The 72089-nt window shown below is 38.0% G+C and overlaps 1 protein-coding gene and 1 pseudogene across 1 annotated transcript; one reads left to right on the forward strand and one right to left on the reverse strand.

Annotated features, from left to right (window-relative positions):
• Positions 1-19156: 19156 nt before the first annotated feature.
• LOC113315346 lies at positions 19157-30745 on the reverse strand (annotated as a pseudogene).
• Positions 30746-69080: 38335 nt separating this feature from the next.
• On the forward strand, positions 69081-70285 carry LOC113319624 (peroxidase 31-like). The gene has a single exon (XM_026567868.1). It carries the CDS (start codon positions 69168-69170, stop codon positions 70143-70145), a length of 978 nt encoding a protein of 325 aa, XP_026423653.1. The 5' UTR covers positions 69081-69167; the 3' UTR covers positions 70146-70285.
• The last annotated feature ends 1804 nt before the right edge of the window (positions 70286-72089 follow it).

Raw genomic sequence — 72089 nt, forward strand, 5'->3', positions numbered from 1 at the left:
TCAGTCACAGTTACAATTACACAGTTCAACAAAGAAAAATACCCTTTGAGAATCGATACCGTAGTAACTAGTAATACCATTATACCATACCATAGATCCTGCACAAAATATATATTGTGGTTAAACCAAAAACTGATAACTGTCCAAAAAAACATCTCCAATCTCTTTTCTATACAAAATTTGGAGACACTGTGATAATTGTCTGTCCAAAAAACAATTTGTCCAAAAAACATTCTCATTTTCCATGTCTATCTTTGAGTTGCTCCAACTAATCATTATTATGAATCTGTAATTCCAAGCAAAAATAAATCAAACAAAAAAAAAGAAACAAGTCAGAATTTGCATATTTACCCCGCTTTATATTGAAGAAGTATGCAACTACGCATACTAATCAGACGCATAAGAACTTACTTCGCCATCCTCCAATGCCTCATCCTCCAATACACCAAGTTCAAATCCTAATACATCTTCTCCAATAAGCCCATTTTCCTCATCCAAATCTTCTTTTCCTACATGGATAAAAAGTTAAAAACCATCGAAGTTAAATATGAAATTTAGATATTCAACTAAATGCAATACAGGCACTTACCAACTCCAAGGTCCCAATCACGAGTTGTTATCACCGCCTCATCATTTTCAGGTAATAAGGAACTCCGAAATCGATCAATTACCCTTCCGCCAATACTAAATGCAGATTCTGAAGCGACGGTTGAAATAGGAATTGACAAGATGTCCCCAGCCATTCTTGAAATAACTGGAAATCGTTGCTCCTGGCCTTTCCAATACATTAGGATGTCGAATGATGGATTCCGTTGACAAGGATGTTTCTCACTAAGATATAGATCTAATTCTGACAAGTCAGATTGCAGATCACCACCACCATTTTCCTGTGCTGCAGCGTATTCCTGCATAAAACAAGAAAGAAGTTAGAAATGAGAGCAAAGTACTAGTTATCTTCTATAAGAACATAAAGTACAATAACTTCACAAACACACACAGATAAAACACAAAATAATACAAGACCACATGTACGTAATAAATAAGCTTCAAAATTACCTCGTACCACTCACTTCCTTGATGGGCAGAATTCCCATCGGTTTGAGTACCCAAATTCTGAGTTCCAATTCCAGAAGCTCTTGAAAAGATGCAATACTCATTATAAAGTTTTTTCATTTCATCACGCACATCATTAACTTTTCTTTCTAGTACTCTTACATCAGGATACAACTTGGAGTAAGCAAAGTTCAGATAATGAAGTTTATATCTAGGATCTAACACAAGTGCAATAGCCAATATAGGACTCAAGTTCGTCCAATAACTGTTAAATTTTTCTTGCATCTCTTTTACCATCTCCCTAATGTAATCAATATCATTTGTACTTTCTTTTTTGAGTAACACCTGAACTCGACAAACTCCTTCAAAATAAAGATTGGAAGTAGGATACTTACTACCAGAAAATAAAGTCGTGAGATCATAAAATGTCTTGAGAAACTTTGTGACAACTTCAATTTTCTCCCATTCTTCATCAGTTGGACAATCTTCATAGTCTGGATCCACCTCCTTTAAATGAGCAAAAACAACTCTATAAACAAGACAGCTGTCCAACATGAGATAAGTTGAATTCCACCTGTATAAAACAACACCAAGTGAGTATACTATAAACATTAATACAATCTCTAACTGTATAAGTATAACAAAATAATAGTAGAAACCCACCTTGTGCTCACGTCTTGACGAATACCCCTTCTTGTTCCAGACATTCCTAAAGCATCAACAATGTCCAAGAATTTTTGTTTTCTTACTTGAGACTTTTTAAGGGACTTCACAGACTTTGTTATCTTAAGCACAGCTGGATCAATCTTCACAAGTCCATCTTTTACGATAAGAGCTAAGATGTCATGAATTAAGTGCTTAACCTGTATGAGGTGGTGGAAGTTCACAAAAATTCAGAAGATACTTCTTTAACTCCCAATTTTGATCAAGATAGTGCACAGTTAAGCTTATATACCCTGTAGTCGTAACAGAAGTCCACATGTCAGATGTTAGACACATCCTACCTGCAAGGATAAGTCAAATACATCAGCAAATATTATGATAATCAATCACTCATACATACAAAAGTAAGAAACAAAACATGTCACCGAAATTTGAAATTCTGGACTGCAACATACCTGGAGCAAGTTTCAACATGTTTCGAATACCTTCTTTTCGTGTTTTATGTCTTTTGATAACATCAGCTTTCCCAGTATTCCTTGATATTGGTTTAGCATCCTCATTTAGATAAGCACATATATCCCTAAATTCTTTCCATTCCACCAACGAAAATGGGACGTTTCTTGCAATGAGTAATGTTGAAAGAAGATCCCGGAACTTCATTTGATCAAATTTGCGTACGCGGGTAGACAGCTGGCCGTTCTTTGCAGATAACATCATCTGCCCTATGTCCTTAGACTGACGCTGAGGACACACATGCCTTCTCATAGATGAGGTTCCGCCTTTGCTGCTTTCATATTTATATCCAAATTTACAAGCCTTACACACTCCCTTCTCTGTTCCATCTTTCTCTTTAACGCGGTCAAAAAAGTCCCAAACATCAGATCTAAGTCGAGATTTCTTTGAATTGTTTCCTTTCTTTCCAATTGAAATAGTTGTAGGTGCACAACCAACAGTTGCAGACACATTCTCAGAATCTACCATTTCAACATCGTCATCCTCACTACTCATAACATCGTTATACTGTTCTTGTACACTTGACATCCTAGAATAATGGAGCCACAAAGAATAGGTCAGACTCAAAAATCAGTAGTTCAGTACATTACTTTACTTACTTGTAGGAAATAAAAGAAGCATACTACAATAAGTTAGATGCATTATATTTATGCCTAATGGTGAGCATAAGAACAAGCATTTATTTTCACAAACCCTCACCCTATCATATCTCAAAGAAACATACACAGTGCCATTCCATGTACAAGACGTAAACAGCGTATCAGAAGCACAATACTCAGAATTTGAGAAAACTAAGCTAAAGTCTAAATAACAAACTGATTAACAGGTACCAACAACAATATTGGGTGCAATCTTAATGGATAAATCAGGAAGAAGGCCTCTTATGATTGTAAGTGGACTGACAGTTCAATGAGTTCATGTTAGCCTACAAGTATAAAGAGACACCTTGGTGAAAAATGTAGTCTGGTTTGCTTACTTGCTTTTCAGGTGTCTGCGACAGAAACCTTCCTTGGATGCTCACTTGCTGGACTCTCTTTCTATCTTAAGGTACACTGCCAATAAATATTTCGGAATCCTTCTCTTATCCCACTGAATTTGTTCTCAAGTACACTGCCAAAAAAAAAGAATCTTATTTATTGTTAATGGTCCCTTCCCAAATATAATGCGATGAGAAATGAAATGCAAGGTAAAGGTGCTTTCAATGTTTTTATGAGACATATAAGAAGTCTGAAAATGAACATTGGGTTTGGCAAAGAAAAGATCATGTACTACTCCCAGTTAGACATCCATCCTATATTTTTTTTGTTTAAATCCACCTTGAATTGCTCAAACATTTAAAGCTACAGAAAAATTTAAAACTCTCTGCAAATATAATTCAATCTAGTTAAGGTTATCAGAACTGTAAATCGCATTCACCGCGTGATCGTGATGCTACTACAGTCTGGATGCCATGCTTAGCTGCTTACATATCCTATCACAAAAGGCCAATCCTCTTCTAGTGTTTTCCTTTGTCAGCTGAATTTATTGGCTCCACCGTCATCCATGGATGTTATCCTACATGAACCACTGACAGATAAATGTTCATTGCAGTTTGCAGACATTCATGCTAATTGACAAAACACTTTCTTAATTTTCACCAGTCAGTCAACCATTGACCTTGTCCACTATATGCAAAAAATTGTGGAGCCAACTAGGAGAAACAAGAAAAAAAACATCCCCTTTGCGAACCATTGACCTTGTCCATGTGATTTATTTGGGTACACAACTTACAACTACACATATATATAATCTTAAGTACACTGCCAATAAATTAGAGTATGTAATTTGTGAAACAGACCCATTAGATGTTATTGAACTGGGTTCCCCTACTAGCTCTTGCTGGAGTATTGGTAAGACTAGACTCTTAAATCAACCAACAAAAGTATCACCGAACAGAGTTCTAAACAATCAAACAACAAGAGTACTCCGATAGATGAATAAAGAAACCTATCTCAAAAGTGAACTAAGAAGTGAGATGATTTAGCCAAGTACAGATAATTTGTACAAAATACAAGTCATTAAGCATAACCTAACTAGTAGTCACTACCCCATATCCTTAGATTCTCAATCAGGTGAATTCTCCCTGAAACTTTGTCAGCTTCTCCTTAAGCTAATCAAACATAGACAAATAAAGCCAAAACCCAATTTCCCTGCGGGATCCTAGAAACCCCCTGGACCCAATTATCAAAATTCCCATATGGGTTTTACTTCTGTAGTGTATAATTGAACCTATTCAAATAAGTATCCTTCTAGAATTAGGGAAAAAATAATGATCAATCAAATCCAACACACACAATTCATAGAAAATCATTAAAAAAAAGTTCAACAACAGTACTTAATCAGTATTCAATATTTCAATAAGATCCATCTATGATTCTATAGAATCTATACTAACACAAACCCTCACACATTCAAAAATCGAAATCACTGAGAACTAGAATCATATACTGATATAAATATAGTCAAAAACTCAAAATCAGATTAATAAGACCACAAAGGTAGACTGACTGCAAATAGTTAGATTAATAAGACCACAAAATCAGAAAAGTTTTTATATTAACAATCCAAAAAGAAAATAGACTGCAAATTAAAGTAATAATACCTTTTGAGTTTTGATGATTGAGATTCTTTTGTTATCCACAAATCAAAAGAACAAATTCCGCTTGTAGGCTAACATGAACTGAATCCGATTGATTTATGTTTAATCTCAAGAGTCACGGACTCACGAATCACGATTGATTTAGGTTGCTAAGAAGAAGAAGATGAGAACATTGAGAAGTGACAGAGTTCTTCAGACTCTGAGAATTAGAGATTCACAGTTCTTCAGATCAGACTCTGAGAATTAGAGAAACGAACGAAAGGGAATCATCTAGGTTTTTCTTTTTCTTATACCACGCGTAGAGACTAGAGATTAGAGAAGTTAGAACACGTATAGACTCTATAAGACAGACACGTATATGATTCATGGGAGGGGCGAGTCAGGCGACGGCACGTGTCTTCACAAGTTACCCAGGGCGGGTTGACGGGCTGAACCCGCGGTTTTGGCGGGACGGGCCGGGTTAACCCGTTTGTGCACGGGCCTGCAATTTACCAACCCTAACCCGGCTTGTTTAGAAACCAGCCGAGCCGGGTTAGGGTTTTTACGGGACGGGCCGGGTAAACCCGCGGGTTTTGGGCTTGTTTGCCAGCTCTATTTCGCACCCATCGGATCATATCACATTTTCCATAATAACCATAATAATGCACTTAAACGATGATTCTTGGTGTCCACCAATTGGAAAGTCTGATTTGTGATCCCCGAACACAGTAGTGCTTCGTCCTGCACTTGGTAGCCTGCGAAATAGAACTTTAGCCCACTATATACATATCCATGTTAATATTCAGCTTGGCACACCATGCGATTGTATATATGTCGGCTGCACGACCGACTCCAACAATCTGTGCCAGATTCCTCCTTGTCTTGAGATAGTCCGGTACCAATTTAATCCACCTTTCATGTTTCGACTAATTTACGGTGAAATTCCGTATTTTAGTCCATTGAGCTTTATTTATTGAAAACTGTAAAACTAAACAAAAATCATCAAATTTGCACAAAATAAATAAAGGGCTTTTTAATAAAGTAACCACCTTTTTGAACCATATTTAAGAAACTGGCCGTTTTTTTGAATCTTTATATAAACTGGCCGATATTGACATTTTCCATCCCGTTTTTTTCAAAAAACGGATTTAGGTAGTTAACTGGCTACGTGGCAGTTAACCTGCTAGGTAAAAGACGACTTAACCCTCGTCTGAGTTCGTAACCAAACCAGTATCGAGTCAACTCAGTGACTCATTGCAACGGTCGGATTTGTAACGGTTGGATTTGTAACGGTCAGATTCAGCTTCATTCATATAAATTAGGCCCTGCAGAGAAGAACCATAGTATTTGTCATACTCAACAGATCAAAAAAATAAAAATAAATAAGACATGAGCCAAAATGAAGTAAACTCTCCAGGCAGCAGTAGCAGCAGCAAGGTAAGATTAAGATTAAAACAACCCCTAATTTCATGTTCTATATGTGCACAGGGAATTCATGATCCAAAGGTATGTCCTTGGATTTATTCCAGGTGCAAATATATACCATGTAATGGTATAAGGCAACTATTGTGTTCAAAAGCAAAAGAAACAAACGAAAAAATGTTTTTGAAGTGTTCAATTCCAACCTGTCAGTACTTTGAATGGTTTGACGATGCCATCGATCCTGTCAAATGCAAGATGGTGAAATTACCAGTAGAGAATGGTTGTTACGCTTGCGGAGAATCTGGTCATTGCTTCAAAAACTGCCCACTGCAAAATCAAACCTGCAACAAAGATCACTGCAAATCAAAAATGGAGATGAAATTTTGCAAGAATGAACACAACAAGAACATAGCATACCTCACTTGTACAGATTGTGACGGTTTTAAATGGGTCTCAGATGAAGTCTTCATTGCTGCAAAAAACAGAATTATGCATTCAAGTTTACAACTTAATGCTATATGTAAGGAACTCAACAATCTGAAAATGTAACCTGCAAATGTACTAATAAACAACCATCCACTTTTGATTCAGCATTAATTCAAGTCTAAAAAAGAAAAAAATATTGTCTTCTTAAACACAAAAAATCAGAAAACGGATCTCAAATCATTTCTTCTTAGCATTTCCATTTCCCCTTCCCTTTCCTTGTTTTATATTCTGAGATACAGATCCAATGCCAAAGAAGTTCTGATAAAGGTTATTTATTGTAGAGGGTGGAGTAGAAGATGGTGCTATAGATGGCAGACTCATAGGTGTTGTGGAAGCTGGAGTAGAAGATGGTGTTGCCAAAGGCTGACTGCCAGGCCCTGTAAAACATTCACCAACAAATGATGCCGTTCTCTTCTTCTTGTTTGACTTAGCTGCACCCCTAACTCTGGTGGTCTGACTTGGCTCTATGTTGCTGAAGGTGAAGCTTTGTGCATCACATTCAGTCCTTTGCCTCTTTGCAGTTGGATTAGATCCCACTTCACCACCAGCACATGTTCTTTTGTTGTGGTTAGTAACATTTCCACATTTCCCACACCTCCTTTTTGTCTTCTCAACACGAGGTTCATCATAACTTCTTACCCTCTTGCTCTTGGGTCTTCCTGGTTTCCTACTGTGAGGAGGGTTCAAGATCTTCTTGTTCATGTTTGGCTGCAAGAACAAATGCACTTATATTAATGTAGTTGAGAATATAAATATGGCATATAGTTACAAATTTAAGAAGAAAAAGTACCTGGACCCATTCACTTTTATCATCTAGTGGTGCAAAAGTTGGTGCATATGTGGCCTTATAGTTCTCCACTGAATAGTAATCACTGCAGTACCTGCTCAAGCAGAGTATGTAAAGGTTAGTGCTAGATACATTTAAGGCCTAGAAATTGCATAAATAAGTTCTGAGACAAGGTACAGATTTAAAAAAAGAGAAATCTTACTTTCTCCATTGTGGTCTTATGCTATGCAATGCACTCACTGCATGCATACAGGGGAACCCCCTCAACTGCCACTGCAAACAAGAGCAAGTCTTGGCAAGTATGTTCACTGTGAACACAGAATTCTTTGGACTAGTCACCATATATAACTCTCCAGCCACACAAGGGTCAACACCATAGTCAGTCACAAATTCCAACATTTTCTTAATCAATGTAACAGCAGTAGGAACCAAATTACCATCTACCCATGATGCAGATTCAGTCCTCCTATTGTACCATGTACCCATCACTAAGTTAGCATACATTATTCCTATCATTATAATTGGTTTATTTCTCATCTTGTTGATCATATTGTTAAAAGACTCTGAAAAATTGTTGTTCATATGTTCACAACAGTGAATAGGGTTAAAAAAGGCCCTGGACCATGTAGCAGGATCTTCTCTACTGAGATAAGCACCAGCTGCAGCACTCTGTTTCACAATATTATCCAAATCGGGACCTCTCAATCTCAATGCTTCTCCAACAAGTCTTGAGCTCTCACGTGTGATTTTACGGTCGAACATTTCACACGCCTCCGCCAATTCACCATTAACGCCGATCCACCCCTCAGCAATTCCACGACACCTTGCGAGGCATGCGACAAACTTGTCATACTGCAGACCGGTAGTGGGTGGGGAATCCATGCTGGTGGAAGAAAATTGTTCCATCAGCTTGTCTTTCTACAAAACAAAACAGAAAAATATACATATAAATTAGACCAAAACTGTTTTGGAAACACATACTAATGTTTAACAGAGAAAACTTGTTTCAGATATTTTGAAAACGTTTTTAAATCTAAAACCCCTAATTCATGCATCACATATTTCTTTCAACCATACAAAATCAGTCATCAATCAAATTGTAGGGTTCAATAAGTGCACCACATTTCACAAAGTAGCAAATAAAATCTGCTTCAAGAAAATAAAAAGAAAAACAAAGATTTGGATTTTGAAAACGTCTTTAAAATCTAAAACTACTCAACCATATAAAATCAGTCATCAACAATAAACAATATCACTAAAATCTTCTTCAGAAAAAAAAATATATAAATAAAATAAAGGAAAGAAAAAAGAAAAACATAGAAAACTACCTCTTGAGCCAAAATCACATGATCCTTATCCCAATCTAGCAACTCAGTTGGAAAATCCATTTTTCCTCTATCCTCTTGATTTTAAAGAGCTTACACTTATTGGTAGACAAGGAAAGCCTAGAAGGGAAAAACAAAAGAAAAGAGATAAAGAAGAGGTTACAAGACTAGACTTGATATATATAGTATATATTATCTCTCTGTATCAAATGGTTGTTTTCTTACCAGGTTTGGATGAATCCTGTCTCAGTCTCAAAACATAGAAGCATGTGTGAGCCAGCATACTGAGGCATCTTAATTGATTTTTCATTATGTTAAATTCTCAATAGGATGGTATCCCTTTTCTCATTAATCTCAAACTATTTATATGTTATAATAGTCGGCATTGCCTTGACTCTCAAGGAATCCTTTTTCTAGAGTAACTCTGTTTACATAGATATCAAATCCTAACTATAGAAAGATATATTCTCCTAAGAGCAACTGCAGTGGTGCGATCAAAACCAAAGATCAAAGATCAAAAAAAAGACCAAAATTTGGGTTTAGTCCGTGTTGTGACGCAACGGTACATGATTAAAATTTCATCAGGCGGACTTTAAAAGTCCGCCCCATTTTTTTTTGTAAAATTTCATCAGGCGGACTTTAAAAGTCCGCCCCATTCTTTGTAACTTTCATCAGGCGGACTTTAAAAGTCCGCCTCATTCTTTTTTTTTTTATTTAATTAAAATTTCATCGGGCGTAATTTAAATCTCCGCCCGTTAACAAGCGTACTTTAAATTTACGCCCAGCAACAAGCGTACTTTAAATTTACGCCCGACTATATTAGAATTTGGGATTTGGTCGCGACCATATTTGGTCTGGAATTTGATCTTTGGTTGGGATTTGATCTTTACTCCGTCCCACTGTGTTACGATCTCATCCCAAATTTTTGGTTATACTCGCCCACTGTGGATGCTCTAATACCCTCCCTCAAGATGGAGCATGTAGATCCAGAATGCCATCTTGGACAAGAGAGAGTTAAATTGAGCTTTCTCCAAAGCTTTTGTGAAAATATCTGCTAATTGCACTGTTGTAGGAGTGTATGACGGAGATATGATCTTACTTGTTATTGCATCTCTGACAAGATGACAATCCACTTCAATATGTTTTGTTCTTTCACGAAACACTGGATTTTGTGTAATGTATAATGCTGACTGACTATCACAGTATAGATTCATTCCTTGAGTATGATGAACACCCAAATCACCAAGTAATTGTTTTAACCATTTTAACTCACATGTCACAGCTGCCATCGACCTATATTCTGCTTCTGCAGATGAACGAGATACTATATGCTGCTTCTTAGTTTTTCAAGACACGAGTGAGAAACCAAGAAGGACAAACCAACCAGTTAATGAACGCCTTGTCAATGGACAACTTTCCCAATCCGAATCACACCATCCTTTCAAATGGAAAGAACTATCAGAACGTAAAAGTATACCTTGGCCAGGATTTTTCTTCAAATATCTAACTACACGGAGTGCTGCTTCCCAATGTTCTACTCTGGGTTGTTCCATAAATTGGGACAATATATGCACAGAATATGAAAGATTTGGTCTCATCACTGACAAGTATATAAAACGACCCACTAATCGTCTATATTTATCTACATCCTCTACTAATTTGCCTTTTGCTAAAGCTAGAAGATGATTTGTTTCTAGTGGAAATTCTGCAGGCTTTGCTCCCAATAATCCAGTCTCCATAATAATGTCAAGAGCATACTTCCTCTGGCATATGTAAAATCCTTGTCTACTCCGTGCCACTTCTAGTCCAAGAAAATATTTCAACTTTCCAAGATCTTTCATTCTGAAACAATGACCCAAGTATTTCTTAAAATTATGAAGTTCAAGCAAATCATTGCCTGCTACAATTAAATAATCAACATAAACCAATACGTTAAGTTGCATCTTCCCTTTTGTCATTTTAAAAAGTGAATAATCTGAATATGACTGTGTAAATCCATAATTCTTCAAAGCTGACGATAACTTTGCAAACCAACATCGAGGTGCCTGCTTCAAGCCATACAACGATTTCTTCATTCTACATACCATATTAGGATTTCCCTTAGCAAACCATGGAGGTATCTTCATGTACACTTCTTCTTCCAAATCACCATGAAGAAATGCATTATGTACATCCATTTGATGCACTTCCCAGTTCTTAACCGCTGCAACTGCCAGAAAAGTTCGTACTGTCGTCATCTTTGCCACAGGAGTAAACGTCTCATTATAATCTAAACCCTCAACTTGATGATCAACAAAGATCACCAACCTTGCTTTCAAGCGTACCAGATTTCTATTTTCATCTCTCTTTTCTGTATAGATCCATTTGCTTCCTAATGCTTTCTTCCCAAGTGGCAACTCCACCAACTCCCATGTTCCTTGTTCTTCCAAGGCTCGGATTTCTCTATCCATAGTTGTTCACCAACATGGATGTTTCATAGCTTCTTTAAATCTCTTTGGCTCAATTGCTGCATTAATTGCCGCAAGATATTTTCTATGCACAGCGGAAAAACGATCACAATTAACATAATATGTTAAAGGATAAGGTGTACCTGAGGTAGATGATTGTGCAGATTGAGGAGAAGATGGACTGTTTTCTCGAATTTTATGCGTCACAAAACCTCTGAGTCTAGTCGAAGGAATCTTCTTACGATGTCCCTTACCCATCTCATTGATATTGTTATCTACCACTGTCTCTGTTGGTGCACTACATTCATTGTCATCACTAGAATCTGATATGATCTCTTGTTATTTCTTCTCTATCTGTTCTATTGGTCGTGAAGAGTTGTCCTGTATATCTTCACCACTTTCTGGAAGTTCAGTTACACTTCTAGGTAACGGTAACTCCTCCACATCCTCATCATCACTCCAACATGCTTCATTACTTGGTGTTGCATAATTTGGAAGTTGTTCATCTTTTATCTCAATATATGGGAACTGTAGCTCATAAAATCCACATCCCTGGACACTAAGAATTGGTGTGTGTCTAAATCATACACTTGCCATGCTTTTTTACCAAATGGATATCCAAGAAACACACATCTTCTTCCCCTGCTAGCAAATTTGTCACCTTTGCTATTTTGATTATGCACATAACACAAGCACCCAAACACATGCAACTGATCATATGGAGGCAATTTTCCAAACATAATCTCATATGGTGTCTTATTCCCAAGTAAAGGTGTCGGTGTTCTATTAATCAAGTAAGCTGCAGTTAATGCACAATCTCCCCAAAATTTTATTGGCAAGTTAGCTTGAAATCTTAATGCTCTCGCCACATTCATAATATGTTGATGTTTTCTCTCAACTCTTCCATTCTGTTGAGGTGTGCCAACATAAGATGTCTCAAATATTATATCATTAGACTTAAAATACTCACGCAAAGAATTAAATTCCGTTCCATTATCACTTCTAACACATTTGATTTCCTTGTCAAATTGACGTTTAATAAGATCAATAAAATTAAGAAACATTGATTCAACTTCTGTTTTAGTTTTCATCAAATAAATCCAAACACCTCTTGAAAAATCATCTACTATTGTCAAGAAGTAGTGAGCTCCACAAGACGATAGTGTCTTGTAAGGCCCCCATAAATTCAAATGAACCAATTCAAATAAACTACCAGCTTTATTCTGACTTAAAGGAAAACTACTTCTACGATGTTTTGCTCGTGGACAGATATCACAAGCTTTGTTGTTGTTCCTAAAAGAACCACTCACAATTGGTATTTTCTGCAACACTTTTTCTGAGGGATGTCCCATTCATTGATGCCATAGCTCGTATGAATCCCTACTAACTGCTAACACTTTAACTGGAGGAATACCACAGAAGAAATATAGTACATCTTGTCTCTCACCCACTCCAATCACCTTCCTCGTCCACTGGTCCTGTATAACACATAATTTTTTAGTGAACTGCACAACACAAAGAGACTCATCAATCATCTGAGTGACTGAGATCAAGTTACAATTTAATTGAGGCACATAAAGAACATTATCAAGCCTTAAACCACCAGGAAGAATAATGGTTCCAATTTTATCAGAGTTCGCTGTCTTTCCATATGGTAGACCAACTGAACAATTTCTAATTGTCTTCACTCCTATCATGTCATCTATATTGCATGTGACATGATTTGTTGCCCCTGTATCCACAATCCATGAGTCACGATTCTTCTTACCTTGTAATTGTATTTTCGATTTGTTTGAATTCAAAAATTCAAGTACTTGTTGAAGTTGAGTTGTTGTTACTCCAACTAATCCAGCTCCATTTGCAGGTCCTGCACTTGTATTTGACTGCTGATTGGCTGACATACTCAAGTTGTTGGCATGGAAAGGATTGGTGCTATTATTGCCTCTTCCACCTCTTCCATATGCAAAACCACCACGACCAGGATTATTTCTTCCACCACCCCTGTTACCTCTGCCAGATCCTCTACCAGAGACAAACCCTCCTCGTGGTCTATCTCCCCACCAGTAAGGGTATCCAATTAATTCAAAACATCCATCTTCTGTATGTCCATCTTGCTGACAGTGGTTACACACCTTTAAACTAGTAACAAAATTACTAGTATTTCCTTTTGGGAAAGGTTGAACCTTAAAAGCCATCACATTATCTTGTCCTTCTTTAGATAGTGAGACATCAACTATTCTCAAGCGCTCAGCATTCACTACAGCTTGGTATGCAGCATCAATTGTTGGCAATGGATCTCTTGCCAATAATTGTTCATGAATCGACCCATACATATTGTCTAAACCAATTAAGAAATAATGAAGATAATCTGCTTCTCTTAAAGTAGTGACTTGTGTTGCAATATCACAAGTACACAGACCACAACTACATTGTGGTGTCTTCATATAAGTGATCAACTTAGCCCATATTTTATTAAACCTTCCAAAGTACACAGCTACAGGTTCAGATTTTCCTTGCTTGCACTCACTGAGAGAAGATTTGAGTTGACAAGTTCTAGTTCCACTAAAAACACAAAATCTATTCTTCAAGTATGTCCAGAGAGTACTTGCGTCATCATAATCTCCCAGTGTTGATCGAATAGAAGAATCTAAGGTATTGGTAATCCATGAAACAATCATAGAATGTACATCACTCCATTCCTCCACCTGATCAACATCTCCAGTAGGTTTCTTCACAGTTCCATCAACAAAGCCAAACTTACGCTTTGCTTTCAAAGATCTTCCAATGGCTCTAGTCCATTCATCATAGTTAGTTCCCTTCAATATGATCGGGGTAATAATAATACCCGGACCATCACTTGATCCTAGGTGATAAATTGGATCTTTCTTCGTCATGTTTGATGATTGTGGATCATCATCTTTTGTCATCTCTCATAAAAATAGTTTTAGGGTTTCTGTTTTTTTTTTGGCCGAAAAGAAGTTTTAAAAGTTTAGGTTGAAACCAGGCTCTGAGGCCATGTTAAATTCTCAATAAGATCGTATCCCTTTTCTCATTAATCTCAAACTATTTATATGTTACAATAGTCGGCATTGCCTTGACTCTCAAGGAATCCTTTTTCTAGAATAACTCTGTTTACACAGATATCAAATCCTAACTATAGAAAGATATATTCTCCTAAGAGCATCCACAGTGGGCGAGTATAACCAAAAATTTGGGATGAGATCGTAACACAGTGGGACGGAGTAAAGATCAAATCCCAACCAAAGATCAAATTCCAGACCAAATATGGTCGCGACCAAATCCCAAATTCTAATATAGTCGGGCGTAAATTTAAAGTACGCTTGTTGCTGGGCGTAAATTTAAAGTACGCTTGTTAACGGGCGGAGATTTAAATTACGCCCGATGAAAATTCAAATTAAATAAAAAAGAAAAAGAATGAGGCGGACTTTTAAATTACGCCCGATGAAAGTTACCAAAAATGGGGCGGACTTTTAAAGTCCGCCTGATGAAATTTTAATGGGGCGGACTTTTAAAGTCCGCCTGATGAAATTTTACGAAAAAAAAATGGGGCGGACTTTTAAAGTCCGCCTGACGAAATTTTAATCATGTACCGTTGCGTCACAACACGGACTAAACCCAAAATTTGGTCTTTTTTTTTATCTTTGATCTTTGGTTTTGATCGCACCACTGCAGTTGCTCTAATACATTAACACCAGGTTCGGATACAGTAAGAAACGATGGGGTCTTAAACCCAAATGTTTCTCATCTATCTTTACAAAGCCTTTGATCAGTTCAACTTCAATCACTTCTTTCCTTGGCACAACCAAGTCTTCAGAGCATGTCAACACCAACAATGGTCTTCCCCTTTTATCAAAACTCTTTAAATATTCTTCATTAGTAACAGCCAGTGATACAAATCTACTGTATCTCAAGCTTGCTTCATCCCCGATTCCACATTGGACCATCATCTTTGCACGAAAACCTTCCATGGTAGAAGCAGAGAAAAGATATGAAGGAAATGTTAGAGAAAAAAAATGAATGGGGAGAGAAAATTAAGGAAAAGGGCTCTTCCAGTGAATCAATATGAGTTCTGTATAGAGATAGATATAGAGAGAGAGGGGGTGAGAAAAAAAAGAAAAGAGAGGGGGTGAGAAAAAAAAAAAAAAAAAAAAAAAAAAAAAAAAAAAAAAAAAAAGGGGTGAGAAGGATAGTGAAGACTCTCCTACGTAGGATTGACATTAAGACTGCTACAAGTAATGTCAGGCTCAGACAACATATCCCTATACGCATAGTTTTAATTATGATTGTTATTTTATTCTCACCTGTTTTTCGTTTTACCGAACTGTTTAGTTTATTAATTATATAATATTAGGTTGTGTTGGGAACCGAGCCTAGAAGTAGTGAACTCGGTTAAATATCTTAAACATTGTTAACTCTAATATTAAAATGGGATTATGAAAAAGTGAAAATAGAAAAGAATCAAATCTTTACTGTGCATTTTTCTGAAGGATCATGATGATTTGTCAGGTTTAGGTCACATATACCCTCATCTAGGTTGCTTTTAGTGCTTATGTGAGGGTACAAGGAGTCATTTTTATCAGTCAACAACTCCTTTTTATTTTGTTGCAACAGATTAATGGAGGAGCTGTAGGTTGGTGGTAATAAAGATAGCCATTTTGGGTGCAATGCCAAAACTCATTTACCAAAGTGCATTCAAATATACAGCTTTCTTTTCAGCCTTTTCATCTGTAGCACAAGCAAAGTGGTAGGCACCCTTAAAGCTAGCTTTTGGAATAATATTTGGGGATGAGCAAAATGAAGATGGGATCATTGATCCACCAGCAGCATTACCAAGATGGGTGAGTCAGATGATACCTTGGAAGACGCAAAAGAAAAAGCAAATAAAAAATATTGCAAGGAAAAAACAATAGAGAAAAACTAGAAGTTACTCTTTGAGTGAATCAGAACCGTTGATGCAAGGAGGAGGAGAAGTAAGCCAACTGCTAAAATGTGACGTTACCAACTTACCATATTTTCTGATAAATTCAAACTCAACTTACTTAACAAATTGCCAGAAAGACTGCGGAATATAATCTCTGATGCGACACTTGACAGTGTTAGTATTGTCCAGAATATTGCTGCGCATCACCTTTTATAATAAATAACCCTACAGATCTTATTGTTGCCAGCAAAATTTACAATCTCTAGCAAGAAAAGCACAGCTTCGGCTTCCAGGGGTAGAGCTCACGATACACACTTCAGTAAGTCCCTAACAATTATCCCACTCGCATCCCATCCACATTGACCTTTAACTTAATCACATCCGGTGGTCTTCGATGGTCCTCATTAGATATAATCTCAGACTCACTCAATTTGATCCTCCAGACTCTGCAAATTTGATCCTCCAGTCTCTACAACCTAGTGAAGCAAAACAAATCTTAACAAAAGGAGACGCCTGCCGTGATGATTGGAGAAATTTTTCATATGATGGGTTTTTGGTATGATCGCGAATTTTTAGAGTAATTATTTGGTAATCGATCTTCTTTTGCAAATAATATCATGGATTGCAATTGGTTTACTTTCGCGATTTAACAAGTCCTACAACAACATTCCAAGTTTATGCCTTTAACAAGTTCCCAAAGCATTATTGCACAATATGCACTCAAGTTTATGCCCTCCTACACTATTCTCCACATAAACATTAGAACCTTAGGATCAATGTCAGCAACTTTCCAGAATTTCTTCCAAAGGATGCAGTCGACTTGAGACTGGGAATAGGAAGGTTAATTACTTCTTTTCATCTTCTGGAAGGATTTTGTAGAAAAGTTTAAATTAGGATGGTGGAGCCACATAATGTGTGCTTGATCTGGTTTTCGGAGTTTGGATGTCGATACTCGTAATCTTCTCTGCAATATCAGGTGGAACTAGCTTATTTATAAGCTCTGGGTTCCATCTATTCAACTTTTGCACCATAAGATCACTGACGCTTGAGACCACTTGACAAATATGTTTCGAGATAAAATGACTTTGTTCACCAGTGGCAGTCAACCAAGGATCACCCCGTATCTTAATATTCTGGCAAATCTGGCTATCGCCAACAGCCAGGCAGCAACCAATTTTCATATAATCTCTACATTTGATCATGCAGTCCAAGCTGAGGAGCACCTTGTAGTTTTTACAGATCCCGAAAGAGTTATGTCTTGTATACTTGGCTCTCATTAGTTGGCACCAGAGTTTGTTGGGATTGTCCATGAAGTACCATCTAATATTTGCAAACATTTGATGCCTAAATTATCCTTATCATTGTTCAACTTATCCCATTTAATAAAGTGTATTTTTGAAGAATTTTTGGAATGACCCCACAAGAAATTCCTCAAAATTCTATCAAGCTTATTGACACCCCCTTTGGGAATAAGAGAAGTTGCCATATCGTAAGGTGGAATGAGCCCAATAACATCTTTTATAAGAATCAGAATAGTTGTACTTTCTTCTTCACCCTGCCATTTTGGACTCAAGAAAATCATAAGAATTGACTCTGTGAGCAGGCTTGAGAAGCTGAAATCCCAAAGATACAAAGGAAAAATAGTTAGCTGCTATCAATCACGACAACCCAATTACATACTGAAGTATTCAGAGAGAAGCCATCGGATAGTTTTGTATGAAGGGACCAATTGAAAATAGTGAACTTAACAGAAAAATTATTAGTTGACCGTCTCCTTGCTTTTCCTCCGCTGTCAGAGACCCGAAAACTGTTTGGAAAATAGTCTGCAGCTTTAGAGACTCTTTGCGGTGTAAGAACAAATTACTATTTTTTCCAGTTTCAGTACCACAAAAAACTACTGTATGTTCTTATTTGATCAAGTGTTCCAATATCCCTCTTTAGTCTGGAGATTGATTGTAGCATATAAGAACTTTTAGATCTTTGCAGCAACAAGTTTAAGTATCAGTGACTAGTCTGATCAGTGTCCATCGTTCACATGAACTATCTTATAGTGAAGGACTGTTCAAGGGATATGAAAACAAATGATATACCGGAACTGGATTTCAGAATTGAGCAACTACTGGTACCAGTTTTCAGATTCAACAAAATGCAGTTTAAGCAAGGGGACACACATATGGCTTTGTTACTTGGTCTACGACGATCATAAAATTTGAAAATGTGCCTACTCGACAAAATTTAACATACTTGAGGTTAGATGTTTTCAGGCAAGGTAACCGACCATTTTGAGCTCAGAAATGTGCAATTGATAATGTTTTTAAACCGTAGGTAACCACTAATCTCAACCGGTTTAGCGAGCTCAACATCAATATGTGTTTTGTAACAAAAATGCCATGCTAATTCTACTGTTGCTAAGCTTTGAATTTATAGTGAATTCTAACTCATAGGAGGAAAAAATATGTCATAAAGATACTAAAGGAATCTCGCATTAGGAGTAGAGGCGTAAATATCTTCAAAAAATGGCAGCATCATCTGGAATAACCACATGGCATTTGCACCCATAAGCAGGAGCCACAGTTGCAAGACTGCCAGCAGAGCCCTCAGTAAGCTCTCCAGAATCAAGAGCCCTGTAACAGAAATTCAAACTTGCGAAGCTAAAATTACAGAATTGTGCCTTCAAAAACAAAATAGAACAAAGCTTTGAGAGTCGGTTTGTATCCACCGCCAATAACATTCTCATGCAGTAATGAAGATTAACTTTAGCTTTCCATCCAAATATGCAAAACAAACCTCTGGTCCACAAAACTTTAGCTTTCAATCTAAAGGTAGTCGAATTTCAAGCAAGGGGCAGGTTTGAAGAGTTACATTCAAAATTTAACCTTTTTGATCAAAATTGAGAAAGAATAAGATAGTAACTACTGAAAATTTAAAATGGGGTTCAAGCAAAGTTAAGAATTTTTACTTGGCAACCATTTGCTTCAGAAAAGAAAGACTGTTGATTCTGATTTCTTCTTCTTCGATGATAAGATTTTTCTGAATGAATGTAAAAAGAAAGTGAGATTCGCGGCCTTTGCGTTGATACAGTTGAACTCAGTAAGCTACAGCACACCTCAAAACTTCTAAACTAAGTTACCATCAAATCAGTAGAAGTCTAATGTGCCAGAAATGTTGAAAGGTGGATTTACACTAATGCGAATTGCCTTGCCCTCTGAAACCAGTTGAGTTAATGTGTTTGCTTCGTTGGGAGATACTCCTGGTGCAGTCCATATGGTAACGTGGGGCCATTCATTTTTCGAACTTATCTTCTCACCATCAACTGTCCCTAAACAGGCCTCTAATGCAGCAGATTTCTCCGAAAAGAGAAGGGATGTAAGATCTACCGGTACATCTCGATTGAGGTACATGCTATAATTAGTGACAGCTGCAACGCCGTGGCTTCCCCTGTGCGCAAGAGTTACATGAGCTTTCGTAACGCAGCTCACCAAATCCTTGTCCTTGAGGAAACCTTTAATTCTAGGATCCTTCTCACACAACTATTTCAATCAGAGGCAGGAAAGGATCGGTAGAGTTGTAACCATTATGAGTGATAACTGGCTGTAGCAAAGACAAGCCATAGCTCTGTCAAGACAGACTTCAAAAACAGGTAAATAAGGAAAAAGAATTTACCCCATTTAGGAAGGTCCCGACTTCTGCGACTGGAAGAGTGACCGCAGCAAAAATAATTATTGTTCTCAACCGCGGCTTCCCTGTAATAGGTGGTTTAGATTCGCCTTTTGCAACAACTTTTAGTTGCTCCAACACTTGTTTGACCACATAATCAAACTGAACCTGGAGTATAGGCACATCAAAAGATACAAAATTATTTTCTTTCTTTTGGTAATAGTTTTGTTTTCGTGTCTGCTTATACTAGGTGTCACATGTTCAAACTATCCAAATGCAACAGCCAACCTTGACAATGGCACTATGCTCCATAGCACAGTTCAGCCAACTCGCCCTTAGCCAATTTCTTAACATCTTGGCTAAAACTCTATTCAACCCATACTAAATAGAGGTTCTGCTCACAAATCTTTCAATCCTTCCAAACAGTACACACACTCCGCTTGATGCATAAAACAATAAACCAAAACAAAGGGACAAATGCACCAACAGAACTTAGCTTTAATCTTGGCCGAAGCCTTATTATTACTGCACACTTAGGGTTACACAACTCTTCTTGTTCCGGGCATCCAACCCATCACAAGATCAGGCTTATATAGCCTTACAAAAAGCTATAGACAAGTAACTGACTTGCAGATATGGATTTACTTTACACAAGGCAGTTGGCCAACCGTGCCAACTTGCCCAACTACTCTCCTAAAGCCAAACAGGCAGTTCCCAGCCTTAGAAATGCGTAAAGCAAACACTTAGGAGCAAAAAGCAGATGAAGCAAGTAAGAAAAATAAACAAATATGTGGGAAACTACTGTGAACTATCCATCGGAAAAGAAACAATATAAAAGGCCAACCGGGAAGAAGAAAATGAATTAAATGAGTTCAAGAAAGAGGTTAGCTATATGATAACCGAATTTAATTATGATACTTTTTACATCAGTCATCTCACACATCTTCAATTCAAACTCCATCTTTAATTAGAGGGTTATGTTTGCCGACGCATAGTTATGTTCGGTATATGATAGTTGTGGACAAGGTTTTCTAAGGGGAAAGTCTGTAGAGAAATTTAAGCTGATGCTACGGTGAGCAAATGGGTGTTTGAAAACAGAAACACAACTATAAATTTTACTTAATAGGAGGATTTGATTTGATTATCCAGTATAATTTCTTACAGATTTCGTGCTAGATCTATCTCAGACTTCTTTAAGATTCAATCAAATTATGTAGTGGCACTACAGATCCTTGATTCCTTATCTTTCAAATATGAGGTATGCTTCTGATCCTTTACTGACTGACACATTTGTTTAAAAAATATGTTGTGTGGTATCTATAGGTGATGAGACTCTTACTTCGCACTAGCCTTGCTGCACCATGATAGCTTTCTCCAGCCAAAGTACGGCCATCATCGCTGTGCATCATTCCTCAATGACGCAAGTGTGCTTATGCAAGTCTTGCTTGCATCCCTGCATACCACATGCATACAGGTTATGTGAAAAACTCATTTGGCACCTCTTGATGCTATTCTCGCATCTTTGGGCATGTCCAAACCCTGTTTGGCCCATGCCTTGGCCTAGTTGCAAATCGTATTTCTGTCCTATGCCATGTTGCCAATAATGCACCACTGTTGCGCATTATTCCTAGGCCGCTGACCGACCGGTCATACCTGGGTAGAAGGAGTCAGCATCTAGTTAGAAGGAGTCAGCATCTAGTTAGAATATACCTAACTAACAGCTATTTATCGAATCTCTACTTCCAAGCTTTACGATATGAAGGACACTGGGATTCCAAACTGCCAATTTCTGGCAGAACTAATGCGTATCTATAGTGAAAAGAACTGAAGCGGAAAAGCAATAGTACTTACCTGAATAGCATTGAGAGAGTCCGCATTAGCAAGTAAAACCTGATGCAGCCGTATTTCCCAATTCGCCCAGACCTTGTATGACCCTTTGCTGGACTCCAATCTAACATACAAAGTTTGACAACAAAGCAGTAAGAAACTAAGAAATTTCATGAATCAATAAGTGAACACTTAGAATTTCTGAGATGGATCTTTCAAGACAATCATTACATCAAGTAGTTCAATTAGCAGTTCATTCAATTCCTGTCCTCACTCTCAGCTGAGAAATATTATATGTCGAAAACCATAATCTACATATTACACAATTGTAAACTATTATTTGATTTTAACATGCACTTTATTATGACTAATGAGATTCTTCACTTCCAAGGGACAAGTTTTGAGAAATATCCAAAGAAGATGTCGAATAATCATGTTAGTTTTCTGGCATCCAGATGTTAGGATGTGAAAATAGATCATATGTTTGTTTACAATACCTAGATTTCACTGTACACATATATAAAACATAAGCCTCCTGGTCTTGAGAGGAAATTCCAAATACAAGAAGTTGGTCATCTATATAGACACAGGGTAGTTCTGATTCTAATTATACATAAAACATAAGCCTCCTGGCCTTGAGAGGAAATTCCAAATACAAGAAGTTGGTCATCTACATAGACTACCTTCCATGTTTGTTCCTGTGAAGCTCGAAAAGACATATTCCCTCATCTAGTATAGACTTCACAGGATCAGGTAGAGGACTCCTACACATGTAATACCAAAAGCCACCGATCAGGAGAGAAATAATAAGATATGAAAGTCAACAACCTAAAGGATTGAACATGAAATACCTGTCAGGATTGAGTAATGGTATTTTAACAAGAGCGCCGAAACGCTCAATCAGCTCACTCTCAAACTCACTGCGGTTCTGGAAATGGGGGAAAATGAATGACAAAGTTAACAATGTTGTTAAGAGTTCGTCAGAACAACAACCAATATTTTAATAACAACCGAACAAAGATTACCTTTCCGTCATAGAGATGGTAAAACATCAGCAGGACATAACCAACACATGGAGACGTCTTGTCCAGAAGTCCCTTCATAATGTATAGAGCAGATAGAAATCATGCATTAGAAATCAACCCACGTTTATCGCCTTGTAAAAGTGGGCAAAAGACAAGGAGAGAGATGAATACAGGGTGATTTTCTCATTGAAGCACACGAAAGATGAAAACAGCTAAAGCATCAAGAGTGCATGGATTTGAATCAGTTCTTGAAAATCGAAAATATACATTTCATACATCATTTAACTCATCTGAGAAGGGGACTACTATGATCTGTTAATAAGTTAAGATGGAAGTAGAAATTTAAAGGAGAGTTAAGAACCTTCAGAATCAGGAACAACTGGAACTGCAGAAGCTCTTGTGCTTCTGCACATATCTTTAATCTGCGACATTAGAACATTTCAATTAAAAGTTACTCAAATTGAAAATAGAAGGAAAATAGAAGATACGTCTAGCTAGAGCCTTTCAGTGCCCATTAACAAAGAATAACAGGAAACCAAAGCTTTACCTGTCTCCATACTTCTTCATTTGGTGCATTTTTATCAGCGAGAGTTATAGTGTATGGTTTCTTCCTGCGTTCATTAGCAACCATCTGCCAATATTTTCCTGCATCTATATCATAAAAGATTATCACCTTATGCTTACTAAAGAATGGGAACTAATGCACCACACACTTGGCTTCGTCATAGCATACTTCAACTTAATCTGATCAAGATGCTTCAGTGTTCATCCTACAGCGTTCCTTCACCACTTCTGAAGAACTATTGCATTGTATTAGAGAAATCAATACCACACACCTTTGATAAGATCCCCCATGAGGCTATGTACTGGACGGTCATCACCAAGTCCACCAGAAGCATTTAATATTTCCTTGCACAGTGCAGATTTGGCACAGCCTGGTATTCCTGAAATGAGAATTAACATTGATTTCAGAACCTATCCTAAATGTTCAACATCTACAGGCCAATGAATACGAATGTCAGTAGTATCTAGTCCACCAATCAAGAATTCAAGGGGATTATTTACCAGGGAAAAATACAATCAGACCCTCGTCTTTTCGAACTGAATCCATTACAGTACGAGTAGGACTTGAAGTTGTTGCTTCATCCCTGCCTGATTCAACAATTGCCAGGAAATCGTCAGACCTTACTAAATTCACAGCAGATCCTATAAGCATCTGATTATGTGGACTGCGTCTTGCATATTGCTCATGGAAAGGATCAGCCTCAGTGAGATATATGGAAGATGATAACTGCTTGTTTCCACACTTCCTTCTTATATATGAAGCCCTGAATGTTTTTTGGGAATTCAGTTCACATGTAATCAGCCAATGTAACGAGAAACAGAAAGGAACGAAAAAAGAAAGAAGCGAAGTGCAAATGAAACACTATGTACCACTCATCTAGCATCTTGCTGAGTTCCTTTTGCTTCTGAGAAGATGTACTCCATATTTTCATTTTCCTGACGATCCAAAACCAGTATTAAGTATTTAAACGGATAATAGATGGACAAGACTTTACAATATAAATAATAAGAATTGATAATCTGATATTATTAACAACTTGATAGTATAATCCCGGTTCAGCTAAACTGAAGACTATCAAATTTAATCTCAAGGAGCCAACATGTGATGGTGCTAAGTGAAGTTTATGTCCCTAACATCACAATGGAACTCCTACATTTGATTCAAAGAGATTTTAAGTCGGCAGTTACTTTCCAATGTCAGCAACTGATCCAAAGACGAATGGGCTTTTGGAAACTGATATTACAAACTAACCTCAGATAATAAGTCCTGTAAGCTGCGGGACCATCTTTGAAAAGAATTGAAACCCATTTCGAATCAAAAAAGTACGTATCTGTCCAAAACCCCAACAAACACCGACATTCAAAACTTTTAGTGGCATTTCGAAGTATATACCAATATATGGAGATTCCAGAAAAGCATATGCAAGCAGTCACAAGAATATCTAATTGCATTAAATTTACATGCCCGTTCACTTCAAACAGGGAGATTCCAGAAAAGCACATGCAAGCAGTCACAGCGACTATGTGACTATCTAATTGCATTAAATTTACATGCGAGTTTCTAATTCTTATGAACCAAGACAATTTTAGAGCTTAAAGATGCCATGAAAACACTCAGACATAAAAACACAAGCAATTGTAATTTCACGTGTGCAACATTAGGACTGAGTAACCCTTCATATACCTTATTTGATCTGAACATTGTTACAAACTTATGCTTGAAGCATATGTTCCAATTAAAAATGTGACAATTTCAATATACAAAAGGAACAAGTCAAAAGACCAAAATCCAAGGGATATTTTTTCTTCGGAGATGAACTTTCCAAAAATGCATTGCAACGGATCACTACCAGTAATTGCATACCTTATATGTGAGGAATTTCAATTTGATCATCAGATTAGCATTTTCATCAGCTAAACCATCTGCTCCTGATGTACTTGTCTCGGAGCTACCATTTGCGTTCTTTGACTGCACATTGTTGTCTTCTGCAGCTTTGTCCTTGCTCACTTTGAACAAGTTTATGTCAACAAAAAATCCTAGATAGAGAAAGGAACCTCAGTGAAAGACAAATCATAACTAGTGGAACTACAAATGTACTGACCTAACATGCCTTAACACAGAAATATAATCTTCACCAAACTTGTGAAACAACAAGCAACAACCACGTATTTACAAAACTGAATTAACTAATAAACAAATCATACATCTCGCATACGATGGCCAACATAAATCCAATTATGATTATCAACAAAATTCCTTCAATCTAGAAAAGCAGTCCTTGTAACAATATCTAGCAATAAAATAGTAAACTCAGGATGGACGATATTTACCTCTATACAATGGCCACAGGCCTGGATTATGCCTGAAATGAAATACACCTTTGTCATCCAAGAGAACAAACATAAAGATAGGTTATATACACAACTATGGAAAGAACAGTCCATAGATCAGCTACATAAATGTGAGTTTAGGCAGACCTCATTTCCTTCTGGTACTGCCTGAAAGCTGAATCTCTACATACATGGATAACCATCTTAAAATGTACGTTATTTGCTGCAAGAGAGGTTATCTTATGGAAGTTATAGTAACATTTAAGAGCAGCTGGAAACCATTTTCCACTTATCCAACGAACAACTTCCTGTAGCAATTACCAAAAAAAAGGAGATATATTACTACAGGATACACCAAGAAGCTAACTACCAAAAATGGTACAACTCTTGGCATTTGCTTGGCAAAAAGAAACAAAAATGTGAGATTAAAAAAAATAATAAAAAAACTAAAGGATACACCAAGAAGCTAGCTACCAAAAATGGTACAACTCTTGGTATTTGCTTGGCAATAAGAAACAACAACTGGTGAGATATTAATTGGTCATGTCCTGGTCACTCAAAAAATAGTGCATTTGAAACTTGGAACAAGCATATGACCTCGGAGGTCAGATTATACCAAGGTGACAACTTGCAGATGTATACCTCTTTGGGGAAGACATACAGTGGTTCTCCTAGAAAGAAAAAGGAGACTCTATTTTATCGACTTACAAATGATAGTTGGCGTTAGCCTCACCTGCAACTTAGTTGTGGCATAATCAGTTGGAACTGCATGTAGGAATTTCGAAACAACAGAGCGGTCAGCATTTCTCAAGTGAGCATCTCCGCTTCCATTTCCAAACAAGTCCACTAAGTCGGGGCAGAAGGAGCTTCCAACACTCTGGAGGAGTGCTTTTATTTGCTGTAAGAAAAACAAGCCAGTTGATTAACCAAACATAAATAGGAAATGCAGGGAAGCCGCAAATAAAGGTATAATTAGGCGGAAATGCAGGGAAGCCGAGGAACAGACTCTGGAACAGGAACATAATGCGAACAGTTTTGTACTTTCAGCTTGCTATAATCTTCCCATATATAACATGTATATCAGACCTTGAGGTTTACCACAAACTTGTACTTCTGATGAAAACCTAAATTTACTTCCCAATTACAAACTGAAGAGGCCAAGCTAAAAACAGGTTAGGTATATACATCTAACAAAGATAGATCTCATGAAATGTATAGAAAAATCAAAGAGACAAGTGAAATCAATATGACTTGTAAATGAAATTAGTATTCCTATAAGCTATGTACAAACCTCCTTCAGAGGGATGGGGAAATTCCTTCAGAACTTTCTCCATGTGTTTCGAGCTCTCATGGCTCACCATTCAGGAAACCAGACCTTTTAAGATTTCACCTTGTACTTGTACATGGTCTTTTGACGCTGCATATGGAGTTAAAGCTTATAGATATTAGGAAACAACTAGAAAAGACAAATTCCCAACTCACAGTGACAACATCTCATACAAAGTAATGTGTCAAGGAATAAAGGTAATAGTTATAGAACATCTCCCATTGCTCAAGAAAAGCTGAGAGCTAATAGTAGATGATGCTATGGAAGTAAAATAGCTACAGAAACTTAACATGGTACAGATATAACGGCGACTTCATCGAGGGCCTTGCATACAGGCGTAGTGGTTCCTTCTTCACACAAGGCATCATAGGCAGCAAAAAATGAAGAGACTGACTTCCTTCAATAACAACAACATACACAAAAAATATCATGATGTATTATCTGCTTATAACACTACTTCTAGAAAATGAAGAGACTGCCTTAAATAACAAGAACGTACACAAAATCTATCATGTTTTATCTGCAAATAACACTACTGCTAGAAAATAAAATATGAGTCACTTAATGGCAACATGCTTATTGACCTTACTGTCCATCATTGTTTAGTTATTTCATTTTTCTAGCGACACTACGCAAATAAAGGACCTTCACTTTGTTGAAAACAACCAAACATGATTTGTAGTCAAGCGCCATTTCCTACAAAATGCAATTATTTCTGGAGTGGAATAGAACTTCGGCATTCCATTGCCAAACTCTGTGACTGCAGTCACTACAACTGCATACAAGCAAAGGTTTTCCATGAGCATCAAGATGGTAACAAGAAATACAACATCATGTAACCATCACCCATTAAGACCATTAGATGGAGATCTCGCAAACATACGGAAGAAATGAGGATTACAAAACTTAGGTCCATGCATCAGTCGCCCAAAAGTAGGAAGACTACATGTAATTTAGATTTTAATTCAGAAAAGATAGATAAAACTGATTGATACCATAATCTTCTAAAAGACGCTGGCCATGATCTCCTAGAACAGCAGTAACCAGCTCCATTGATATACACATGATTTCTCTGAAAACATCAGCCAGCAAGTCACATGACAGTTTTGACAAAGTTAAACATAGACCGAAATCTTTAAAGGTCATTATTCATGCCCTTTTTTGAATAATTCTATGCATCTTACCTCAAGAAAGTCGTATAACTCTTCTTGCTTCTTAAAGGCTTCGGTACCCCATGCCTCACGAAACGTCCTCCCAAGAACAAAAACACCAACAGTAGTACATCTGCATTAATAACATTATATGCAAGTTCAACCTTCATATTGGTATATCTGGCGAAAATTTAGTGGAGAAAGAGAGGTAATAGCAGAAATACAAATGAGGAATGATGACCAAAATTCAAACTTAAAATTTAACGAAGTAATGAGGTAGAAAAATATATCTAGAATTCTAATCGTACATGAAAAGAGATCCAGAGTGTTTAAGTGAGACCTGTAGAAAGTAGTTAACCGATGTCATTTCATGAAAATAATTAGATAGACAAAGCAATCTACACATCGAACAGAATAATAGAAGTATACCTCCAAAGATGCCAAGCCTTTAGAGACCATTTCTATCATTCTTGTTCTAACCTGTGGATAAAGAAAATGTAGCAATGAATAATGTTTTTTTTTTTGATAAGTCAAAATTGTATTAATGAAAATCAATATTTACAACAAAAGTTTACAAGAAAAGAGGTCAGAAAAACCCCAAAAACTTGCAAACTAATTGAATGTATAATAAATTACATTTGGGAATTCAACTGAATTTAAAAAAATAGGCCTTCCTTCATAGTGCATTCCTACACCATTATCAAGAAGACAACCCTTTTTAGGCATGTTGTCTGCTGCAAAATTCGCCTCCCTGTAGGTATGAACAAACCTAACAGCCTCATAATTTCCAACAATTGTTATCCATCTTTGCCTTGCAAACCAAGGTAAATTAGTGTTTCTCAAAGCTTCAAACACACTATAGGAATCAGAACGAATACAGGCTTTTCTTATACCCCATCTAGTAGCCCATTCAAGACCAATAATAACTCCATACAGCTCTGCCAGAAAATTTGTAGTTATTCCAAGGCCAATCGACATCGCACCAAGCACATTACAAGCCGCACTCTGGCCACGACACCCGCACCAGCTCTTCCTGGGTTACCTCTTGCCGCTCCATCACAACATAGGAGGATCTCATCTTCATTCGGAGGTTGCCAAAAACACTCTACCGGATGATGTTGTTTAATACTTCTATACCGAACTCTAAAATAATCAAGTATGACAACGTCTTCAGCACTATTCTTCATGTGGCCATGAAGTCTAACTGAATAGTCTTGAATTAGCTTAAGAACGCGCTTGTAGAAAATACTCCAGTTAGGCTTCTAGCAATGAATAATGTCCTGCAAAAAAATACCACACCTAGAAATCCATGCCATGCTTAAATGTAATATTTACTTATTTCTCAACGAAGAACTATATCAAGAGAGTAGGCAGTACAGTACATTCCAATACATGTGTGGCCACTAAAAATTATAAACCAAAGACAAATAATTTACCTCTTGATCTGATTTCTCATTCTCAAATTTAGGATAAAAAGTCGCCTTGATCTTAGCATTAGAATAAGAGTATCTGTAACAAAATCTTCTGCTAGTGAACCGCTAACTACTTTACTCGAACCAGCACTATTTTTTTCAGCTGAAGCAGCTCCATTCAAAGCATTAATTCCACTAACAGTTCCATAATGTTTAGGCTTCCATACGGTTTTCTCGCCCTGGACGGGACTCGGTTCTTTTGAAGGGACGCTACCAAACTGGACCGTTGAAGCTACATTTTGCACTCGTTTTTTCAGTTCACCAATACTTAATCCAGTTAACTTGTTGTTTTTACCTTGATCCGCAGCTGAATTCGCTGAACCCACAGAATCTGCAACTGAAGAAGAATCTCTATATTTTGAACTCTCTTTCCATACTTGATGACCTCCTTTATTTCCAGTTTTTCCCTAAACAATAACAACAACCAATTGTTATATATATAGCAGGCATGAGACCTAAACAATTACATGCAAAGACATATGAGAGTTGACTCCATTTTACAGTCTACTAGAGCGACAGTTTGTAACTCAAGTGCTAAGTTGTTAAGTGAGCCATGAATTGTTAGGAGTAAAATGACAAACTAAAGATAATTATGAAAAGAAATATGCCTCTTCAAGAAGAAAAAAAGTTTTAAATGTACTGAAGTAAGCCTGAGTCACTGAAATTAGGTGAAGTTATGAAACCTTTTTGTACTTTTGAGGTAAAACTACAATCCCTAATTGATTAAAACAATCCAAAGATTGATTAAGCTATACACAATTTGAATACTGATGATTCTAAACAAAATTTAAAGACTGATGAAACTAGGTTTACCTTACGATTAGGCATTGTTGACTCAGATATTAAATCAGTTAACCTAAATGTAGGACGAAATTTGTGAGAAGGATGAAGTAGGAAGAAATTCTTTGGTTTTGGAGAAGAAGATAAAGAAGAGAAATTGAGTATATGTTATATGTAGACAAGATGTTTTTCTATGTGATCACCAGGAAAGTTTCTCCATGGCGGTGAGAATCAAACAAACATACAAAAAATGGCAGTCAGAAATCAGAATCAGCTCTAAACGACAGATGATCACAAATTCTTTTGATTACATACACTTTATGGATTTTCGCTGCACTTTTTTCTTTTCGTTTGTTTAATAATTTCTCCAAACCTAGGTTAGGTTGACTGTGTTAAACTTAAAAATAAGCGAGATGAAACTGGATGATGCATTTGATGTAAATTAAAAATAACAAAAAGTGTTTGAAAATAGGTAGGATAAAACTGTTTACATCCTCGCTATTTTTACATTCTCGTCCATTTAAACAGTATCAAATTTTACATGTCTTTTTCATCCAGGAATTGTTGTTTTTGGTCTTTTTAACCAATTTTGTGTAAAATAAATCCTTCGTCTAGTAAAAGTAACTTTTCCGATAATAGTATGGGTAACCTGGTCCATGAAATGATTAGATGGTCCAAAACTTTTTTTTTCGAAGAGAAAAAGTTTATATTAAGAAGAAAAGGCCAAGCCAATTACAAGAAAATTGTCAAAATGACAAAGTTACATATGCAGGACAAGTTCCAAATTTTGCAGAATTTGAGAACTGTCAATGAAACGGAAGGTATCCAGCTCACAGCTCCAAAGGATAACTGTTTGTTTAATGTAGAGAAGTAACTCATAATTGCATTTGTGTCTTCCTCCAAAAACCCTATTGTTTCTCGCCTTCCAAATATTCCAAATAATGGCATAATGTATGATCTTCCAGACTTCTTTACATCTACCTGATAACACATTCCCTCTCCAGGCTTCAAAAAGCTGCAAAAATGTAGCTGGAATCAACCATGCTATGTGGAAAGCCTTGATGAAATGATCCCAAATCTCAAAGGATGTATTACAATGTAAAAATAGATGGTCAGCTGTTTCATCCACCTGATTACACATTCCACGTAAACTGTTTTCAATGATCATTCCCTGCGTCTGAGAACATCTCTAATAGGAAAAGAATTATTAAAAACTGCCCAGATCATAAAGCTAGCTTTTGCAGGTATTGATTTCTGAAAACACAATCTTCTTCATTCCCAGCCAGAATAGTATAACAAGCTTTTGTGGAAAAGATGTCCATAACCTCCACTTCATCTTCTTCTTCTGTAAGGACTGTGACATTCCTTAAATCCCTTCTTAGTAAATCCCAGTCAAGTTGCTCATTTGCATTCAAACTAGAATTGAAATGCCCAAGCCATCTACCCTCCTGTATCATGTCAGCAACTGAAGCATGCTTTTTTTTTGCAGGCATTGAAAGCAGCGGGAAATAAGTCCTTCAAACAGCCAGCATCTAGCCATTTATCATACCAAAATCGTACTCCTTTGCCATTCCTTATCTTGAAGGTAGTAAAGTTTGAATTTCAGGTACCAATCTTGATATATTCTTCCATAAGCTTCTACATTGAGAGTTGCTGTCCTCAACAGGAAGTAAAAGCTGCTCATCAGACTTCATTTTTTGTTGAGCAATCCTTCTCCATAATGCATTCTTCTGTCTAGTGTACCTCCATATCCATTTCACCAGCATAGCCTTGTTTGCCAGTCTTAAACTTTTCACACCCAATCCTCCACCTTGTTTAGTTTTACAAACCTTAGGCCATCCAACCCACACCATTTTTCTTTTTTCTGGGGTAGAACTCCATAGGAAGTTTCTCATTAAAGTCACCACCTTCTTTTCTACACAAACAGGCAAGTTAAATAGAAAGAGGTAATAAACAGGCAAGCAAGAGAGACAGTGTTTTATAAGAACTAAGCTCCCTGCTTTGTTCAAGTATTTTCTCTTCCATATTGCTAGTTTCTTCTCCATCTTCTCCAACACTGAGTCCTATATTGATATACACCTTGAAACAACACCAATAGGAAGTCCGAGATGGTCCAAAACTTAGTAACTGTGTGTACATATTTCATCATTGAACACGTGTATATAGGAAAATACGTGGAGAGCATGCAGGCAAAGTCATCAAAACACGATGACACATGCCCATAGCCAAGAAGCCTATCCCGGCGACGTAGGATCTTTGCCCGAACAAATCTAAGGGCAGAAGTTAAAAGATGCACCGAAAACACGATGTACTGCGGAGCACCAAATAACTCCCGAAGAGTTACTTTATCTCATCCCCAAAAGAAGCTAAGATCAACGGTGAAGAGAAAGTTAACTGACATGGACGTGACAGGGGAAGAAGACACTTGTCTGACACGAGCAGGCGCCTCAACTACCCGCATTAAACACTCTGAGCAGCATACGTGTCGATCAACCCGTGGAACGGACGAGGATGCCTCTGCGTGATCAAGTAATGAACGAAGACCTCCGCGTGATGGACACAAAACACAAGAAGATAAGGTTCCAACGGCCCTCAGAGATGGGTCCCACACTCTAACCCTATAAATACCCCCTCTCCACCAAGAGTGAGGGGATCGGAAAAATCAGGGAGAGAAGGAGAGAGAAAGATTGCGAGTGTAAGTTAGTCCTTTACAATATACAGACCTATGTAAACTCCAAAGTCGCTCGAATATCCCTGTAACCATCAAGTATATAGTGAAACAACAACCCCGTGGATGTAGGCCTTAGTGCTGAACCACGTAAATCCCTGTCTTATTTACATTTCAGCATTTTATATTCGCCTAACGCTCCTTGAGTTTTACTTTTATACTTCGTTTTCTTTATCTTCCCCTGCGTAAACGCCCCTCGCAATGTTATTAGATGAGGCTATGATAAACCCGAGGGTTTTGAGCCAAGGAATCAATGCGATCGTATTATCAGTGTGAGACGGTACCTAGAGTGCGAACATTTTTTGTGAACATATAAATGCCTTCGTGATTTACGTGTTCACAATTTGGCGCTAGAAACAGGGACTTCGTCCCGGTAAAAGATTTATCTTATCCTGTGATTTCATATTAAATTAGCATATGATTGCTCTACTTCATTAGCTCTGGCAGTATCTGTCGAAGCCATTCAAACTGGTTAAAAGATTTATTGCTTAGATCCATGGATTTACATTTTTTAGATCTCGTCTGGACTTGTCTTTCCGATGGGTTTTTGAAAATTTCCAAAAAGATCTACGTGCATTTTCAAAGGGATCCTTTCACGTATCCAAATACCTTCAATGAACCCGCATTTTTAAAAGTTCTCGGTGGCCTCGGGCAGTTTTTTTTCTTGGAGTAATGAATTTCGTAAACTAACCCGATCCGCACAAACATTTATGTTTCTCGCTGTTTGAAATTCCCTTGTGCAGAAAGAAAACGACAGCGCGATTGAAAAGATGCAGGAAGCAGGAAAATCCAAAGCCTCGTCAAAGGAAGCACCAAGGACAACCCCGGTCATCACCTGGAGCAAGCAGAAAGGAGACAAAGCTAAAATAACTAGTCAGATACAGGACACTGCGGAAATCACTGCGCCCATGAACGCTAACTCCGTTGCAGCCGCGGTCCTCAGAGAAGCGGCAGCGAAGTACAGTACGGCAGCGGCAGCCCCAAAGGCTGCGGAAGTCAACAAAACTCTTGTTACGAATCAATCTCACCAACCAAAAGAAAGGGTGGATGAATCAAGAACACATCAACCCGCGCACCCGCCAACCTTCGGAATGCCACCAACAAACGAACAGAATCAAACTGTGCCGGTGGGCACTCCGCCCGATTTGGAATTTCCAACAATCGAAGCTGAACCTCCACCACCTTTAGTACAAACCATCAAAGAAGGCGGCACCATGGCCGTAGTAGCACGAGCGGGGAATCCCAATCAGGGGTCAAACCAATCACATCGACTGATGGCTGAGCTTGAAGAATTGAAGAAAAGCCAGCAGGTTTACGCAGATGTTGTAGTTCTGCTGGCCAGAGAAAACCAAGATTTAAAAGACCGGATTGCCCTAAGCACGAAGACCAGCCAGCAACTTGATGAGGCAAATTCAAAGGCACAAGAACCAAATCGAGACCGAAGAGTCATCGTAGCAGCCAATGGAGACACGTCTAGGGGAAGTAGCGCATCTGACCCAGATTACAATGACGGAGAGTCAGACTATCACGAGCAGAAGAGCGTAGGGCATCACCGCGCGATGGAAGATCTACGTGATGAAATGATGGCCGAGATCAGGCAATTAAAAAGTAGACAAGGCGGGGGAAGGTTAGAAGAGGTCATGAGAGAGGCTAACTCCACGCCCCTAACTCATCGCCTGGCCAACACCCCTATTCCACTGAAATGCCCTGTCCCGACGTTCGAATGCTATGACGGATCCAGTGATCCCGCTGCACATATTCGGTATTATAATCGTGTCTTAGCTAGATGGATTCAGAACGACGCTGTACTCTGTAGATACTTCCCGTCAAGCCTGAAGGGATCGGCATTGTCTTGGTTTGATAATCTGCCGCCAGACTCCATCCACTCCTACGACCAACTCGCAGAAAAGTTCTTAAGAATTTACATGTACAACAAGACTGTTAACACCAGAATGGATAAGATCTTTTCACTGGAAATTGGCTACAAGGAAACCACGAGGGAATACACTAACAGATGGCACAAGATCTGCCAGGCCATAGGAAGTGTGGACCCAGTGGTAAGTATCAACTGCTACAAGTGGGGATTAGACCGAATGAGTCCACTATTTGTTGAGATTCATGGAAGCGTGCCTAAGACAGAGGGAGATCTTCGAATAATTATTGAAAATCACGCTCGTCTCGAAGAAATCCAGCGTGAAAACCCGAGGGCGTACACGCAGAGGTCTCACCGTACCAATTCAGCAGAATAAACCAATGGGCCCAAAAGGAATTGTTCAGTGGAGCGGCCTCACGAAGACAGGAAGGAACGAAGGGATGAACGACGAACAGGTGACCGAAAATTCGAAGATCAAGTTTACACGAAGCTCAACGCTAGCTATGCTCAGATCCTGCGAGAGATCAAAGGAAGGGAAAACCTGGAGTGGCCATGGTCTAAGGGAAAACAGCCCCCGAGAACCGAGAAGTCTAAAGATTATTGTGAATATCACTGCTTCAACGGACACCAGACCGAAAAATGTAAAAACCTCAAAATAATGATCCAAAAATTAATCGATGCTGGCGAGCTCAAACATTACGTACGAAAGGATGTCGTCGAGGATAGATCCAAACGAACCAAGCCAGTCCAACTTCCAGAAGGGAACCGCACAATCAACACCATCTCGTGTTCTGAAGACGCAGGGCCCTCACTTACAGCACAGATAGGAAAGAGGTTACGGAAGCAGTTCGAAGACCGCTGCAAATTGTATAAGATCGATGGGATAGAGGTGGACGAGCACGAAGAGTGGATGGACTCACCTATTATTTTCGATGCTGAAGATATCGAATAAGATATGGAAGACCATAACGACCCCCTGGTCCTCACACTACTAGTGGCTAGATGTAACCTTAAAAAAATCCTCATAGACGGGGGAAGCTCAGTGAACGTTCTATTCTACGACGCATTCAAACGAATGAAGCTCCATGAAGAACATCTAATGACCTCTTATCACACCAACTACGGATTCAATGGAGCACCCACAAAGCCATTGGGAGACATCGTGTTGCAAGTTGACGCTGGACCCATGAAGTTAGAAACACGATTCAGCGTGGTGGACGCCCCATCCCCCTACAACGCCATTATTGGACGAAAATGGTTACATAAACTCAAGGGAGTGGAGGCAACGTACTACCAATATCTCAGATTCCCAATACCTGAGGGAGTAATGAAAATAAAGGGAGATCGGGTCTCTGCAAGAGAGTACCAAGCCACTCAGGTTCGTATCAACAACGAACAAGAAGAGCAGCGAAAAACCCGAAGAATTAAAAATAAAGAAGCCGCGAAAGAGAAGGCCATAGACCTGTTCCTCAACGAAACTACAGGAAAGGGCTTGACAAAATATGATAATGTACTAAGCACAGAGACAAGTACTTCAGCAGCCAACGAATGACAGAAACATACCAAATAGCAATCAAGGAACGTCCCAGTCCTCGGGGACCCGAAGCCGGTGTTCACGCCAGTAGAGCCCGTAAAAGAAATCAACATAGGAACGGAAGAAAACCCGAAGATGATCAAAGTAGGGACCCTAATGGACGAAAGAAGAGAAGATTCTCTAACCAAATTACTTAAAGAATACGCGCATGTATTTGCCTGGAAGCTAGGAGATATGCCGGGGATTGACCCGAAAGTAATCCAACACGAGCTACGCATCATACCAGGCACACCCCGTTCAGGCAGAAAATTAGAAAAGTTGCACCAGAGTATCATAAGGCAGTGGAAAAAAGAACTTCGGAAACTACTAGACGCAGGATTTATCAAGGAAGTCAAGTACCCTACATGGATCTCTAACATGGTCGTCGTTCCTAAGAAAAATGGAGGGGTTAGAATATGCATCGATTTTACTAACCTCAACAAGGCATGTCCAAAGGACAGTTATCCCATTCCAAGCATAGATCAGCTGGTAGAAGCAGTAGAAGGATATGAAGAGCTGTCATTCATGGATGGACATTCTGGCTACAACTAAGTAGCCCTGGCAGAAGAAGATCAGCCACACACAGCGTTCTACACCCCACATGGCCTTTATTGCTACACTAGAATGCCCTTCGGACTTCGAAACGCAGGGGCAACATACCAAAGAATGGTCGATGCTATCTTCACTCCATGGATTGGTAGTACCTTAGAAGTCTACGTTGACGATATGCTCTTCAAAAGTAAGCTGCGCAAAGATCACCACCAGGATCTGAGAGATATCTTCGAAGAAATGAGAAAACATCACATGAAAGTGAATCCATAGAAATGTACTTTCGGCGTCACCTCGGGGAAATTCCTCGGGTATCTGGTAACAAAAAGGGGCATTGAGGTAGACCCAGTAAAGATTCAGGCCATAGTAGAAATGTCATCCCCGAAGAATTTAAAAGAAGTGCAGAAACTCAATGGGTTCATCGCAGCCTTGGGCAGATTTATTGCCCGATCCTCGGACAAATGCAAACATTTCTTCAATATTCTCAAAAAAGGGAGCAAGTTTGAATGGACCGCAGAATGCGAAGAAGCCTTCCAAAAAATCAAAGAACACCTAGCTTCAATTCCGATCCTGCAGAAGCCGGATCCTGATGTGGTTTTGGCATTGTACATAGAAGCAACAGAAGACGCAGTCAGCGCAGTGTTGGTCAAAACCAATACGAAGATAGAACAACCTATCTATTACGTCAGTAAGACCCTCAATTCTGCGGAAAGGAACTACACAAAGATCGAACAGCTTATCCTAGCATTGGTATGGGCTACTCAAAAGCTGAGAACCTACTTCCTAACTCACTTCGTCCGGTTCCCATGCAAAGCACCACTGGAAGCAGTCCTCAAAAGCGCGGGAAAAGTGGGCAGAATAGCCAAGTGGAACACCCACCTGGACCAATTCAATATCATTCATGAAATTCAACATTCTCGAAAATGCCAAGTTTTGGCGGATTTCTTAGCAGACCTCCCCCTGGAAAACGACGAAGAGATTAAGGGAATACCAGAAGCCGAGGAAGAAAGCAAGGATCCAATGGATATCCTCGAACCCGCAAGTCAAAGACAATGGGAAGTCTTCGTCGACGGTTCCAAAAATAAGGAAGGAGCAGGAATATGCATTGTCATCACCACCCCAACCGGAGAAATGATTGTACAGGCACTCAGGTTAGAATTCAAAGAGCATACCAACAACATCGTCGAATACGAGGCAGTCGTACATGCCCTCCGTGTAATAATAGAAATGGGGGTAACCGATGTAAGACTGACAAGTGATTCGCATCTTGTCATACGACAAATAGGGCTCGAGTACAATGTGTACGATGACACCCTCTCAGCTTACATGGCCTTGGTCCAAACATTGGCATCACAAATTCCGAACATCAAGTTCTGGCACTTATGCAGAAGGGATCTCAGGCACGCGGATGCCCTAGCATATATATCATCCATGCTGAAGGATAAAAGCATCGAAGCTATTAAAATAACAAGGGTATACGAGCCTTCGATTGCATCTCAATTCTCCTTCGCTACCAATCAAGATACAGTGGAAGAAAATATCGAAGACCAGGTAGGAGAAGACATCCATAACGATTTTGACGAAGAAGATATCCTGTCAAGAGCAAATCAAGACGAAGACTTCAGCAACGAAGATTATTGGAGAATGGAGATCCATGCGTTTCTCGAAAAGGGAAGCTTACCCGCGGATCATAAACAAGCTAGGAAAATACTCTCCAAAGTAGGAAGATATGATCTCCGGGATGGGGTCCTGTACAAGAAATCCTTCCTCGGACCGTTACTACGTTGCTTATCCCGGAAAGAGGGGCATCGAATTCTAAACGACATCCATTATGGTGACGCAGAGAATCATAGCGGCATGAGATTACTAGCCGACAAAGCAAAAACGCAAGGATATTACTGGCCCACAATGATACAGGATGCCGCAAGGATGTCCCGACGGTGTGAAGAATGTCAGCTCTTCCCCAAAAAGATTCACGCGCCGGCAACAATGTTAAATTCTGTAGATAGCCCGTGGTCATTTGCAAAATGGGGCATAGATATCGTCAGGCCTTTCGTCGAAGGGTCAGGGAAAAGACGATTTTTGATAGTAGCCACGGACTACTTCAGTAAATGGGTAGAAGATAAAGTCTTAGCCAGGATCAGAGACGTGGATGTGTTTACTTTCATATTCCAGAACATCATTTGCAGGTTCGGCATACCAGCAGAAATCGTGTTCGATAATGGTAAGAAATTACAGGGGAAAAACATAGACATGCTCTTCGATACTTTCAAGATAAGGAAAAACAAATCCACCCCCATATACCCTCAAAGCAATGGACAGGCGGAAGCCACTAACAAGACCCTCGCCCTTATCCTCAAAAAACAATTAGACGAACATAAGGGGCGATGGTGTGAACAGTTGCATAATGTGTTATGGGCATACAGAACAACAAGAAGATCTACCACTGGGGAATCCCCGTTTCTCCTCACTTATGGAGCTGAAGCAGTCATCCCAACATAGATCCTCATGCCAACCACAAAGACCAAAGCATGGGAGAAAAATCGCACAACAGACATGATGTTAGAGAGATTGGACGATCTAGAAGGAAGAAGGGAAGCAACATTGCAGAAGATGGAAAATTATCAACGAAGACTAGCAAGGGAGTACAACAAAAAGGTAAAACTTCGAAATTTTGTAGAGGGGCAGTATGTGTTGAGAACAATCCCACAGTATCAACGAGAAAAGAGATGGGTAAAGTTAGCACCTACGTGGGGAGGACCTTTTATAATACACGACATTGCGGGAAACGGTTCCTACTACCTTCGCAATCTGAAAGGCGAAGTCCTCCGGCATCCTTGGAATGCTAAGTGGCTTAAACTATATTACCCATAGGAGCAATGCAGCTTTGCATCTGCGTGAAGAAGACCAGAAGAAGAAGGCAGCGTGACCGCTCTACATGTTTCTATCTCTGGACGAGGAATTGCAGGCCTCAACCTATCAATCAAAAAAGCTTTCTAAAATTCAAGTAAACAAAACCTATCAACAATATTGGGGAAAGTAGTTAATCTACAATCTCTCACGGCTCCCCCATCAGTGTCCATAAGTGTAAGACCAGGGGGAAGGCACCCAGCAGAAAGAGATACCCAACCAATCTTAAGGCAACGGGTCGACGGAATGGGTGTATGTAAATATTTTAACCCCATATCCTAGAACGTTTCCTCGGCCCCCACCTTCTGGGAATCCTCTATCCAAGGTTTCGCCAGCGGGATGACAGGTCTCAAGCCGATCACGAAGGTACCTCCCTTCGGTATCGCACCCAAACACTTAAAAAACTCTTCTTTTGTTTTTAGCGTCTTTCATCACAATGCTTAAAATAATCAACAAACTGATATTGCAGGTATATCAAAAAAAATGATCCATTTCATAAAGGTTGGTTACAAAAAGCGGCAAGGCCAATACAAGGAATACACATCAAAAATATTCTTTTTACAAAATACTAGCAAAATCTAACGGAAGGATAATGATGTCGCGGTCTCTACTTAGATGATGTCGCCCCATCAGCAGGGTTGTTCCGAAGAGTTGAAGGGACGCTCCCACCAGATGAGGGTCCCGAGGAACCAGGCAAGGAAGCAGGCACTGGACGACGCGGATATCTCTTCACGAGGCCATGCTCGGTCTTGAGGACAAGCTCAATCTTCTCCATCATCTTGTTTGTCTCCTCATCCAATTGACACCAAGCCTTATGCATAATAACCGTCGTCCGCTGTTGGGCTTGGGATAACAACGAAGATAGACGATTTACTTCTTTAGAAGCAGCACCAACGGCCTCCTCGCGGGATGTCGCCAAACTCTTAAAATGATTAGTCTGTTCTTCCTGCTGCGCTAAGGAAGATTGAGCCTTTTCAAATTTTTCATTTGCAACGCGGAGTTGTCCCTCGATCTCTGAAAAAGGCAACACCAGGGAGTTAGCACAGAAAAGAAACAATCACACTCGATGAAATAGGGTTATACCTTCGACACAAGCCGAAGCCTTTTCATACTCATTAACAACCGCATCTCGTGCTTCATCAATATGGTCATATTCCGCGGATAATTTCTTATAATCTAGTTGAAGGTTGGTGAGAGTCAATTGACTGGCATCTAATTCTACCTGCTTCATCGAATCCATGTGACGAAGGTGGTTGACTTCGTTGTTTATCTCTGATACCCCTTTGCTAAGTCTGTACATACATACTTCAAGATTTCTCTCAGACTCAGCCTGGCGAGCTATTTCAGCGCGAGACGCAGCAAGGGCCTTGCTTAGAGCCCCAACTTCGGCTCGGGCATCGTCCCTTTCTCTGGTAAGACACAACATGCTCTCCTTAACTCCCGGAAAAGGAAGGGAGTGAGCCTTTCGTAATTCCTCTTCCAGAAGATGTATCCTAGACTCCAACAATGAAGTGCGCTCACGGGATTCCCGCAGATTCTCACGTGTCCATAGCAGTGTACCATTGAACAAAGTACGGTCATGGTTATACAGATTCTGCATATCAACCATTTGAACATGCCTTGCACGCCATACCTCATCCCGAGCGTCCCACTTTTTGACTTCGCTCTTAATTTTCTCGACCAGCTCTTTGATACGAGACTTTTGTCGTGCCCTTTCGTTTCGAAGCCATATCATCTCGGGGACGCCACCCACTGGAGATAGGCTGGGGAGACTCAGACAGAACAACTAAGTAATATAGAGGAATTACGACGCACTGTGAGGGTAAAAGAGGAAAAAGAACCAAACCTGTGAAAGCTGAAACTTGGCCGCGAGTTTGCTCTAACTCAGCACGAACGGCAGCAAGCTCTGAACGAAGACCAGCTTCCGCTTCACCCAGCCTTTCTTTGTCTTTAAGGCTTTTCTTCAGTTCTTCTATTTCCACCTCAGCCGCAGACAATTCCTTTTCTCTGTGACGAAGCTTAGCCTCCAGCTTCAAAGATTTCGCTTTAAAGAACTGATACAGCACATGGTTACAATGCTCACTCCTCATCATCTACACATCAAAACGGCAAACATTATTACACCGAAGGATTCAATCGTCACGAAGAGATATGTACGAAGACTTACCTCCAAGACACGCTGCTGAGGAAAACCATATTGGTACCCATCGGCTATGGCCATCATATACGCGACAGAAGTAGGAGGCTCCGATACGAGGGAAGCTTCGGGAACACTCAAGCTTTTCCCCCACATCTCAGATACCCGCGCCTTGGAAGATAGTTCCATCATCCGACGGGTATACGCATCAGAATCCTTTTCACCAGCAACCACCGGGGCAGGATGAGGGACAAACAGCATACCCTTTTTCTTGAGCCAATCCATTATGGCGTCCTCACCCTCAAACGTCAGTGAATGAGGGAAATCCTTGGAAGGCAAGTCAACCACGGACTTCCCCTTTGCTGATATTGCCCCATCAGCCCAAGTATCGGCATCAACATGCGCATCATGATCATCCGCGCCCCCATCCTGAATAGCAGCGTCTTCCTTACCAGAACCCCCGAGCACATCCCAATCATCATTGGGGGAAAGCAGAGAGAAGTATTCAGGAAAATCGAGAGCATCGTCAAAGAGTTCCCCTGCGGAATAAATCATGTCAAAAGAGAACTCTTGAGAAATGGTGGGGAGAGTTTCCGCAGCTTCACCAGCAGGAACAGACATATCAGCGATAACACTGCCGTCAGCTACCGCGGCATTATTTCTCCCCTCATCACCATCACAACCCGCACGAATCTCCTCCTAGACATTGAGAGGGGAAGTATCAGTGCGTTCTTCCCCATCAGAAATCTCCTCATCCTCGGCAAACTCTTCGTTTACCGGACTGGTAACTTCTTCATGAACCTCAGCCTCACCCGTCACAATGGTAGAAGACTGCTTCGGCCCAATCTTTTTCTTCTTCGACACCTGCAAACCAACACGTTCCACAAAGAGTTATTTTTTCCTCGAACAGTTTGATTTTTAAAAGGAGGAGAGGCGCGGCCAGAATCTGCATACCTTGGCAGTAGTGACACTCTTCGGTGGAAGTATAGCACTAGAACCTTCCTCCTCGTCTCCTTCAACGACGTCGAGGGCATAAGGAAAGTTCATGCCTTCGAAATTTAAATGCCAGGGACAGAAATCTCCATAACGAGCAGGAGGAGATTCATGTGGCCTGCTACTCTCAGAAGGACGCCAACCGCGCGGACCGAGAATCCAACCGTACGCCCAAGGACCAACAATTTCAATAACAGTAGCGTGCCACTCATAATCATGGTCACGCTTGATCCTCTCACGTGACGGAAAAAGTTTTCGCTGACTAGACCCCTCGGTGCCTGGAACATACTTCAGTTTGGCATCGCTCACTTCACTTAACAGACGAATTTCGCCCCGAGGAGCAGCGAGATTCCGAAGGCTAACACTCCACGGTTTACGGTTCCTACTATTGACGTAATCACCGAAGGAGTTGTTGAAGTTTTCAGGAGTATACCATTCCATTTCCGCGGGATTTGGAACGTAACACGTCATCATCGTCTCCCCCTTACTCCGCAGATAACAATCCCTCAGTGCACGGAGATAATTCCCCGAGAATTGCGACACAGAACGACTGTGAGTATTGGTGGAAGAGCCTTCACGACCAGCAAGAACATCGTAATAAAAGGAGTCACCAGACTTGTACAACGGCAACATAAGACCCGCCTCGAAGGCTCCAACCGTAGTCAACAAGTGAAACTCATCAAACTGATACTTCGAGATGAGCTCATAAGTAATATCATCCTCAGGGGCATAGAAACGAACCTCGAAGGCTTGAAGCTCATGCTTTTCCTTGAAAACTTCAAAGTCAATATGTTTGAACGTAACTTTCTTCTTGCTGACTGAAACGATGCGTATCACCGGGGCAGCCTCATCCTCTTCTACGGGATCGGATGAACCAATAAAAGCCTCGGAAGCTCTTCTTTTCAAAGAAGGATTCTTAGAAGACTCAGCTCTCGGGACACCACCTTTGGTGTTCTTCCCTTTGAAAGAAAGTACTGGAGGTGGCGGCATAGGGTGCTGCATAGGCACTACTGAACGCAGAGGAGGAACATCAAAGGCAACAGCACGAGGAGGTTTCTGCGTACACCTAACGTCATCACGAGTACGAGAAACCGCACGATCGGCAGCGTTTCGAGACCCGGAAGGATTTTTTGAGGGACCCTCTTTCCTAGGAGGAGAGGCCTTCGCCCCAGAAGAAGAAACTCTAATACCACGGGGATCCATTTGAGACTCTTTGCGCGGAGGGGTAGACTAGAACCCGGAGTTTGATAAGGAAGTCGCGGACGGTCAGACATGGCTGCGAAGAGGTACAACATAAACAAGTTAGAAAAAAACACAAGGACATCACCAAAGATCAAAAAACCACAAAATTAGCAGTCCATCTCAACATAGCACAGAAACCCTAAAACTAGCATACATGCTTGAAATTCCCCAAAACCCTAAAACCCTAAACTCAAAAGTCCAATCAATACAAGTAAAACAATGGCCTCCTCGATTTGAGACGAAGAACAGGGGAAAACTAGCATACAAGCATTAAAAGAGGTTCTTCATCACAAACAAGGGACGACAGCAGCAGAAATAGGAGGCTACGATACGATCAACAACAGAGAATTTACAATCAACACAGCTTAAAACAACAAAAACAAAGAGAAGAAACCTTACCACCACAAACAGCAGCAGGAAGAGGACAACAATCAGAAACAAAGAAGAAGCGAGCGTGATTAATGTTAAGGCATAGACAATTTAATGGTTGAAGAACAAATAATGAAGACTGACAGGGAGAATGAAATTAATTTTCAAGGAGAATGAAATTAATTCTTCTTCTCTCCTTAATATACTCGAAATAAAGAGAAGGAAATTAATGGAGGAATGGGAAATGTGCCCATTAAATGAGCAGTTAATGCACGAATAAGAAACATGCCCAAATATCTAGGAGAAGTTATTAGGAGAGAGGAAGAATATGTAACGTCTGTTTTCTTCAATGCTCCCACTAAACATTCAAGCCCGAAGAAAAGGGGCAAATTGTGTGTACATATTTCATCATCGAACACGTGTATAAAGGAAAATACGTGGAGAGCATGCAGACAAAGTCATCAAAACACGATGACACACGCCCAGAGCCAAGAAGCCTATCCCGGCGACGTAGGATCTTTGCCCGAGCAAATCTAAGGGCAGAAGTTAAAAGATGCACCGAAAACACGATGTACTGCGGAGCACCAAATAACTCCCGAAGAGTTACTTTATCTCATCCCCAAAAGAAGCTAAGATCAACGGTGAAGAGAAAGTTAACTGACATGGACGTGACAGGGGCAGAAGACACTTGTCTGACACGAGCAGGCGCCTCAACTGCCCGCATTAAACACTCTGAGCAGCATACGTGTCGATCAACCCGTGGAACGGACGAGGATGCCTCTGCGTGATCAAGTAATGAACGAAGACCTCCACGTGATGGACACAAAACACAAGAATATAAGGTTCCAACGGCCCTCAGAGATGGGTCCCACACTCTAACCCTATAAATACCCCTCTCCACCAAGAGTGAGGGGATCGGAAAAATCAGGGAGAGAAGGAGAGAGAAAGATTGCGAGTGTAAGTTAGTCCTTTACAATATACAGACCTATGTAAACTCCAAAGTCGCTCGACTATCCCTGTAACCATCAAGTATATAGTGAAACAACAACCCCGTGGATGTAGGCCTTAGTGCTGAACCACGTAAATCCCTGTCTTATTTACATTTCAGCATTTTATATTCGCCTAACGCTCCTTGAGTTTTACTTTTATACTTCGTTTTCTTTATCTTCCCCTGCGTAAACGCCCCTCGCAATGTTATTAGATGAGGCTATGATAAACCCGAGGGTTTTGAGCCAAGGAATCAATGCAATCGTATTATCAGTGTGAGACGGTACCTAGAGTGCGAACATTGTTTGTGAACATATAGATGCCTTCGTGATTTACGTGTTCATAGTAAAAAGTAACTACTATTGCGAATTCTATTTCTTTCACTTTTCTTAGCGGGGATACATTAGACTGTATCCGGGAGAATGGTAGTTTTATGTAGGCAGATTCTATTTCTCATTTCTTTATTAGCTGTCTAAAATTTTAACCGACACATCAACTTTGCTAAAGCAAGGTTAGTGAACACCTCAAATATATTGAAACCAAGAGAAATCAAATTCCTATGGCACCTCAATTAAATATGTCACATTTTGGTTTACAAGATGTGTTGGGTGCAATAATCAAAAACAAAGAAAAATCAAATAAGCAAAAGTTATTGATACTTAGCTCCTTTATAATGGAAGTGATTGCTTTGACGAAACGAACAAGCTCCCCGTATCTCCGCAACAGCAACAAGGCAAAACTTTGGAAAACAGAGTGAGTCACGTGTTCAACACGTTGTCCTTAAGACATTAGCGCCCGGCTACACTCAAGAGTGATGCTATAGCTCTCACAGGACGGATATCTCCAGGATAAAACACCCTAATACACCTACTACTAGCATATGTAGTAGATGCTCAACTTGAGCTTGGCAACTCCGAAAAAACCGTTAAGGAAAATCGCGAATGCTTAAAAAAACGCTATAAAATATTTTCCCTTAGGGGTCCCTCTAAAATATAGAGCAACCCCTTTCCCATGATTTTACAAAAGTAGTGAATTTCTTTATATAATGGAATAAAACAATTTAAGAAGAGGAATTCCCCGATGTGGGACTAAAAAGCTTATATAGTCTCTTAAAACAACTAAAAAGTGGAAACTCCACAATGTGGGACTAATAAGTTTTTCATTCACAAATAAAACAATAAATTAATTTTATTTAGTTAAACACATTAAAATAATAATTAATAAATATTGTTCCAACAATCCCCCACATGAATGAAAACCTCAATAAAACATGAAAAACACAGATAAATCTTGGTAAGTCAACACCCAATCACCATGATCCGGCTTGATCGAACAGACATATGGAACGTCTGTGTGTTGAAATCATACTAGTCATTTCAATGTCCTCTCCTTCACACAAAAATGTGTTGACCCCAGGGTCATACTATGGATTGCAAAAATCATATAGTATAGAGAGCTTTCATCTTTAGCTCCTCACAAGTGAGACTAAAGGTTCCTTTCACAAAAGTGAAAAAGCATGAACCAGTGAACACTTAGTGACCCTTAGGTACTAAGTTCCAGTTATACCAAAACCATCAAAAGCGAAAATCATATAAAAAAATGCAGGAAATACCATTTTAGGCAGAGGTGTCCATGAGGTCTTGAACCTTTGCTTAGTGAGATATTACCGGAATTACTTGCTAGAGACAGTGAACTATGTCTTGAACTCCTAGCGTTTGATGTAATTCGCGATAACAATCACGGATGATATCTCCAAGGTTGCTGCCAAGCTCGTGCCGTTTTGTCCGTTTTGGCCCTGGACGTATCCTGTTTCTCAGAATGCTCTAGAGAATCAGCTCATATTCTCACAGGAAGCGACCCACTTCCTCATTCAGATAGGTGAGTTTCCATAAAGAGTGTTACTGCTACACCCCACTTCAATCTTAAATTGAAACTATAGAACTCATTAAGACTTATTAAAAAGTCATCCTCCACATGCAGTCATACTATCACGTCTACACCATAGGGAAGGGACAGAGAATGAAAATCTCTGATAGTGTTTACCTTTACCCACCACAAATTAGTTGTCTCATTCGAAACCTTGATCATGGGATCTCCAGTCAGCAAGGTTGAGTATCCTTCATGGCAAGTTTAATATATGAGCTTAAGCCCCAACCCCCTCGATGCATTTTTAACTATCTCTTTGTACAAACCTTTCGTCAAAGGTTGCGCGATATTCTCCTTGGACTTTATCCAATCAATGGAAATAACGCCGATTGAGATTAGTTATTTCTTAGCTTTAACTATTATAGCTTGGCTAACACAATGTATAGATATAGCTGGCACAGGCCTATGCCAAAGAGTAATGTCTTCTAAAAAGCATCTTAGGCACTCGGCCCCCTCTCATGCTTTATCTAACGCAATACTCTCAGATTCCATAATGAATTGAACGATATGTTTGTTTGGAAATCTTCCAACAACAAACCCACATGTTAGAGTGAAACCATATCCACTTGTAGACTTAGACTCCTCTGAGTCAACTATCCAGTTTGCATCATAAAGTCCCAAGGACAACAAGATACCTTTCATAAATCAAAAGAGTATTTTAGGTACCATAATACTCTACTCATTGCATCTGAATTCTCTTGCTCTGGACTACAATTATATCCACTTAACTTACTCATAATATAGGAAATGTCTGGACTCTTACAGTTCATTAAATTCATCAGACATCCTATAACTTTTGAGTATTCAAGTTAAGATACTCCACTACCCTTATTTTTCTTGAGACTACAAGAATAATCGTACGAAGTACAAGCAGGTTTACAATCAGACTGATTGTATATCTTAAGCACAACTCAACATAATGAGAACGACTAAGACTTATAAATGTTTGATTATCTTCTAATCCTCATACCTAAGATTACATCAAAAGGGCCCAAGTCTTTCAAGTCAATGTTCTCATTTAGTGCATGTTTTTAGTGGAATTGATCACATCTATGTTTGTATCAAGCATATCATCAACATACAAGCATACAATTACACAGACATCCTTAACAAATTACTTGTAAACATACTTATCAGATTCATTAATTTAAATCCACTATCCATTATCACATGATTAAATTTTCCATGCCACTGTTTACGTGCTTATTTGAAAACCATACAAAGATTTTTCAAATTACAAACTTTGTATTCACAACCTTTCACTACAAAGTCTTCAGGTTGATCTATGTAAATTTCTTTACCTAATTCATGGTTTTAGAAAAAGCTGTCTTAACATCCATCTGATGTATCTCTACGTTCTTTATGGCAGCAATAACAATTAGTATCTCAACGGAAATAATTTCCGTCACAATTGAATTAGAATCAAGGAAATCTACACCTTCTTTTAGTTTATAGCCTTTAGCTACCAACTTAGCTTAATATTTTTCCACAGTTTCATCTACCTATCGTTTCCTCTTAAAGACTCATTTACATCTCATGGTCTTACAACCTGGAGGTAAACTAGCAAGCTCCCAAGTCTGGTTCCAACGGACTGAGTCCATTTCACTAAATAAAGCTTCTTACCAGAATGGGGTTTCAGTAGATATCAAGGATTCTTTACAAGTATGTGGCTCAGACTAAGCTAGGCATGTTATGAAGTCGGTTTCATAAAAAGTCTCAAGTCTAATTATTTTACTTCTCTTAGGCTCAACATCAACTTCATCTTCCTTTAAAATAAGTTCTGACTATTTGAAAATAAATCTAGGGGATCAACAACACATCTCTAATGAGGTACAGGTTTAGAATAAACATGTTCAAAGAACTCAGCATCCCTAGATTCCGTAATAATATTCACACCAATGTCAGAAAAAATCAGAACACACAACCAAAAATCTATTTGTAGAAGTATACTCAATATACCCTATATGAAAACACAATCAACATTTTTGGTTTCAATCTAGTTCTTTTAGGAAGAGGAATTACAATCTTAGTCAAACGCCCCCACACTTTGACACATTCATAAGAAGGTCATCTACCGTTCCATAAACCATATGGAGTTTCATCTGATTCTTAAAAGGGTACTTTATTCAGGATATACTAGTTAAGAGGACTGCCTCCCCCCACAAGGCCGCAGGTAATCCTGAACTAATCAACATGGAAATTATCATCTCCTTAAGGATACGGTTGTTATGTTCAAGTCTTCTAATTGGTTTCCAACTTCAAGTTTATACATCTTAAGGCTTCTAAGGAGTCATCCTTATCCTAAGCAAGTATACAAGATAGTACCTCGTACAATCATCTACGGAAGTTATAACCATCTTTTACCACAGTGGTTTTGGGTTGAACTCATGTCAACTAGGCCTAACTGAATTAATTCTAAAGGCTTAGAATTACTCTGAACATTTGTGCTAAAAGATTTTATAGCATATTTTGATTCTTCACAGATTTCACTTTTGTGTTCAAAATCCAAACTAAATTTGGGTACGAAGCCTCTGCTAACCAGTTAAGCATTGACTTATAAGTTTACGGTTCCAAGTCTACCACGTAAAACAATCAATCACACAAAGATATCACAAGAATCAACTACGTCCACATCATCATTTTTTCCGTTAAGCTTATATAGACCCAAAGTCCTATAACTCTTGCTTAAAAAATCACTGCCTAGTTACAACAAGTTTTCCAGATTCAATTAAGATCTTAAATATTTTTCCATCTACAACAGAACAAGATACAAGATTTTCGCATATGCTCGGAACATGAAAACTTCATTCAATGTGAGAATATTACAGATATGAGCTTCTGCTCGACCTTTTCCTTTTATGCAACCTCTATTGCATATGAGTTACTCAATAAGAGTTTCTCGACATCCCCTATCCTATGATAGGAGGTGAACAGGTCTCTGTTTCAACAAACATTCTTGGTGGCTCCAGAGTCCACCTACTGGTCTCTCACATTGGTTATTAAAATAATTTCCGACATCATGCCACCAAACTCGTTCTAGTTTGTTTCAACTAAATTAGCATTAACTTTCTACTTATTAAGGTTTTTATGTTGTCTACAATTTACTGCCGCGTGGCCAGGAATTTTACAAACATAACACTCACCCTTAACTAAAGTAATTCCGGATTCAGGTTTACGAAATATACCTTTATCATGAAGACCATGCTTAGAGTTGCGTTCGATGTTCTCACCTTTGCCATCTTTGGAAGATTTGTTTCCAACCACATGCGGATATTAGCCATGTCCCTCGGAGATGACACCTTTATTCACAAATCACAATTCCAAATCAGAAAGTAAAATATGAGTTTTGAAGATAACATCTATATATACAAACTTCGTTTGAATCAGCGTTTCAAAAAACTCATGGTTACCCCACAAAAATTAATTTAGTTAACAACAATTTTCTGCTCGTCAGAATTTTTCAGAAACGTTTTTCTGTTTTGTAAAATATCAAAAAAATACTTTTACAGCTCCAAAAATTCTGAAATTTGACGCGTGTAACTATCAGGATGTCTACTACGTTGTGTCAAAAGGGTTCATCGAAATTACTTCTAGATTAAAAGATAAAATTGAAACTCTACAGATGACCAGAAATTCGTTTTTGTTTTTCACTCCACAATTAACATCCATGATTCACAAACCAATCAATCGTTTTCGATTGTTACAAATACTAATGTCTTAAGATTGTTGGGTGCAATAATCAAAAACAAAGAAAAATCAAATAAGCAAAAGTTATTGATACTTAGCTCCTTTATAATGGAAGTGATTGCTTTGACGAAACGAACAAGCTCCATGTATCTCCGCAACAGCAACAAGGCAAAACTTTGGAAAACAGAGTGAGTCACGTGTTCAACACGTTGTCCTTAAGACATTAGTGCCCGGCTACACTCAAGAGTGATGCTATAGCTCTCACAGGACGGATATCTCCAGGATAAAACACCCTAATACACCTACTACTAGCATATGTAGTAGATGCTCAACTTGAGCTTGGCAACTCCGAAAAAACCGTTAAGGAAAATCGCGAATGCTTAAAAAAACGCTATAAAATATTTTCCCTTAGGGGTCCCTCTAAAATATAGAGCAACCCCTTTCCCATGATTTTACAAAAGTAGTGAATTTCTTTATATAATGGAATAAAACAATTTAAGAAGAGGAATTCCCCGATGTGGGACTAAAAAGCTTATATAGTCTCTTAAAACAACTAAAAAGTGGAAACTCCACAATGTGGGACTAATAAGTTTTTCATTCACAAATAAAACAATAAATTAATTTTATTTAGTTAAACACACTAAAATAATAATTAATAAATATTGTTCCAACAAGATGAAATGCCGATCACAAAATACAGTGAACGGGATGGTCCCGATGGAGGAAGTTTCAACCTTGCACATAGACCTGTTACTACTGTCTCATGATTGAGTATGACCCAGATATAGCTAGCTGTATGTGTATCAATAAGAACATGATCAGCCGATAAGAACATTCGACACTCAACTATATAAAATTTGAAGACGAATTATTCTCACATCACATGTATTATTAAGAAAAATACTTGAAGATAAAAATTTAATACAAAACTTTTTAAGTATGGGAAAGAAGAAAATGCTGATTTCTGTCATTGTGTGGTGTATGTGTAACACTATTTGACGGTGGCCATTGTAATATTTTCTTTATTTTATTCAAACCAAATGCAAAACAAAATATGGCGTGAGTTGTAACAGGGATTAAGGGTTTGATTGATATCGATGGCGGGTTGCCCAATTCGTTTTTAGACGGAAATGAGGAAAAACAAATCTTAAGAAAGTTCTGCTATAAAATCAGAAAATATCTATCCGCAATCCAATGAGCGTCCAAAAAAGTAAGGGCCACCACCAAAGGAAAATCTTGTCCATTTTGGTTTTAGGGTTTTTCTTATTATTCCAGTACACTGGCGTTTTGGTATTGAATAACAACGGGACACTATCACATGGTAGGTCCTGATTCCTGAGATGATTAAGGTATATCTTGTCATTTGGTGGCAGTACTCGGAAACAGTATCACAATATGCCCATAGTCAATCAATATCAATACAATACAATGGTGCAAGATGATAACACGTATATTCTCCATTTTGTTAAAACTATAACAGCTTGCACCAGCCTAGCCAACCGCACGCAAGTATGCACCATTAGTGTACCAGGGCAGTCGCATTCTACGACTGCTTAAGCAGCAACATAACATATGGGCGTGCATTAACCACGCTCCAATTCAAATTCATCCGACCAAGTTTTAAAAGCATTTAATACTGTTGCTTTTGGGGTAATGTATTTTTACGTAGAACAGTTCACATGCGTTCTCTTTTCAAAACTAATCTAACCGTTTGTTTTCGTTGTACAAATTAAAACAAAACAAAACAAAAAAGTCAAAATAGATTCGTTACAAACACCGAACACTCTCTGTAGCAACAGAAATATTATTGGTTTGAATTTTTCGTGAGTGCAATCCATGTGAGTTCTACCACCACCGCAGCAGGTAAGTCGTAGCACGATTCACGCTCCAAAGCGTTACTGTCCATGTCCCCCCAAGTACTAACGATAATCTTTGATTAAGGGTCCCGCTTGAAAAAGTTCAAACTGGAACATATCATTTCAACGCCAATGGCCCAGCAACAGAGCATAACTGTTTCTTGAGCACCAAAAAAATAAAAAAAGCAATACTATAAATACAATGTTGGGAATATCGATAAACCGCCCCATTCTCAATTTCGGTTTAATAAATTGTTCCCGTTTTTTTCAATTTTTCAAAATTGCCCTCACTGTTAACTTTTCCATCTAATTTAGTTTTCCATCCAATTCTTTACTTATTTACCCTTTACTTGTCACGTTTATCTTCTATTTCATTTTTTCAGGTTCGTCGAGCTCGGTTCATGGATTTAGGGTTCAGGGTTAGGGGTTTAAGGTTCAGGGTTCGGGGTTCATGGTTCACGATATAGTTCAAGGTTCGGGGTTAGGGGTTTAGGGTTCATAGTTCAGGCTACATTGTTCATGGTTCAGGGTTCATGGTTCACGATATAGTTCAGGGTTAGGGGTTTAGGGTTACGGTTCATGGTTAGGGTTCATAGTTCACGATATAGTTTAGGGGTAAATATGACTTTTTAACAGGTGAGATAACTGCCACCTTGCATTTAACGGGATGGAAAACGTTATTTGAAAAAAAAACCGGGCAGTTTAAAAAAGTGCAAAAAAGCGGGGGCACTTTTTTTACCCTAATTCAAAACTGGGTCACTTTATCAAAATTCCCTACAATGCTTTTGAAAAAGTATTTAAAATAAACAACTTCTGGAAAAGTATCCAATCCAAACAGGCTATAAAACCTTCTCTCATCTCCATTTCATTTTATTTATTATTATTTTATTTTTTGATGAACAATCGGATTACATTTCATTCAATCCAAAAAGGTGAATATATGATTGTTTACAAGAAAAAGAACATCAAAATACAAGAAAACTAAAACCCAAATATAAATAAAGATACCAATTGCATGTATTTCGTGAAGAGAAAGAGCAAGATACCGCCGCAAAGGTCCCCAATTTTTGTATCAAAAGTAGAGAGGAAAGATGGTATAATTCGGAATCGATTCCAACCATTTTGAATGTTTGTCTTCTATAACAAGAGATGCTCCAAATAGAACGGAGTGCTTAGCCCGTAATCTTGTACATATGAACGAAAAATCCAGATGCCCTTAATCCCTTTTGTTGAAGATGAACTCAAAGCGGTGCCGTGTTGAATCGTCGATGTTCTCGAATCTGAAATTACAATCCATGAAACAAGCAACAAAGGTTGAAAAAATCACCAACAAAGTGAAGAAATAATCACTCTCAAAATGAAGATAAAATCACCAAAATAGTGAAGAACAACATTTTGTTGAACATCTATTAAAACTAAAGAAAAACAATAATTCTTTCTCAGATCTGGTCCAAAAAGATAAATCTGAGCAAGATGATAATGACGGCTATTAGGGTTTCAAAGAGAGTTTTGGAGAGAGAAAGAAGCGTTTTATAACGTGGGAAAGATGGTCCATTTAATTTCATACCTTCTCACCAAGATTCTTATTCTCTTCCCCTCTATTTTTTTCCATTTTTAGATGAAAACATCGTCGATTATCGACGATCTAAAAAACCACTAATTGTTTTTTTCTTCTTTTATAAAGTGACGAATCATCCACGAATGAAGTAAGCTACTGGAATTATCCTAGTTCGGACAATCTAGGAATTGGGAGAATGACTTGAAATAAACAATCACCGTTGCAAACAATTACGGAAGACGGACAAATTCTTAGCGCGATACAAGCAGCAGTGGCTCTAATCAGGTACTTTTTCTATCAATCCACTACTCTAAATTAGGTTTTTACAACATGCATTCGCCCAAAATTTGAATTTTTTAAAATCAAAGTTTTCAAGATTTACCAAAATCGGTCTACGTTAATGTAATGACCCGTCCCTCCACCGATACTGCCCCCACTTAGCCACTGCAGTTATCCGGCAGTGTGGGGTTTTCAACGGGCATCGCTGCGGTAATCCAGCAGAAACTTCCCGGATGGTCACCCATCCCTGGATTACTCCCGCCCGAACACGCTTAACTGCATAGTTTTCTTCCCACTCTGGAGCCAATTGTGCTGAAAAGGCCTCGGTATAATGTAGACGTTCCTTGCCTCATGTGAAAGCAGATTTTTAATGGCACTACCGCGGTCATCCAGCAGCAGCTTCCCGAGAGGTCACCCATCATTTGATTACTCCCGGACGAGCATGCTTAACTGAGAAGTTTTTCCCACAACTCAATCAAGTGCAGTCATCAGTCCTCGGTGTTAGGAAAGGACAAATCATTACTTATATTCCATTCGGCCAACCACTGCCGAATATCGGGGTATTATAATACCACCACCTTAAATTGGAGCCGTCCACGGCTCCTGAATATATTCTCAAGCCCAGATCTCCGACGTTCCCTGCCCCTCATGAGAAGCACCTGGACCAACCCATTCCAGCGGTACCTTCCCACCCTCGACAGGTGAACCGTCGTCGGCTCTGATACCATTTGTAATGACCCGTCCCTCCGCCGATACTATCCCCACTTAGCCACTGCAGTTATCCGGCAGTGTGGGATTTTCTACGGGCATCGCTGCGGTAATCCAGCAGAAACTTCCCGAATGGTCACCCATCCCTGGATTGTTCCCGCCCGAGCACGCTTAACTGCAGTGTTTTCTGCCAACTCTGGAGCCAGTTGTGCTGAAAATGCCTCGGTATAATGTAAACGTTCCTTGCCTCATGTGAAAGCAGTATCTGGCATAACACCCCAGCATACTCTCCCACCCGAGCACAAGCGAACCGTCCCTAGTTGTATCCCAACTAACACCGATATTGTTCTCACTTAGCCATTGTTGTTATCCAGCAGTGTGAGATTTTTAACGGCACTACTGCGGTCATCCATCAGCAGCTTCCCGAGAGGTCACCCATCACTGCAGTTATCCAGCAGTGTGAGATTTTTAACGGCACTACTGCGATCATCCAGCAGCAGCTTCCCGAGAGGTCACCCATCATTTGACTACTCCCGACCGAGCACGCTTAACTGAGAAGTTTTTCCCACAACTCAATCAAGTATACTCATCAGGCCTCGGTGTTAGGAAAGGACAAATCATTACTTATATTCCGTTCGACCAACCACTGCTGAATATCGAGGGTATTATAGTTAATATATTTATAGATCCGTTGGGAAACGGTTGTTGTCCATGCCCATAACAACCGACTGTTCCGGATATGTTTTATGGTTGAAGAACATTTAACCAAAATCGGTCGATGTGTGCATGTTCTGGTATGGAAGAAATATTCAGTTTTTGTATGTTTTTTCTGCTAGATTCGGATTATATGAATGTTCACATAAACCATTATATAACTTTTGATTTGTTAACTGCTAAGCCCATGATATGTTCATGTAAATATTGAAATAAACCAATTTTTAGTGGAAAATATGCTTAAGTTTTTTTTGTATACATTTTAACCTTGAATCGGTTTTTGAAAGCACTTATATGAACCGATTATGTAAGTGCATTGCTAGGAATCAGTTTATGTGTGTGTATCATGCTTACCAATTATATACTTGAAATTCATATATATACTTTAATCTGATTATTATTTATCGTGTATTCCCATAATCAGTCTATGTGTGAGTATCGTGCTTACCAACATTTTGTATACCTATTATCGTTTAATGCTTGCACCCCCAACGTGTAATTCATTTAATTTTAACTAGAACGATCTAATGGCCTATCTTTTATACACATGGGGATAGGAAGTTCATTCGCGGAAGGAATTTGGGGTGTTGGTCAAACGTACTCAGAGGTTCATAGGTGATGTATTGATTTGCGAGATTCAAGAATACACATACTAAATTTTTCTCCGTATTACGCTAATTTCCTAAACTATGTAATGTGTTGATTTCCCAAAACTATTAATGAATGTTTTTTTATCAAAGTATAAAATAATCGGTCTATATGTACATTTACAATCTTCATTTCGTGTAATCGGTCTATGTAGTAAGTAATATGGACTAACTATGGTGTTTTTGGTGAATTAAAACATCAACCCAGAATCGGTCTACGAGTGCATGAATATCCACCGATTTTGGGTTAATATTTTCCAAAAAAAACAAAATATTCGTCTTTCATGTTTTGATGATGAATTAACATTAGTTAATTTCTAGGTTAACAAGATTAAGCATATTTTAATCAACCGAATGAACACTAATTAATCAAGGGTTCAAATAATTTCTCTAGGCCCCAAAATAGGCAGGTCTATGAAACTAAAATAACACTCTTGAAGTATTGACCGATGCTAGTAACAAGTACGTAGAACTAGTTTGACAACTCTAAACTGGACACTGAATCCATATTTGTGCACACTTATCTAACGAGCGTAAATTTAGAATGTTCATCTGATTGGTTGAATAGATAACGGATGTTTCATTACCATGTATGCTTATAAACTCGTCTCTTGTTACATAATTTCTAAATAAAATCAATAGAGATTGAATTTTCGCATACATACTCGTCAGAGAGTGTGAAAAAAATAAGGTTCCTTGTCATCGGGTCATCCCGAAGTACCCTTTTTCGGTAATCTTTCTCAACTGAATCATGAACTATAGAACTATTGTATAGTACTGAATGTTCTGAAGCATATTCACAAGCTTCACATCTTGTTCCACGTCACTATTATAAAAGAATTAGCTTTTATATATTGTTGGCGAAGATTTCTCATTATAAAAGGAAAAAAAATAAAAAAATAAAGACCCCAACCTTAATAGATATAAATTAAAAAATTGAAAAGGTAAGTTAAAATTTATAAAATACATAATGCTTTCATGCTAACCCTCATTTTAGAACGGGTAACCATTAAACACACTTTTTTGATGATTCATAACTTCATTTCCTACTATTTCCGAGAAACAAAGCTATAAACATTTCTCCTTTCACCTCTGTGAATGCTATGTGAACTTTCAGAAGATTCGGTTTTAATCTTTTTATCTTGATACTCAATTCCTTCTATATAAAATAATAAAATTAAAATGGTCCCAAAACTATTAATTTAGAAATATTTTTATCATAGGAAATAGTTACGAGCAATACAATAGCTGTTCCTGGTGCATTAGTAAGATCTTGATTTGAAATTTTTAAAAACACCTAATTTATAAAATCTAATGGAAATGAGAAATCATATTATCATATAATTTGCTAGTTATTCACAGTACAACGCGAATGAAGACATGCCATGCCCGCTATTCATATGGCATATGCTTTCGAGATGAATTTTTTTTTTAGAATTAAAATCGGAATTAAATTTTGCTTAATTTTTACTTGGAAATTATTATTTTATTAAGAATTGTTGAGTTTCAAAGAAATCAAAAATTCTGACCAATTAATAAAATTCTCAACTAATAGCCTTTATCCTCTTTTTCTCCAATGTTTTTTTAACAAAGACTCTACGATTGAAATTGGCTTGGATTAGTTTGGATGATTGGTTCAACAGAATTGTTGAAGACTTCAGCTTCAATATTCAATATTTCAAAATCTAGTCACGGTCTAGTGCAAGATAAACAAGCCAATTATAAGTATGTTATATGTGAAATTCATGTACATTCTCCCTCGAAAAATTACTAACCCAAGTAATTAAAAAAATCCATAGCTATTAAAGATTTATATAAAAAGTATACACAATCCTCAAAACTATATATATATATATATTAAAAAAAAAAAAAGAGTCAATAATCAAGATGTAAAATTGGATTTCCCCATTTACAATGGTTCCTATATAAATCAATCCATCATCCAAACCAATTCAATCTATTTTTAACATCTTATGTCCAAACCGATTCAATTATATAGTTAGATCAGATTAGGTGTATTTGGATCAACTTGAATTAGATTTGCGGTTTGAACCAATGCAAGATATTTTGGATTTCAGTCTTGTATCGTCCGGACCAAGACACCTTGACTGATTTATCCCGACAAAATCTTGGGATCGTTATTGAAAATGCGGGGGTCTAATAACCACACCCAACAATTTGTTTGGCAATCTGAGAGGACTTACTCTAACATATTTTCTAGAGAATCAATTAGACAGTCGGACTCAATCTAGAGTAAAGTATATCAAAGAGATTGATATCTCTAACTCTTAATTCAATCCGCAATCAGCAAATAAAAATCTGCGAGCCCGATTGAATATAAGAGGAGTTACTTGAACGGCACCAAAGACCAATTTTCAAGTGTCAATCAATGTAAATCAACAACCAAAGGTTGGATATTCCAATTGATTGATCTTTACGGACAACCTGTGATATTTCAATTATATAACAAAATAGAATGCGGAAAAGAAATAACACAGACACCAGAATTTTGTTAACGAGGAAACCGCAAATGCAGAAAAACCCCGGGACCTAGTCCAGATTGAACACCACACTATATTAAGCCGCTATAGACTCTATTCTACTACCAATTAACTTCCGACTGGACTGTAGTTGAACCCTAATCATTCTCACACTAATTCAAGGTACAATTGCGTTCCTTACGTTTCTAATCCCAGCAGGATACTACGCACTTGATTCCCTTTGTTGCAAAGTCGAAGACTTGATAAACAAATCCGTCTCACACAGAAAAGTCTATAGATTAAATAAATATGTCTCCAACAGAAATACCCAAGAGTTTTTGTTCCGTCTTTTGATGAATCAAGGTGAACAGGCCCAATTTATAAACCAGACTTATATTCTCGAAGAACAACCTAGTATTATCAATTACCTCACAATAATCTTAATCGACTAGCGAAACAAGATATTGTGTAATCTCAAACGATGAGACGAAGATGTTCGTGATTACTTTTATCTTGCCTATCGGAGAAATTAATCTCGAGTCAATTATTTCAATTGTACCAATATGATAGAATCGGGCAAGATTAGAACACGCAACTACAAAGAAAATAGTTGGGTCTGGCTTCACAATCCCAATGAAGTCTTTGAAGTTGTTAACCTACAGGGTCTCAATAGAAACCTAAGGTTAAAGGAGAATAGACTCTAGTTTATGCAACTAATAACACACAGGAGGTGTGGGGATTAGGTTTCCCAGTTGCTAGAGTTCTCCTTTATATAGTTTTCAAATCAGGGTTTGCAATCCAAGTTACCTTGGTAACAAAGCATTCAATATTCACCGTTAGATGAAAAACCTGATTTAACCAAGATAATATCTTTCAACCGTTAGATCGAACTTAGCTTGTTACACACAAATGAAATGTACCCTCATATAAACCTTATTCTCATATGTTAGAGCACTTCTCGGTCGCATGTGAGTTCGATCGAGCAGTGCTCTAACAATCCCCCTTTGTCAATTTTGGTGACAAAACTATCAATACATATGGATTACAAAATAAATAAAAAATATAGCTTCTCATCCAAATGCTTGATCTCCTTGGCATCTTTAACACGACTCGAAAACTTCGTCACTTCCAAGTACTCCATTATCCTAAACGTGTTCAACTCAGCATCATAGTTGTTGAAGATCCGTAACGATAACAATGAGAAAACAGATGCTCTCAATCATTGTTATACAGTTTCATAGTATTATTACACAACATCAAAGTTCAATTGTATCACAACTTTGACAATAATACTATGTTGATATGTATCACTCCCCCTTAGTCAATACTTCATCTCAACATAAAAACCACCCCACCTTACATAATGATCCGTAAGCCATATGTATTTATAGTATGAAATTACACATTAATTTTCCTCCTTTTTGTCAATATAAATTGGCAAAGGTACGAAAACTAGTGGGATCCTCATGAAATTTTCATAGAGATACTTCATGACCAAAAGAGAATAGCATACCAACTAATTTAGATGCAATTATAAAGCTGAAGCTAAATGCATTCATCAAAGAGTTTATAAAGATACAAGATAACCCCTATAATATTCCACAACCACACTCCCCACAAAGATTTGGAAATCAATCACAAGTTCAAAAAGAACTCTCCCCCATAAAATGTCATTCCCGAAAGAACAACAAAGGCGACCTTGCTTTTACAAGAAAAGACGTATTTCTTTGGACATAACCAAATCACATGAAAACATGAATTTGTATCCAAAGATCTCAATAGAATCGGGCAAGATCAGAACACGCAACTATAAAGAAAATAGTTGGGTCTGGCTTCACAATCCCAATGAAGTCTTTGAAGTCGTTAACCTACACAGTCTCGGTAGAAACATAAGGTTAAAGGAGAGTCGACTCTAGTTTATGCAACTAGTAACACACAAGAGGTGTGGGGATTAGGTTTCCCAGTTGCTATAGTTCTCCTTTATATAATTTTCCAATCAGGGTTTATAATCCAAGTTACCTTGGTAACAAAGCATTCAATATTCACCGTTAGATGAAAAACCTGATAACCAAGCTAATATCTTTCAACCGTTAGATCGAACTTAGCTTGTTACACACAAATGAAATGTACCCTCATTTAGGTTTATATAACCGTACCTAAACGTGTAAACCATGTTGGTTCAAAAATATTTAACCGAGGTTAGCCATATGATTACTCTCATATCAACCTTATTCATCTTAACCATAACTAGTTTAAATGACTCAAATGAAAATAGTTAAAGAGTTGCTCAATTTCTATATTCTCATAGAATTATACAAGAACACAATTGAAGCAAAATCGGTTTGAGTCACTCGAGTCAATCATGAACATTATAGCCACGGTTTGCAAAGATTGCATTCCTTATTATATAAATGTTTATGTTCATTTTTAAAACCGATTTTAGAACTTTAACCTTCAAGTATGCAAACGAGTACGCATACTTGAGATACCCGGACTAAGATTGAGTTACGCCAGTACGCAAACGGGTACGCAAACTTTAAATCCCAGCAGAAATTCTAGGACATGAACTTGTACGCCAGTACACAAACGGGTACGCATACTTAGGTTCTCGGATTTCTCAAACCAACAGGTACGCAAACGGGTGCGCATACTATGGTTCCCGGACATGGATTACATATGTGCAAGAGTGCACAACATGACATATCCAATAATGGTTAAGTGTTCAAAACTCTTATTTCAATCATTGAAACTTTCTTAGAGGATGACAATAGCCGTTTTCATACACTATTAGCATTAAAGCAATTTTCAAGTTATTGAAATAATCATTACGAAACATTCCAAGACAACACCAAATGATTATATCACACAAACCATGTAAGATGTTACACGACAATTTTCACATGATATAAGATGAACTTGGTCGAAGCGAAAGCTTGCCAACACATATTTTGAGAAATATGTAAGCAAGTTAAACTCATCTCAAAATCTCAAATATGTATATAGAAAACTATATCGTAATACGACTTATGTCTCAATATAGGAGATAGAGTAGAAATAGACTTTCCGAGTGATAGATGAGTTGAAGTCTCCACATACCTTTTGTCAACGAAGTTCCACAAGCTCCCCTTAGTAGTTCTTCGTCTTCAAATGATGAACGCCGTGAAAACTAAGCTCAACTACACAATCTATGTCCTAGTCCGAGACATCTATAAATAGGCTAGAAATCAAGACTTATAGTTTTGATCACTAACATTGACAAACAAGCTTGAGATAGCAATGCATGCGAGTTCGACCGAGCAGTGCTCTAACAGTTATTTTGAAATTTTATACTCACTTGATCAAGAAGTTGATGAAAGCATTGTGGATTTAAGACTAACTTACACTCACTCCTCATAATATAGTTCACAACTTCATACAATCGATAAAAAAAACAGAATCATTTTTATAATTAATTTTCTCATTGCCTCTTGGATAATTAATTCGTCGCGATGAAATCTCAACCGTCTCAATAAATTTATCCCGAGATATTGTCCCACCGAGATTGACATATCATCTCGACTATCGACTAATAACATAAATCTCGGCGAAATGGCCAAGATTTACTATATCCATTGGTAAAATATGTATGTTAGATATTTTCAATAACACCGCACTTTGTTTGCAGCTACCCCCAAATAATATGTGAAAACCTAATTCAAGGGTGTGGGACAGCATCCAGTCACCAAATGGTATATGTCTTTTGAAAACCTAATTCAAGTTTTAGTTTGAATTTCAAAAAATGTAACATCTCCTATTAGCCACCACTGATGCCTATTATAGGTATATGCGGGAGATGAACAAACATCTCTAACATATTCAAATCCCAATTAGTAGTAAAGAATTGATTCTTATTTAATCACGTCAAAGCTTTATGTTTCGTTCTTCTCTTTCTATAGCATCATAATAATATGTTGTTGGTCGAATCAAGTGAGTGCAACGCTTAAGTTTAACTACGGTATTAGGGATACATTGTATTATGAAGGCATTAATTCATTAGACTATTATACTCGCAAATTTTTTAGGAAGGGTTGAATTATTTATTAAAAAATTATAAAACGATCTTAAAAGCCAATCTCATACCATTCTTTGTGTGTTTCCATCTTCAACTTAACCATATTTTCCAATAAAGTCAATCCAAAAGGGAAAAAAGACTCTCTTGAGAGGGTTCTAAAGATTTTGTAAGGAAATAAAGTTGTTTATGGATAATAAGAAATGGAAATAATGTTCAAATTTTAAGATATGGAATTACTATTGGAACTCAGAAGTTAAACTATCAATCAATAATCCTACCAATGGAGCTCACTAACTCAGATAAGTCAACTCATCCTTGGTAATAAAACTTGGGATATTAACAAACTAGACGAATGCTTTTGAGCATTCTAGAATTAACTTCTTCCTAAAAATTATTATTCTCATTCAAAATGTGTATGATAAGTCTCAATGGACCCTCAACTCTAAAGGTAATTTTACGTTGAAATCTCTCCACAATAAAATTAATTCAATCGGAGGTGAAAACAAAGATTGGGACCAGATTTGGAAAATTAAATACTCCTTTATGTAAAGATTTTTATCTGGAAAGCAGTCAATTCCATACTCCCTGATAGTATGAGAGTGGTTGTAGTTATTTCACATATTAGTATTGCTTTTAGTCTCTGTGAAACGGGAGAGCAATCTCTCACTCATTTTTTTTATGCACTGCAACTTCTCAAAACAGGTATATATGCACTTGAATTTTAGTACGAAATATTTTCAGGAGTGGTTAAATGCTTGGTTCACAAATTCTAACAGAGGAGGCCATATACTAAAGTGGCATGGATAATGTTGTATAATTACATGGCGCATCCGGGAAGCCAGATATGATTAGATCTTTATAATAATAATAATAAAAAAAATTGTTGTAACTGCTAACAACATAGTCATATATAGTATAATGCTATGCATGATAACCGTCTGGGGATAATCAAATTTAACAATAACGTAACTGAGAATTTTTTGAGTTATAGAATCAACATTGCCTTGTCTATGATGAATCCCAAAACTTCGGCAAGAATTGATATAAGTTATGTTGATGTTACAGGATGTACTATTAAAGCAAAGGGAATTACTAGAAATTGCAATAAATAGATAAGTTACAATTGAATGGGTAGGAAGCAGCTTTCCGGTGGGCGACCATGAAATTGCTTTCCAAAGTGATTCAAAACCTACTTTGATTCAAATTGAAAGAGTTTGATAAATTAAAAAAAATAAAAATAAATTAGGTGCTCATATGGGATGAGAACTGGTCCACTTTCACTCAAACTTATTCTTATACTCATTCAAGTGAATGACTGTCTTACAAAAGAAACTGAAAGACTGGAGATCGGCCGCTTGGAAAAACGTTGATTGAGAGGCTGATCACCTGCCTCTCAAGCATTTTTTTCACTTTTTTAATTCATTTAAAATTCTTTAAAGCGGTTCCATAGAGACTTTATTAGTAAAATAATAAAAAAGAATACTAAAGGCTGGACATCAGCCACCCAAATCCTAATTTTTTTTCAAGTGTCTGAAGTTCAATCTTTTGGTGTTATATATGTATATATATACTCCACAATGGTCTGAAAAACACTTTTTCACTTAGCCTCTGATTGGTTTTGGTATCGAAATCCAAAACCCTTGCTCTTAGGCCAAACACTATGTTAAGCGGTCTCGTTTCGCTATAGCTTAATTTAGCGAAATCCAACCACAGTGGTCTTCCATGTCGCTTAAGTGTAGCGATATCCCTTAGCTACAATTAAAATCTCTGATACACCTTGTAAGGAAAGGGAAATGACACGGAAAATCAGTCTCAGTATGATTTTCTACTTTACAGATACCGAGCATCCATGGGATTTTACACAGAAATTGAGTATTTTTTATTTTTTTCGTTTATGGTTTTCACAGTTTTACACTAAAACTTCTCTTTTTCACTCCTTTTTTTTACCTATTATATCTCTTTTTTTGCTCTTAATTATCTTTTAACCTATACAATTACTCCAACGGAAAAAAAATTGGGGAATAAAAAAACGAAAAATCAATTCCATTTTCCACTATTTCAACGGAAATTGAGTTTCCATGAAGTATAGCTAAGGGATGTACAACAGAGCAGTGCAGTTGCCCTAAACTTTTTCTCTTCTTTATCTTTAAATAAGCTATAACTAAAGGAAATCTTTCGCTATAGTGATGGGCCTTCCGTGTTTTCATCCTCGTTATTTATGAAAAAAAAGTATGGAAAAGAACCATCATTTGGGACATACAAGAAAATTTTGGGGCCTATTGAATAAGACAAAAACATGGTGGGAAATAGTGTTTTTAGGCTATCCCTTATCTAGTAACTTTCAAAAATGCTAAAATACCCTTGGATGATTAGTGTTTAATTAGTGTTAATTTTAATGATTAGTTGTTAATAATTATAGTTTGTGTTAGTGTTAATTTAAGATAATAATTATCTTTTTATAGAGATTGAATGAGTTATTATAGAAGAAGAAGAAGAAGAACTTTTTTTTTTGCCTTTGTGATATTTGTGATTGTTGAAATATGTGTGATTCAAATTCGAGTGAGGAAGGTGAATCTTCATCACGTAAATCTAAGAAAATACATATCAATTACGATGGAGATCCGGAGATGACTTATTTGTTGGATTATGAAAACCATTTTAAATCTAAAACTACATTTTTTTCTCAAGCTCAAGATGATTCCTTTTTGGAGCCAAATCCAGAAGATGAGTACATTGATGAGGAACCCAATGCTAATAATATACATGTATGGTTGTAGACGTTGTTTAATGTCCGTTTTGTAGCTTGAATTCACCAAAAGTTTGAATTTTTGTATGTAGTTCGGCGCAACAGTGTTAGGTTCGGCAAACAATTTGGATGTCGAACCTTGAAATATAAGAACAATTCGGTATATATGATTGCATTCTATATAAGCCGAACTGTCATTAAATTTTTTTGGCGCCAAATAAATTACTTGGTTCGACTTGAAAATGTTGTGTTCATATAAGCCGAACCCTATTCAAAAATATTTCTGAGTTACAGTGTCATGTTCGGCTCATACGTGTTCCAGCCGAACATAATTTTATTGTTTTGATGAAAATCAAGTGTGGTGGTTCGGCTTATAATGTTAGTCCCCTATAAGCTGAACCCATATATGTTTACTAGTTCATCTTTGGAAGTCTAAATTGAATCAGCTGAACCCTAGGATCGGCTTTCAAGTATATTTACGAATAAGCCAAACCTTACCCTGAATGTATGTTATATTGTTGTAGATTGTTCCTGAAATGGAAACTATGGAGGATCAACCACCGCCTATTGATGTAATTCATGAAGATACTAAAGATCACTTCCAAACTTGGTAGGTAAAATTGTACACTTGAACAATCTAGAAATCAATCATAAAACCTAATTATAGAAAAGACAATCGATGATAATTAAAACTTCAAACAAATTTGTATTAAGAAATCAGACTTCACGTCTAGAACATTGAATTCATCTTTAATCAATCACAGTTTAGATCCTCATAATTACAAGAAGAATGGATTATCCTTAAAGGGGTAAACCCTAGGTTTTGATGTAAAAGATGTAATATGATATAAAAGATGTCTTCTCAAGGCTTGGATGTCTTCTTATATAGAACTCTCAAAGTTAGGCTTTAGAATCCTTCCGGGGACGTGTTTTCTTGATTTAGAAGTCAATTTCGTGTCCAAATATGTCCCAGGAAGTTGTCAGGTTCGGCTCATAACATACCGACCTTTCCCCGACGAACCTGACAAGTGAAAATTACTCCAGGCGAGTGTTAGGTTCGGCTCACTCGATTAAAATACTTTTGAGCCGAACATCCTCCTGTATACTCTTCGAAAATATTGATTTTTAAGCTCCAGGTTCGGCTGACTCGAGTTGATGAGTTTTGAGCCGAACCTCTCTCTGTAACTTCAAGTTTCAACCTTGTTTTTCCCATAACTTCTTCGTCCGAACTCGGAATGATCTCATTTTTTGTGCGTTCTTTTCGTATTCTCGTTCTCTTGAAGATGGTATTGAGAACTCCTATATTTGAATGAGTTGAATTTGGACTTTGGCCTTCCTCCATTGATAGACTCCACTTTCTTGCTCATTTAATCACTTTGTAGCTCATTTTTGGATGATTCACCCGATATGACACATAAATTAAAAAACAATAATAATAACAAGTAATATGCAAGAATTATAGCTTAAACAAGTATGGAATTGACATTATAAACATGTAAGTTATGCACTTATCAGCCGAACAATCTAAGATAGCATATACACGTACTTAAGTTCGGCTTAGCATAAAAATTAAAATCATCCGAACATGAAGGTTCGGCTGATTCGGTATTTAAAACAAAACATACGTACCAGCCGAACTGTTCTTCGTATGTATAAAATTTTTTAGGTTCGGCTGATAAATGTCAGCCGAACAATACACTGTAACTACTGCAGCCACAATGAATCATGGATTACATTCATCAAATCACTGAAATACGAAAAACAAGCAATCGGTTTGTGGGAAATATCTTTCTATGTGCAATTTTAAGGAATCAGGGTCTATTTCTCGCTCTCCAACACCTATTAATCCATCATCCTCTTCAACTTCTTCTTCATCAAACACCCTAGGTTGAGTTGCTGCAGAAACAACTCCTGGATTAGGCATCCTACCTGATCTAGCAACTCGCTTATAACGAGGTGGCATAATGTCTCTGGGTTTAATCAATTTTTTTTTTGGTGATTCAACGTTTTTGATTGATTTTCGAGAAGAAAATGAAGAAGGGAGAAGAAAAAGTGGGAAGAAGAGGAAGATGAATAAATTGAATTTTTGTATTAAGTTTTTAATTAAATGGGTTAATTAGTGGGAGAATAGTTAATTAGTGAGAGGGTAGTTAATTAGGGATGGTTAATTAGGGTCAGGATTACATGATTAGAATTTAATTTAGAGGAAGGGTAATAATGTAATTTAAACTATATAAGGGTATTATAGTAACTTAAGCATCACTAGACACCCCATATCAAAAATCTTTGGATGGCACAATAAGTCTGTATGCCCCGAAAATTTCTTGTATACCCCAAATGATGGTTCATGGAAAAAGCTTTCCTAGGGGCTCTATACGTGTATTGTTCACACTGCAAGGCAGCAAACTAGTCGTCTCTATCACCTCCATTTTGTGAGTACCCATTGGTCCTTACAGTGCGTCCCTGTTCTTTTGTGCTAAAAACTTCATACGTGTAGCCTCTTACACTGCAATACAGCAAATTATGTTGCGCCTGTGATGTGCAAGTTGTGATTACCGATTAGTTCCATTACTATCCATAAGCAAATTACAACAATAACCTTCACCACTATCACTCCAAGTACTCTCCTCCATCTTCCAGCTCCACGAGTCAATCACTATAAAGTACAGCTTCAACTTTAAAACATCTCTAGTTCTCTCTGCCTCCAACTACAGAGAGAGAGAGAGAGGAGAAATTTTTCTTCCCATTTTACCCATTCCTTGAGAATGTCTCAGCAACATTTACTTCTCTTCGTATTCATTCTCTCATTCTCAATAACTTCAATCCCATCTTCACAATCAAGACTCACTACAGGATATTATTCCAAATCATGTCCTAAGTTTTCAGAAATCATACAAAACATAGTGATAGACAAGCAACTCAATAGCCCAACAACAGCAGCAGGAACATTGAGATTATTCTTCCATGATTGTATAACCAATGGCTGTGATGCTTCCATCCTTATCTCATCAAACCCATTCAACAAAGCAGAGCGTGATACAGAAATCAATCTCTCATTACCTGGCGATGCATTTGATGTTATCACCCGTGCAAAAACAAAGCTTGAATTCGAATGTCCAGGAAAAGTGTCTTGTGCTGATATTCTTGCTACTGCTACACGGGATCTTGTTGTGATGGTTGGTGGTCCTTTTTATAATGTTAAATTAGGTAGAAAAGATGGGTTGAGCTCAAAATCATCACTTGTTGAAGGTAAATTACCAAAACCCACAATGAAAATGTCCCAAATTTATAAGCTTTTTAGTGATAAAGGTTTCAGTATTGAAGAAATGGTTGCACTGAGTGGTGCACATACTATTGGGTTTTCTCATTGTAAAGAGTTTGCTAACAAAATCTATGGTTCAAAAGTTGATCCAACATTGAATCCTAGATTTGCTGATGCATTGAGAAAAGCTTGTGCTAATTATAATTCTGATTCAACTACATCTGTTTTCAATGATATCATGACACCAGGTAAATTTGATAATATGTATTTTATTAATTTACAAAGAGGGTTGGGTTTATTAGAATCAGATCGGGCATTGTTTGGTGTTCCAAGTACCAGGAAGTTTGTGCAGAGATTTGCAGCTAATGAGACTGAGTTTTTTAGAGTGTTTGCTCGTTCTATGGAGAAGTTGAGTATTCTTGGAGGAAGAAATGGTGAGATTCGACGCAGATGTGATCAGTTTAATTCTATCAAAACTTAAGAATGAGTTTGTTTCTCATAATCCCATATTAATTAAATTCTTATATGAAAGAAGCCATTTTTATTGTCCTTGTTCTTATTACCATTTTTTTTTTATTTGAAGTGTATACATATATTTGAGAAGAAGAGTTCACTGTAGTATTTTCATCTAATTTTCTTGATGATAATTTTATGCTGTTTGGATTAACTTTTGGTAATCTGGTGGATTAGGTTAGTTGGGTAGGGATAATTAGGGATTAACTAAGGAGGCGGTGATTAAACAAGTAATTAGGGTTTACACGTAATATTCTCTCCCCTTTTGAAGGATTTTAGGCATGTGATTTTGGGATATTGTCTCTGTTTTGGGCTTTGGGAGCTGTTTTACCTCGTGTTTTTAGGGGACACTCGAAAGGATTTAGGGGCCAACAGTAAAACAAAAAAGGTCACCCAAAGGGAAAATGTAGCCAGCCCTTATCTCGCGTAATTCGTAATGGCGAAATTACCCTTATATATTCGGAGGATATGATAACATTGTTATCCTCCGATTGTAATCGGAAGCCAAAATATTACCCAGACTCCCGATTGTAGTCGGTGCAGTATTAGAATGATTTCTGTTTCATTTTTTCCATTTCTTTTTCATTTTTGAGTTGTTAGAGTTATAGAGAAGAATGTGAAGGAAAAAAGGGAAAACCCATTTTATCACTACAAAAATGGATGAATATGAAGAAGAAGGTGAGAATCATGGCGAAGAACAAAATGTTGAGGGTTCACGACCGTTTAGAGAAGACGATTTGGGGTATATGTTGAATGATCCAAACTTTTGTGGAGAGGAAAACCTAGACGACGCTTTCATGGAAGAAAATGGAGAATCGCCTGATATTGAAACACAGGTATTGTGTTAAGAAACTCAAATACTCGATTTTCATGCGTTTGTGTGCTTTTGTAAACAAGAAAAACCGATTATTGCATGCATTGAATGCCATGAACTACCCAGATTCGGTAGATAATTTCTCGAATAAACTTACGAATATAACACACTGAGTACCAAATATGTATATTCGGTAGTTCCAAGATAGTAGTTTACTGCCGAATATGAGAAAAAACCCCAAACTAGTTTTCCAAAAAAATCTACATTCGGTAGTTATGTAGAGTTATTTACCCCCGAATGACCCCAAAAACGAATTCCTCAAAAATTTTCAAAACTCAGTATTCTTATCCTTTACAATCGGTAATAGTTTAACATTATTTGACTGCCGAATATAACAGTGGCCTCAAAATAAAATTTCCGAAAAACTTGAAAATCGGATGTTTATCGATTAAAGTTATCTCCCGGTTATTTATATTCGGCTGTTTTACTATATATTTTAGCTTCCGATTATATCATTTTTTGCACTCAGTAAACTGTGTACATTCATTTGCATAAATCGGGTGTTTTGGATAACCGATAGGATTCCGAATATAGTATATTCGGCAGTTTGACTTATTTAATAACCTCCGATTATTGTATAATAATTTGTTGCTTTCATATGCAGGCCATTGAAGAGTTTGTTGATGATTTCTATTTGAGGCCCGACACTTCCCTATATTATGTAATGGTTGCCAAGTTAAAACCACATCAAATGCAGACGGTGAGGTCTATGCGGATCCAAAAAGCGAGTGCGATCTTAAGTAAAATAAAGGCGGACGACCCCGACAACTTGTCTTCTTTGTCTACAATTAAGTCGGCCCTAGCTACGATCAAAAGGACTGCATGGGATGGTAGAACGGTCATGCAACAATCGGAGTGGTTAGCGGAGTTACACGGCTACACCTTGAGAAGGGAAGAAAAGGATGGTATAGTGGTTCGTATTTTCTTGGCACATCCCGAAATGATCCAATTGGCTCAATGATTTCATCAAATTTTGTTGATAGATGCTACTTATAAGACAAACAAGTATAACATGCCGTTGTTGAACATTGCTTGCCA

The sequence above is a fragment of the Papaver somniferum genome, chromosome 10 (genome assembly GCF_003573695.1).
Source record: "Papaver somniferum cultivar HN1 chromosome 10, ASM357369v1, whole genome shotgun sequence".
Taxonomy (NCBI): domain Eukaryota; kingdom Viridiplantae; phylum Streptophyta; class Magnoliopsida; order Ranunculales; family Papaveraceae; genus Papaver; species Papaver somniferum.

Coding starts and splice junctions, on each gene's coding strand:
- LOC113319624 (XM_026567868.1), top strand. CDS start 69,168: ATGTCTCAGCAACATTTACTTCTCTTCGTATTCATTCTCTCATTCTCA.